Source organism: Salmo salar, chromosome 15 (genome assembly GCF_965601325.2).
Source record: "Salmo salar chromosome 15, fSalSal1, whole genome shotgun sequence".
Lineage (NCBI taxonomy): Eukaryota > Metazoa > Chordata > Actinopteri > Salmoniformes > Salmonidae > Salmo > Salmo salar.
Genome location: NC_138305.1, coordinates 14110024 through 14182112, shown reverse-complemented (window position 1 = coordinate 14182112; position 72089 = coordinate 14110024). Strand labels below are relative to the sequence as shown.

The 72089-nt window shown below is 43.6% G+C and overlaps 1 protein-coding gene across 1 annotated transcript; it reads right to left on the bottom strand.

The window, feature by feature from the left end:
- Positions 1 to 33629: 33629 nt before the first annotated feature.
- Positions 33630 to 65278, bottom strand: dmrt3a (doublesex and mab-3 related transcription factor 3a). The gene is made up of 2 exons (XM_014143609.3): positions 64423 to 65278; positions 33630 to 35308 (listed from the first exon to the last, which is right to left on the bottom strand). Exons 1-2 carry the CDS (start codon positions 64805 to 64807, stop codon positions 34230 to 34232), a joined length of 1464 nt encoding a protein of 487 aa, XP_013999084.3. The 5' UTR covers positions 64808 to 65278; the 3' UTR covers positions 33630 to 34229.
- Positions 65279 to 72089: the final 6811 nt, after the last annotated feature.

The following is a 72089-nucleotide window of genomic DNA, read 5'->3' as shown; positions in this document are numbered from 1 at the left end:
ACGCAGAGCATGAACAGCAACAACACAGATCATGAACAGCAACAACACAGAGCATGAATGGCAACAACACAGCATGAATGGCAACAACACAGCATGAATGGCAACAAAACAGAGCATGAACAGTAACAACACAGATCATGAATGGCAACAACACAGAGCATGAACGGCAACAACACAGAGCATGAACGGCAACAACAGAGCATAAATAGCAACAACACAGATCATGAACAGCAACAACACAGATTGTGAATGGCAACAACACAGATCATGAATGGCAACAACACAGATCATGAACAGCAACAACACAGATCATGAACAGCAACAACACAGATTGTGAATGGCAACAACACAGAGCATGAACAGCAACAACACAGATCATGAATGGCAACAGCACAGATCATGAACAGCAACAACACAGAGCATGAACGGCAACAACACAGATCATGAACAGCAACAACACAGATCATGAATGGCAACAACACAGATCATGAACAGCAACAACACAGATTGTGAATGGCAACAACACAGCATGAATGGCAACAACACAGATCATGAACGGCAACAACACAGATCATGAACAGCAACAACACAGATCATGAACAGCAACAACACAGATTGTGAATGGCAACAACACAGAGCATGAACAGCAACAACACAGATCATGAATGGCAACAACACAGATCATGAACAGCAACAACACAGAGCATGAACGGCAACAACAGAGCATAAATGGCAACAACACAGATCATGAACAGCAACAACACAGATTGTGAATGGCAACAACACAGATCATGAATGGCAACAACACAGATCATGAACAGCAACAACACAGATCATGAACAGCAACAAAACAGATTGTGAATGGCAACAACACAGAGCATGAACAGCAACAACACAGATCATGAATGGCAACAACACAGATCATGAACAGCAACAACACAGAGCATGAACGGCAACAACACAGATCATGAACAGCAACAACACAGATCATGAATGGCAACAACACAGATCATGAACAGCAACAACACAGATTGTGAATGGCAACAACACAGCATGAATGGCAACAACACAGATCATGAACGGCAACAACACAGATCATGAACAGCAACAACACAGATCATGAACAGCAACAACACAGATTGTGAATGGCAACAACACAGAGCATGAACAGCAACAACACAGATCATGAATGGCAACAACACAGATCATGAACAGCAACAACACAGAGCATGAACGGCAACAACACAGATCATGAACAGCAACAACACAGATTGTGAAGGGCAACAACACAGCATGAATGGCAACAACACAGATCATGAACAGCAACAACACAGCATGAATGGCAACAACACAGATCATGAACAGCAACAACACAGATTGTGAATGGCAACAACACAGATCATGAACAGCAACAACACAGAGCATGAACAGCAACAACACAGATCATGAACAGCAACACCACCGGAACCCAGTGTTCTCCTCAACCCTGTGTGATTCGGTTCACTTGGCCCTCGCTGCGTGACCTATGTCATCGTTTTGAAAGCCAGGACTGTCCACATACCCTCTCCTCGCTAACCATTTGTTTAATTTAAACAACATCGCTCCATATAATGTTACAGTATTAGTAAACATGTTCACTTTACCAGTAGTTATGCAAACGTTTGGTGGCATAGCTAGAAAGGAAAATGTGAGTCTGGTAAAATAATCTACGGTATTATGTAGGCTATAGCAATTTGTTATTTGTTATCTAGGGGTTGTAGTACAGTAGGTGAATCCAGCTGTGTTGTATTAGTTATCTAGCTGTGTTGTATTAGTTATCTAGGGGTTGTATTACAGTAGGTGAATCTAGCTGTGTTGTATTAGTTATCTAGCTGTGTTGTATTAGTTAACTAGCTGTGTTGTATTAGTTATCTAGGGGTTGTAGTACAGTAGGTGAATCTAGCTGTGTTGAATTAGTTAACTAGCTGTGTTGTATTATCTAGCTGTGTTGTATTAGTAAACTAGCTGTGTTGTATTAGTAAACTAGCTGTGTTGTATTAGTTATCTAGCTGTGTTGTATTAGTTATCTAGCTGTGTTGTATTAGTTAGCTAGCTGTGTTGTATTTGTTATCTAGCTGTGTTGTATTAGTTATCTAGCTGTGTTGTATTTGTTATCTAGCTGTGTTGTATTAGCTATCTAGGGGTTGTAGTACAGTAGATGAATCTAGCTGTGTTGCATTAATTATCTAGCTGTGTTGGATTAGTTATCTAGCTGTGTTGTATTAGTTATCTAGCTGTGTTGTATTAGTTATCTAGCTGTGTTGTATTTGTTATCTAGCTGTGTTGTATTTGTTATCTAGCTGTGTTGTATTAGTTATCTAGCTGTGTTGTATTAGTTATCTAGCTGTGTTGTATTTGTTATCTAGCTGTGTTGTATTAGTTATCTAGCTGTGTTGTATTAGTTATCTAGGGGTTGTAGTACAGTAGATGAATCTAGCTGTGTTGCATTAGTTATCTAGCTGTGTTGTATTCGTTATCTAGCTGTGTTGTATTTGTTATCTAGCTGTGTTGTATTTGTTATCTAGCTGTGTTGTATTAGTTATCTAGTGGTTGTATTAGTTATCTAGCTGTGTTGTCTTTGTAATATAGGGGTTGTAGTACAGTAGGTCTATCTAGCTGTGTTGGAACATGTTCCAGTCTGTGCTAGCAAAACAGTCCTGTAGAAAACAAAAAATGACTCTCAGACCATGAGAAACAAGATTCTCTGGTCTGATGAATCCAAGATTGAACTCTTTGTCTTGAGTGCCAAGCGTCACATCTGGAGGAAACCTGGCACCATCGCTATGGTGAAGCATGGTGGTGGCAGCATCATGTTGTGGCAGGGACTGGGAGACTAGTCAGGATTGAGGGAGGATAAATGGAGCAAAGTACAGAGAGATTCTTGATGAAAACCTGCTCCAGAGCGCTCAGGACCTCAGACTGGGGTGAAGGTTCACCTTCCAACAGGACAACAACCCTAAGCACACAGCCAAGACAACGCAGGAGTGGCTTCGGGACAAGTCTCTGAATGTCCTTGAGTGGCCTAGCCAGAGCCCGGACTTGAACCCGATCGAACATCTCTGGAGAGACCTGAAAATAGCTGTGCAGCGACACTCCCCATCCAACCTGACAGAGCTTGAGAGGATCTGTAGAGATGAATGGGAGAAACTCCCCAAATACAGGTGTGCCGAGCTTGTAGCATCATACCCAAGAAGTGTTGTGTTGCTACCATGTTGTTGTTATGTGTTGCTGCCATGCTGTGATGTCGTCTTAGGTCTCTCTTTATGTAGTGTTGTGGTGTCTCTCTTGTGTGTTTTGTCCTATATTTATATTGTATTTATTTTATTTTTTTAATCCCAGGCCCCGTCCCCGCAGGAGGCCTTTTACCTTTTGGTAGGCCGCCATTGTAAATAAGAATTTGTTCTTAACTTCTTCGGGGTAGGGGACAGTATTCTGAAGTTTGGATGAATGAGGTGCCCAAAGTAAACTGCCTGTTACTCAGGCCCAGAAGCTAGGAAATGCATAATTGGTAGTATTGGATAGAAAATACTCTAAAGTGTCCAAAACTGTTAAAATAATGTCTGTGACTATAACAGAACTGATATAGCAGCCAAAACCCCGAGGAGAATCCATCCGTGAAATTAACTTTTTGAGCTCACCACTCATTATAATGGCTGTCTATGGGAATATCAAAGGAATACCAGTAGATGTCAACAGTCTTTAGAAAGAGTTTCAGGCTTGTTTTTGAAAAATGAGCTAGAATTTGTAGATTTTCTAGGTGGCTTCCATTTTGGCTGTAGTGTTGTGGCGCGCATCGGTGATGGCGCACACTTCGTTATTTATCTCCGGTAATGAACATACTATTCTCCGTCTTAAATTTTATCGTTTATTTACATATTAGGGTACCTGAGGATTGATTAGAAACGTTGTTTGACTTGTTTGGACGAAGTTTATTGGTATCTTTCGGGATTCATTTGTATGCATTTTGAACAAGGGAAACCGGTGGATTACTGAGTCAAGCGCACCAACTAAACTGACTTTTTTGGGATATAAAGAAGGACTTTATCAAACAAAAGGACCATTTGTTATGTAGCTGGGACCCTTTGGATTGCAAACAGAGGAAGATCTTCAAAGGTAAGTGATTAATTTTATCGCTATTTCTGACTTTCGTGACGCCTCTGCTTGGTTAGAAAATGTTTTTCATGCTTTTGTATGCGGGGCGCTGTCCTCAGATAATCGTATGGTATGCTTCCGCCAGAAAGCCTTTTTGAAATCTGACAAGAAGATTAACCAGAAGTTAAGCTTTTAACTGATGTATAACACTTGTATTTTCATGAATGTTTAATATTACAAATTTTGTATTTTAAATTTCGCGCTCTGCAATTTCACCGGATGTTGGCCAGATGGGACGCTAGCGTCCCACCTACCCCAAAGAGGCTTGACTTGCCTAGTTAAATAAAGGTACAATTAAAACAATTTAAAATACATTTTTTAATGACATAAACTGAGTGTATGAAAAATTAGGAACACCTTCCTAATATTGAGTTGCACCTCCTTTTGCCCTCAGAACAGCCTCAATTCATCTGGGCGTGGACTCTACAAGATGTAAAAAGCATTCCACATGGATGCTGGTCCATGCTGACTCCAATACTTCCCACAGTTGTGTCAAGTTGGCTGGATGTGCTTTGGGTGGTGGACCGTTCTTGATACACATGGGAATCTGCTGAGCGTGAAAAACCCAGCAGCGTTGCAGTTCTTGACTCAAAATTGTGCATCTGGCACCTATTATCATACCCCATTCAAAAGCAATTAAAGGTTTGGTCTTGCCCAGTCACCCTCTGAATGACACACATACACGATGCACATCTCAATTGTCTCAGAGCTTAAAAATCCTTCTTTAACCTGTCTCCTCCCCTTCATCTACACTGATTGAAGTGGATTTAACAAGTGACATCAATAAGGGATCATAGCTTTCATCTGGATTCACCTGGTCAGTCTGTGTCATATAAAGAGCAGATGTTCTTAATGTTTTGTACAATCAGTGTTTATACCCAGTGAAGGCAAAGAATTTTGAGGGTTCTATCACTACCCCAGAGTGGAATGGAGTTTGTAGAAAACAACAGCTAACAAACTCTGAATTGACAGCTAAAATTCCCTTTTAATTTGTTTCAGCTGTTTTGCACCATCGAGAGCATTTGACTGGTTGCATCACTGCCTGGTATGGCAACTGCTCGGCCTCCGACCGCAAGGCACTACAGAGGGTAGTGTGTATGGCCCAGTATATCACTGGGGCCAAGCTTCCTGCCATCCAAGACCATGGTGCTTGCCTACGGAGCTGTGAGGGGAACGGCACCTCCGTACCTTCAGGCTCTGATCAGGCCCTACACCCAAACAAGGGCACTGCGTTCATCCACCTCTGGCCTGCTCGCCTCCCTACCTCTGAGGAAGCACAGTTCCCGCTCAGCCCAGTCAAAACTGTTCGCTGCTCTGGCACCCCAATGGTGGAACAAGCTCCCTCACGACGCCAGGACAGCGGAGTCAATCACCACCTTCCGGAGACACCTGAAACCCCACCTCTTTAAGGAATACCTAGGATAGGATAAAGTAATCCTTCTAACCCCCCCCCCCCCCCCCCCCCCCTTAAAAGATTTAGATGCACTATTGTAAAGTGGTTGTTCCACTGGATATCATAAGGTGAATGCACCAATTTGTAAGTCGCTCTGGATAAGAGCGTCTGCTAAATGACATAAATGTATGTAAATGTAAATCCAGAACCTCTATACCAGGCGGTGTCAGAGGAAGGCCCTAAAAATTGTCAAAGACCCCAGCCACCCTAGTCATAGATTGTTCTCTCTGCTACCGCACGGCAAGTGGTACCGGAGTGCCAAGTCTAGGTCCAAGAGGCTTCTAAACAGCTTCTACCCCCAAGACATAAGACTCCTGAACAGCTAATCAAAGGGCTACCCAGACCCCTCTTTTACGCTGCTGCTACTCTCTGTTTATTATCTATGCATAGTCACTTTAACTTTACCTACCTGTACATATTACCTTGATTATCTCGACTAACCTGTGTCCCCGCACATTGACTCTGTACCGGTACCTCCTGTATATAGCCTCCACATTGACTCTGTACTGGTACCTCCTGTATATAGCCTCCACATTGACTCTGTACTGGTACCCCCTGTATATAGCCTCCACATTGACTCTGTACCGGTACCACCTGTATATAGCCTCCACATTGACTCTGTACTGGTACCCCCTGTATATAGCCTCCACATTGACTCTGTACCGGTACCTCCTGTATATAGCCTCCACATTGACTCTGTACTGGTACCTCCTGTATATAGCCTCCACATTGACTCTGTACCGGTACCCCCTGTATATAGCCTCCACATTGACTCTGTACCGGTACCTCCTGTATATAGCCTGCACATTGACTCTGTACCGGTACCCCCTGTATATAGCCTCCACATTGACTCTGTACTGGTACCCCCTGTATATAGCCTCCACATTGACTCTGTACTGGTACCCCCCTGTATATAGCCTCCACATTGACTCTGTACTGGTACCCCCTGTATATAGCCTCCACATTGACTCTGTACTGGTACCCCCTGTATATAGCCCCCACATTGACTCTGTACCGGTACCCCTGTATATAGCCTCCACATTGACTCTGTACTGGTACCCCCTGTATAGAGCCTCCACATTGACTCTGTACCGGTACCCCTTGTATATAGCCTCCACATTGACTCTGTACTGGTACCCCCTGTATATAGCCTCCACATTGACTCTGTACCGGTACCCCTTGTATATAGCCTCCACATTGACTCTGTACCGTAATACCCTGTATATAGCCTCCACATTGACTCTGTACCGGTACCCCCCTGTATATAGCCTCCACATTGACTCTGTACCGGTACCCCTGTATATAGCCTCCACATTGACTCTGTACCGTAATACCCTGTATATAGTCTCCACATTGACTCTGTACCGGTACACCCTGTATATAGCCTCCACATTGCTATTTTACTGCTGCTGTTTAATTCTTTGTTGCTTGTATTTACCCCAAAATATTATATATTTTTTGTATTTATGTTTTTACTTATCTATTTTTTTACTTAACATGTTTTTATTCTTAACTTCTTAAAGCATTGTTGGTTTAGGGCTTGTAAGTAAACATTTCACAGTGAGGTCTACACCTGTTGTATTCGGCGCATGTGACAAATACAATTTGATTGATTTGATTTTGGTCAGATGCACATTCAATTGTGCAATTGCCAATATACCACAGAAGAAGAAGAGCCATCAGCTGAGGTCCAGCAGTATGCCACATTAAAATTAACCAAAAGTGAGTTATTTTCTGATGTAAAGTGTAAATGTGTTCTTTGATTTGTGCTATAATTTCTTACTTTCAGATGGTGTTTGAACTTTCTTGTGATGTTTTACTGCCCTATTGTTTGCCTATTACTACTTAGCCTTAGCATTTAGCATATTATCCATTTCAGTTCTCACTGCCATTCAATAACTGCTACTTACCCTTTGAGGTAAAGTGACCTGTTATATTATTATTATTTATTATTTGACCATGCTGGTCATTTATGAACATTTGAACATCTTGGCCATGTGCTGTTATAATCTCCACCCGGCACAGCCAGAAGAGGACTGGCCACCCCTCATAGCCTGGTTCCTCTCTAGGTTTCTTCCTAGGTTTTGGCCTTTCTAGGGAGTTTTTCCTAGCCACCGTGCTTCTACACCTGCATTGCTTGCTTTTTGGGGTTTTAGGCTGGGTTTCTGTACAGCACTTTGAGATATCAGCTGATGTAAGAAGGGCTATATAAATACATTTGATTTGATTTGATGATATTGTTGTAGCATTCAGCCGTTAGCATATTGACCAAATTTATGCCATTTCAGTATTGCCGTTCTTAGCACTTTTGGGGTAGCGTTATATGGTCAATTTGTATTATTGAACTGTGTTAGCTAGGATAATTGAAGCTGGCTTTTGTTTATTGTGGATTTGTTGATTTGATTTGATTTCCTTTGTTCCTAGAACCATATAACTACATGCTGCCTGAAGTCTCTCTGACAGGAGCCCTTTGGAGTCCTTTGGCGCCCATAACCATTCTCATTAAAACCAGCCACACGGCCCTTTCAAAACCAGATCATTTATTACACAACTAATGACAATAAATTCTATAAACTTTGCTGGTATTCTTTAATCCATGTTGTTTGTTTAATTAAATTATATCATTTGCAAAAAATATGACTATTTAATAGTAGTATCCGTAATTCATAAACGGCCCCATGCAGGGTTCTACATGGAACCATTTTGTTTCAGTAAAGAAGAACCTCTATGCTTCTGATCAAAGAACCCTGTGAAAGGGTTCTACAGTATATAGAACTGTTAGGGGTTGCGTATATGAAGCAAACGTTTCAACCCTTTTTGGTTCTATAAGGAATGTTTTTTTTTCTAAGAGTGGCTAATCTTTTGAATACGGCGTTGCAACAACAGATATCATTAGTTAGCTGGATAAGGTTAGCATGCTAGCCATCGACGCTGAAAGCTTTCAGTGCTCTACTTGTTATTTCTCCACTCTACGTGGAAATCACAACGTTCCCAACTCCAATTCCTGAATATGTATTAGCAGCCTGCGTCATTCTTCGGAGGTGGAATCTAAATGAGAATTTCTGCTACAGGACAGGAATGAGGTAGGGGGCCTTTAACGCTACATTCCTACAATTCTCCACATTTTGCCATGACTTCTGCCATGACTTCTGCCATGTTAATATGATATCTGAGTGAGAATGACTAACACAGTCAATGGGGCGGCCCCTGGAGGTCAGGGCCCCTAGGCACAGGGCCCCTGGAGGTCAGGGCCCCTGGAGGTCAGGGCACCTAGGCACAGGGCCCCTAGGCACAGGGCCCGTGGAGGTCAAGGCCCCTAGGCACAGGGCCCCTGGAGGTCAAGGCCCCTAGGCACAGGGCCCCTGAAGGTCAGGGCCCCTGGAGGTCAGGGCCCCTAGGCACAAGGCCCCTGGAGGTCAGGGCCCCTGGAGGTCAGGGCCCCTAGGCACAGGGCTCCTGGAGGTCAGGGCCCGTGGGCACGCAGTTTATATAACTGACTAGACAACTACAAATAAAAAAATTGACATGGCTAATTATCAGCAAGATGCACAACCACATTTAGAAATTGCACCTGGTGTATTTTACTATTCTTACTCTCAATAGTAAATTGAGACCCAGACTGCATTCCTGAAAGGAGACCCCCTAAGCGACTTGAGCTGTCCCTGTTACTCAGCTGGAATGCTTTGATGTAGCTGGTCACTGTGTCTCCCAAACAGATGATATGACCCAATACGACCACCAGGTGTCTACAAAGAGGTCTGATCTAAGCCTATTCGCTCCCAACAGGAAATGTACTGTCTTCCTGTCTTCTCTATTACATCCAGTAATGATACATAGTATTTCTGTTATTCCAACTATCAAAGTGGTGAGATCATTTTCCAGATTAGAGGTTTTCATTGGGCAACCAAGCTGGCATTCCTCTTCATGTGTTGGTAGCCTAGTAGCCCAGGCCTAATAAATTCCCAATCTTGCCCTCATACCATCACGGCCACCTAATCATCCCCAGTTTACAACTGGCTCATTCATCCCCTCCTCTCCCCTGAAACTATTCCCCAGGTCATTGCTGTAAATGAGAATGTGTTCTCAGTCAACTAACCTGGTAAAATAACAGTAAAATAAAATAAAAAGTAAATAAATAGAATAAAAAAATCTATAAAAATCTATATTAATTATATTTATATGGTATGAATTACACAGCCATTTATGATCTTTTTCGGATCTTTTTTCCACGTCAGATATTTTCACTGATATTTTTCAGAGCTGATCTGATTTGTCAATTTATTGAGTGAATAAATAAATACATCTGAATTGTTCTGACTGTGTGAATGCAGCCTGGGATATATAAAACAGGTTTAGCCTGGGATATATAAAACAGGTTTAGCCTGGGACATATGAAACAGGTTTAGCCCGGGATATATGAAACAGGTTTAGCCTGGGATATAAGAAACAGGTTTAGCCTGGGATATATGAAACAGGTTTAGCCTGGGATATATAAAACAGGTTTAGCCTGGGATATATGACACAGGTTTAGCCTGGGATATATGAAACAGGTTTAGCCTGGGATATATAAAACAGGTTTAGCCTGGGATATATGAAACAGGTTTAGCCTGGGATATATGAAACAGGTTTAGCCTGGGATATATGAAACAGGTTTAGCCTGGGATATATGAAACAGGTTTAGCCTGGGATATATGAAACAGGTTTAGCCTGGGATATATAAAACAGGTTTAGCCTGGGATATATAAAACAGGTTTAGCCTGGGATATATGAAACAGGTTTAGCCTGGGATATATGAAACAGGTTTAGCCTGGGATATATAAAACAGGTTTAGCCTGGGATATAAGAAACAGGTTTAGCCTGGGATATATGAAACAGGTTTAGCCTGGGATATATAAAACAGGTTTAGCCTGGGATATATGAAACAGGTTTAGCCTGGGATATATGAAACAGGTTTAGCCTGGGATATATGAAACAGGTTTAGCCTGGGATATATGAAACAGGTTTAGCCTGGGATATATAAAACAGGTTTAGCCTGGGATATATAAAACAGGTTTAGCCTGGGATATAAGAAACAGGTTTAGCCTGGGATATTTGAAACAGGTTTAGCCTGGGATATATGAAACAGGTTTAGCCTGGGATATAAGAAACAGGTTTAGCCTGGGATATATGAAACAGGTTTAGCCTGGGATATATGAAACAGGTTTAGCCTGGGATATATGAAACAGGTTTAGCCTGGGATATATGAAACAGGTTTAGCCTGGGATATATGAAATATACCTCTCTACCTCTCTCTCTCCCTCTCTCTCTCTCTCCCTCTCTCTCTCTCCCTCTCCCTCTCCCTCTCTCTCTCTCTGTCTCTCTCTCTCTCTGTCTCTCTCTCTCTCTCTCTCTGTCTCTCTCTCTCTCTGTCTCTGCTGTTTGATGTCAGTGAGTAGACTGGTCCATGTCAGAGTCCCATCTGGCTCTGGTCCATGTCAGAGTCCTACATGGCTCTGGTCCATGTCAGAGTCCCATCTGGCTCTGGTCCATGTCAGAGTCCTACAAGGCTCTGGTCCATGTCAGAGTCCCATCTGGCTCTGGTCCATGTCAGAGTCCTACATGGCTCTGGTCCATGTCAGAGTCCCATCTGGCTCTGTCTGTAGTGATGCCTCTAGCACTGAGATGCAGTGCCTTGGACCGCTGTGCCACTCGGGAGCCCTATTGTGTGTGTAAATTTTAGAATAAGGCTGTAACATAACAAAATGTGGAAAATACTTTACGAATGCACTGTATTTAACCAAAGGCCAACTACTCTACGCTGATATCTCTGTAGTGTTTCCTCTCTTGACCACCTACAGGCAGCATTGAGCTGTAACGTTTCCATAGCACACCTTGTGCTACAGTATCTCCTGCTGTAGTCGGTCTGTGGTCATTTTCAGTGAATTGTGTACTCATTGATTGTTGACGAATAGAACTGAGAAATGGCTCATGAGTTTAGTATCTGTCTAACACCAGCATAACCCCATTTTTAAGGTTTTGTTTTACTCAATTGTTTGTTTTTGTCATCAATGGAGACTCTGTAAAAACAACTACGCAGGTTTTAGCTTCAACGTTCAAAACTATCATTATGAACTCATGGACTTTGTTCTTCCATCCACTGCTTGGCATTTGAGAGGGGTTACATTTCTCCAGCCACATCCCTCAACCAAACCATGCGGAATTGGACTGAAACACAAACTCAGGATTGTGGCTTCAAACAATGAAACTACTATTGGAAATGTTTGATATTCCATACCCACAATATAAACAACTTCAAACTACAGACCTCTTGTTGGGAGATTAGCGTAGATTAATGAATAGGCCATTAAATTGGTAGAAAAACCCTTACAGTTGCCCATGAGTACTGTTCAGAACCCTCTCTCTGGCCGTGGGACGAAGAGACAAAACTTTATGAGGTAGGCTACCATCCCCTGATTCAGTCTATTGCCCTTGCAGAAAGCCACGTCACACCTATGTGTTTGAGACCAGGTTGCCCTTGCAGAAAGCCACGTCACACCTATGTGTTTGAGACCAGGTTGCCTAGGGAACAGAGTCAGCTGACCTGGTCAGCTGATCAGTGGCCTAGTCAGTGGTTGGAGGACCCCAGTCTGTCCCTGAATAACCCCAGTATTGTTTTGATTTATTTCTTTTTGACATTTATTTAACTAGGCAAGTCAGTTAAGAACAAATTCTTATTTACAATGACGGACTACCCCGGCCAAACCCAGACGACGCCGGGCCAATTGTGCGACGTCCTATGGGACTATAATCACAGCTGGATGTGATTCAGCCTGGATTCAAACCAGGGACTGTAGTGATGCCTCTTGCACTAAGATGCAGTGCCTTAGACCGCTGAGCAACTCGGGAGCCCGAGGAGGGCATGTTGATACAACCTGTAGAAACTCCTGTCCTTCACCTCTACTCACATCTGGACCCTTTCAACACGGACAACCCTTCTTCTGGACTCCCTGACTGGTGTTTAGTCATTGGTCTTTGACCATGAAAGAGTAGTAACTGGTGGTCAGGTAAGTTATAGGCTGCTATTGCTATGTTTGTACATTCCTATGCATGCTTCATTAGTTGTTATATGTCAGGATGACTTCTGTCTGCAATCCCATTTAAAGTAACCTGTTAATCTATCCGCTTGGCATATTTCTGGGTACAGTACACTATCCAGGCTATTTTTTATTTAATTTAATTAGGCAAGTCCCCCTGTAGTCCCTTCATTGTTGTTATGGAACATAAGATGGCAACCAGCTTGTCCTTCTTGTTACTCACCTAAAATGGCCAACCGGTGATGTCTCAACACCCGGTCACTTCTTCTTACCTCTACCAAGATGGCCGTTGTTGACATACTAGCATTGTTAGCCACATAGCATGCTAACTTCTAGCCGCTAACCCTAATGCTAAATCACCACTACTGTACATACTGCTTCAATCGATTACCTATAGCGTGAGGCCTACTAACCTAGAGTGCTAGCCTCCACTGTATATACTGCTGTAATCTATTACCTATAGTTTGAGGCCTACTAACCTAGTATGCTAGCCTCCACTGTACATACTGCTGTAATCTATTACCTATATCTTGAGGTCTACTAGCCTAGAGTGCTAGCCTCCACTGTACATACTGCTGAAAATCTACACTGAGTATTTGTATGTCGCTCTGGATAAGAGCGTCTGCTAAATGACGTAAATGTAAATGTAAATGAGTATACAAAACATTAGGAACACCTGCTCTTTCAATGACACTGACCAGGTGAATCCAGTTGAAAGTTATGATCCCTTATTGATGTTACCTGTTGAATCCACTTCAATCAGTGTAGATGAAGGGGAGGAGACTGGTTAAAGAAGGATTTTTAGGCCTTGAGACGACTGAGACATGGATTGATTATGTGTGCCATTCAAAGGGTGAATCGGCAAGAAACACTGGCTCAGAACGGGGTATGGTAGTAGGTGCCAGGCGCACCGGTTTGTGTCAAGAACTACAGCGCTGCTGGGTTTTTCACACTAAACAGTTTCTGTTCCTAATACATGCCAGTAGCTCTGTACATAGTGTATTATTGTGTCCTATTGTGTAGCACATTATCCTATGCTAATACCTGACCTTAACACTAGACTTTTGTCATTCTCATTGCTATTACATAGCCATTACCTGTAATGTCATTATAAAATATATGCTATTCTCTTGTCTTCTCTTGTAGGCAACTACTATAACACACTTACACTACAACTGGGTGAAAAAGTTCAATATAAAATTAACTTTTAGTTGTCACACGCGCCGAATACAAATGGTGTAGACCTTACCGTGAAATACTTACTTACAAACCCTTAACCAACAACGCAGTTCAAGAAACAGAGTTTAAAAAATATTTTCTAAATGTACTAAAATGTAAAAAATTAAGTAACACATTAAAATAACAATAACGAGGCTATATACAGAGGGTAACGGTACGGAGTCAATGTGCGGGGGTACATGTTTAGTCGGTAATTTGTACATGTAGCATTCCCTGTAGCTCAGTTGGTAGAGCATGGTGTTTGCAACGCCAGGGTTGTGGGTTCGATTCCCACGGGGGGCCAGTATGGGAAGAAGAAGAAAAAAAAATAATAACAGGAAGTTTGGCCCCAGTGATGTAATGGACCGTATGCAGTACCCTCTGTATCTCCTAATGGTCAGATGTCGAGCAGTTGCCATACCAGGCAGTGATGCAACCGGTCAGGATGCTCTCGATGGTGCAGCTATAGAACTTTTTGAGGTTCTGGGGACCATTGCCAAATCTTTCAGTCTCCTGAGGGGGAAAAAGTGTTGTTGTGCCCTCTTCACGACTGTCTTGGTGTGTTTGGACCATGATAGTTAGTTGGTGATGTGGACACCAAGGACCTTGAAGCTCTCAACCTGCTCCACTACAGCCCTGTCGATGAGAATGGGGGCGTACTCGGTCCTCCTTTTCCTGTAGTCCACAATCATCTCCTTAGTCTTGGTTATGTTCAGGGATAGGTTGTTATTCTGGCACCACACTGCCAGGTCTCTGACCTCCTCCCTATAGGCTGTCTCATCGTTGTCGGTGATCAGGCCTACCACTGTTGTGTCATCTGCAAACTTAATGATGGTATTGGAGTCGTGCCTGACCACGCAGTCGTGGGTGAACAGGGAGTACAGGAGGGGACTGAGCACGCACCCCTGAGGGGTCCCAGTGTTGAGGTTCAGCGTGGCAGATGTGTTGCTGCCTACTCTCACCACCTGGGGGCGGCCCGTCAGAAAGGCCAGGATCCAGTTTCAGAGGGAGGTGTTTAGTCCCAGGGTCCTTAGCTTAGTGATGAGCTTTGAGGGCACTATGGTGTTGAACGCTGAGCTGTAGTCAATGAATAGCATTCTCACATAGGTGTTCCTTTTGTCCAGGTGGGAAAGGGCAGTGTGGAGTGCAATAGAGATTGCATCATCTGTGGATCTGTTTGGGTGGTATGCAAATTGGAGTGAGTCTAGGGTTTCTGGGATAATGGTGTTAATGTGAGCCATGACCAGCCTTTCAAAGCACTTCATGGCTACAGATGTGATTGCTATGGGTCTGTAGTCATTTAGGCAGTTTACCTTAGTGTTCTTGGACACATAGACTATGGTGGTCTCCTTGAAACAGGTTGGTATTGCAGACCCAATCAGGGACAGTTGGTCAGCACATACCCAGAACACATGTCCGGTAATCCGTCTGGCCCTGCGGCCTTGTGAATGTTGACCTGTTTAAAGGTCTTACTCACGTCGGCTACGGAGAGAGAGCGTGATCACACAGTCGTCCGGAACAGCTGATGCTCTAATGCATGCCTCAGTGTTACTTGCCTCGAAGCGAGCATAGAAGTGATTTATCTCATCTGGTATGCTCGAGTCACTGAGTAGCTCGCGGCTGTGCTTCCCTTTATATCATTTACATTTACATTTAAGTCATTTAGCAGACGCTCTTATCCAGAGCGACTTACAAAATGGTGCATTCACCTTATGATATCCAGTGGAACAACCACTTTACAATAGTGCATCTAAATCTTTTAAGGGGGGGGGGGGGGTTTAGAAGGATTACTTTATCCTATCCTAGGTATTCCTTAAAGAGGTGGGGTTTCAGGTGTCTCCGGAAGGTGGTGATTGACTCCGCTGTCCTGGCGTCGTGAGGGAGCTTGTTCCACCATTGGGGTGCCAGAGCAGCGAACAGTTTTGACTGGGCTGAGCGGGAACTGTGCTTCCTCAGAGGTAGGGGGGCCAGCAGGCCAGTGGTGGATGAACGCAGTGCCCTTGTTTGGGTGTAGGGCCTGATCAGAGCCTGAAGGTATGGAGGTGCCGTTCCCTTCACAGCTCCGTAGGCAATCACCATGGTCTTGTAGCGGATGCGAGCTTCAACTGGAAGCCAGTGGAGAGAGCGGAGGAGCGGGGTGACGTGAGAGAACTTGGGAAGGTTGAACACCAGACGGGCTGCGGCGTTCTGGATGAGTTGTAGGGATTTAATGGCACAGGCAGGGAGCCCAGCCAACAGCGAGTTGCAGTAATCCAGACGGGAGATGACAAGTGCCTGGATTAGGACCTGCGCCGCTTCCTGTGTGAGGCAAGGTCGTACTCTGCGAATGTTGTAGAGCATGAACCTACAGGATCGGGTCACCGCCTTGATGTTAGTGGAGAACGACAGGGTGTTGTCCAGGATCACGCCAAGGTTCTTAGCACTCTGGGAGGAGGACACAAGGGAGTTGTCAACCGTGATGGCGAGATCATGGAACGGGCAGTCCTTCCCCGGGAGGAAGAGCAGCTCCGTCTTGCCGAGGTTCAGCTTGAGCTGGTGATCCGTCATCCACACTGATATGTCTGACAGACATGCAGAGATGCGATTCGCCGCCTGGTTATCAGAAGGGGGAAAGGAGAAGATTAATTGTGTGTCGTCTGCATAGCAATGATAGGAGAGACCATGTGAGGATATGACAGAGCCAAGTGACTTGGTGTATAGCGAGAATAGGAGAGGGCCTAGAACAGAGCCCTGGGGGATACCAGTGGTGAGAGCGCATGGTGCGGAGACAGATTCTCGCCACGCCACCTGGTAGGAGCGACCTGTCAGGTAGGACGCAATCCAAGCGTGGGCCGCGCCGGAGATGCCCAACTCGGAGAGGGTGGAGAGGAGGATCTGATGGTTCACAGTATCAAAGGCAGCAGATAGGTCTAGAAGGATGAGAGCAGAGGAGAGAGAGTTAGCTTTAGTAGTGCGGAGAGCCTCCGTGACACAGAGAAGAGCAGTCTCAGTTGAATGCCCAGTCTTGAAACCTGACTGATTAGGATCAAGAAGGTCATTCTGAGAGAGATAGCAGGAGAGCTGGCCAAGGACGGCACGTTCAAGAGTTTTGGAGAGAAAAGAAAGAAGGGATACTGGTCTGTAGTTGTTGACATCGGAGGGATCGAGTATATATATAGTATATATATATATATATATAGTATATTTATAGTCTGTAATAGTTTGCAGGGCATAGCGGGAAGGCGTAGCGGGATTTCTTATAAGCTTCCGGGTTAGACTCCCGCACCTTGAAAGCGGCGGCTCTACCCTTTAGCTCAGTGCGAATGTTGCCTGTAATCCATGGCTTCTGGTTGGGGTATGTACGTACAGTCACTGTGGGGACAATGTCCTCAATGCACTTATTTATAAAGCCAGTGATGTGGTGTACTCCTCAATGTCATCGGAAGAATCCCAGAACATATTCCAGTCTGTGCTAGCAAAACAGTCCTGTAGATTAGCATCTGCTTCATCTGACCACTGTTTTTATAGACCGATTCACTGGTGCTTCCTGCTTTAATTTTTGCTTGTAAGCAGGAATCAGGAGGATACAGTTGTGGTCGGATTTACCAAATGGAGGGTGAGGGAGAGCTTTGTACGCGTCTCTGTGTGTGGAGTACAGGTGATCTCGAATTTTTTTTCCCCTCTGGTTGCGTATTAATCATGCTGATAGAAATTAGGTTAAACTGATTTAAGTTTCCCTGCATTAAAGACCCTGGCCACTAGGAGCGCCGCCTCGGGGTGAACGGTTTCCTGTTTGCTTATTTCCTTATACAGCTGACTGAGTGTGGTCTTAGTGCCTGCATCCATCTGTGGTGGTAAATAAACAGCCACGAAAAGTATCGATGAAAACTCTCTTGGCAAATAATGTGGTCTACAGCTTATCATTAGATACTCTACTTCAGGCGAGCAAAATCTAGAGACTTCCTTAGATTTTGTGCACCAGCTGTTGTTAACAAATATGCACAGACCGCCCCCCCCCCCCCATCTTACCGGAAGGTGCCGTTCTATGTTGCCGGTGCAGCGTATATCCCGCTAGCTGAATATCCATGTCATCATTCAGCCACGATTCGTTGAAACATAAGATGTTACAATTTTTGATGTCCCGTTGGTAGGATATTCGTGATCGTACCTCGTCTAATTTATTGTCCAATGATTGTACGTTGGCAAGTAATACTGACGGTAAAGGCAGATTTCCCACTCGCAGTCGGCGGATCCTTACAAGGCACCCCGCTCTGTGTCCTCTGTACCTGCGTCTCTTTCTCTTGCCAATGACGGAGATTTTGGCTTTGTCGGGTGTCTGAAGTACATCCTGTAAGTCCTGCTTGTTGAATATATTTTTTTGTCTAATGCAGTGACACCATGGTATGTTCTACCTCTGAACACGGAATGACAATGGATGGAGAACTTTTTTCAGATTCACCATTACCATCATTCAGCTCCAAGAGATCATAACATCACATAACCATCAGTACGATATCAGTGGATGGAAGAAAGAGAACAGCACTGTGACGAATAAAAGCTACACCACCTTGTAGATTATAGAAGACCTTCACCCATCACCTACATCATTAGCCATTTCTAGAAAACCATCTCCCATCACCTACATCATCAGCCATTTCTAGAAAACCATCTCCCATCACCTACATCATTACCCATTTCTAGAAAATCATCTCCCATCACCTACATCATTACCCATTTCTAGAAAACCCTCTCCCATCACCTACATCATTAGCCATTTCTAGAAAACCATCTCCCATCACCTACATCATTAGCCATTTCTAGAAAACCATCTCCAAACAACTACATCGTCATCTAAATTCAACAAGACGATCTCCCATCACCTACATCATTAGCAATGTTTAGAACACCATCTTCCATCATCTACATTATCATCTAGATTCTAGAATTGTCACTTCCTGACCATAGAAAGCTTTTATTTTCTATGGTAGAGTAGGTCAGGGAGTGACAGATGGTTTTGTCTAGTTTAAATTTTCTATGTTGTGTGGTTCTAGTTTATGTTTTTCTATGTTTTTTGGGGGGGGATAATCTCCAATTAGAGGCAGCTAGTCATCGTTGTCTCTAATTGGGGATCATATTTAAGTAGTTATTTTTCTCACCTGGGTTTGTGGGAGATTATATTTTGAGTTAGTGTATGTTGCACCTCTTCGTCACGGTTTGTTGTTTTGTTTATTAGGTTATTTGAATGTCTCACAGTTATAATAACATGTGGAACGATACACACGCTGCGCCTTGGTCTGCTCCTTCATACAACATTCGTCACAAGAATACCATCTCTAAACAGCTACATCATTTTATAGATTCTAGAAGAACATCTCCCATCAACTACATCGTTATGTATTTTCTAGAAAACCATCTTCCATCAACTACATCATTACATAGATTCTGGAAGACCATCTTCCATCATCTAAATCATTATCTAGATTCTGGAAGACAATTTCCCAACAATTACATCATTATCAACATTCAGCAAGACCATCTGCCATCAACCACATCAATTGAATTTTCAAGAAAACCATCTCCCATCAACCACATCATTATCTTCATTCTAGAAGAACATCGTCCTTCAACTACATCATTTTCTATCTGTAGAAAATCATCTCCCATTACCATCTGGATTCTAGAAGACCTTCTCCCTTCAACTACATCATCATCTATCTGTAGAAGACCATCGCCCATTAACTACAAATCTTATTTAGATTCAAGAAGAACCTCCCATCAACTGCATCATTGTCTAGATTCTAGAAGACCGTCTCCCATCGACTACATCATTATCTAGATTATACATGAGTATCTCCCATCGACTATATCATTATCTAAATTATACATGACTATCTCCCATCGACTACATCATTATCTAGATTATACATGACTATCTCCCATCGACTACATCATTATCTAGATTCTAGAAGACAAACTACCTACAACTACATCATTATCTTGATTATAGAAGACCATCTCCAGTAAACTACAAGATCATTAAACTTCTAGAAGACCATTTCCCATCAACCACATGTCGATTAATGACCAGGGTTTCAAAACAATCGTTATCGAGATTCTAGAAGACCATCTCCCATCAACAACATCATTACCTACATTCTGGAAGACCACCTCTCATCAACAACATCATTACCTAGATTCTGGAAAACCAACTCTCATCAAATACATAATTATCTAGAACACCGTCTCTCATCAATTACATCATTATCTAGATTCTAGAAAAACGTCTTCCATAAATTACATCAATTTGTAGAAGACCATGTTTCATCAACTAATTTGTCATCTAGATTCTAGAGTAACATCTCCAATCAACTACATCACCATCTAGATTCTAGAGTAACATCTCCAATCAACTACATCATCAGCTTGATTCTAGAAGGTCATCTCCAACATTATCTAGATTCTAGAACACCGTCTCCCATCAACTACATCATCATCTAGATTCTAGAGTAACATCTCCAATCAACTACATCATCAGCTTGATTCTAGAAGGTCATCTCCAACATTATCTATATTCTAGAAGACCATCTCCCATCAACTACATCATCATCTAGATTCTAGAACACCGTCTCCCATGAAATACATAATCAAGCTAGATTATAGAAGTCCATCTCCAATCAACTACATCATTATCTTGATTCTAGAACTATTTCCCATCAACTACATCATCATCTATTAGTAAAATACCATCTGCCATTAGCTACATCACTATTTAGATTCTAGAAGACCATCTTCCATCAGCCACATCATCATCTAGATTTTGGAAGACCATATCCAATCAGCAACATCGTTATCTAGAAGACCACCTTAAACTACATCATCATGTACATTCTAGAAGACCATATCCCTTCAACTTTATCATCATCTAGATTCTGGAAGACCATCTTACATCAATTGCAACGTTATCTATTTGTAGAAGACCATCTTACATCAACTGCAACGTTATCTATCTGTAGAAGACCATCTAACATCAACTGCAACGTTATCTATCTGTAGAAGTGTCACGGTTGTCATAGGATGAAGCGGACCAAAGTGCAGCGTGATTATCGTTCCACATATTTTATTGAACTGTGAAACTATGCAATACATACAAAATAAACTGAAATAACAAAAACAACAAACCGTGACGAAGAGTTACAACATACTCAAAATCAATCTCCCACAAACCCAGGTGGGAAAAACACCTACTTAAGTATGATCTCCAATTAGAGACAACGATGACCAGCTGCCTCTAATTGGAGATCACCCCAAACAAAACCCAACATAGAAATACAAAAATAGAACATAATATAGAAAATCTAAACCAGAAAAAAAACCTGTCACGCCCTGACCTACTCTACCATAGAAAAGAACAGCTTTCTATGGTCAGGACGTGACAGTAACCCCCCAAAGGTGCGGACTCCAAACGCACCTAAAAAAAAAAATGAAAAAAAAAATGGGAGGGTTAGGGTGGGTGACTAATGTCTATGGTGGCTCTGATGCAGTATGAAGAACCTTCTCATCCCGCGGATCCTCCAGCCGCGGAGACGGCTCCGCTCCGACGGCTCCGACGGCTCTCGGGGTGTAACCTCCGCTCCGCCCGCTGATCCCTCCGCTTTTGTGTCACTGGACCCTGGATCGTCGCCGAAGGACCTGGACCGCGGATCATCACCGGAGGTTCTTGACTGCAGACCGCCGCTGGAGGTTCTGGACTGCGGACCATCGCCGGAGGTTCTGGACTGCGGACCGTCGCCGGAGGTTCTGGACTGCGGACCGCCGCCGGAGGTTCTGGACTGCGGACCGCCGCCGGAGACTCCGGACTGCGGACCGCCGCCGGAGACTCCGGACTGCGGACCGCCGCCGGAGACTCAGGACTGCGGGCCGTCTCAGGAGGTTCCGGACTGCGGGCCGTCTCAGGAGGTTCCGGACTGCGGGCCGTCTCAGGAGGTTCCGGACTGCGGGCCGTCTCAGGAGGTTCCGGACTGTGGGCCGTCTCAGGAGGTTCCGGAATGGGGACCGTCGCTGCAGGCTACGCGCCATGGATCACCACTGGAGGCTTTGTGCCATGGATCATTACTGGAGGCTCCGGGCCATGGTTTATCACTGGAGGCTTTGTGCCATGGATCATCCCTACAGGCTCCGGGCCATGGATCATCACTGGAGGCTTCGTGCCATGGATCATCACTGGATGCTTCTTACGTGGAGCCGGAACAGGTCTCACCGGACTGGGGAACGTCGCTGGATGCCCCGGACTGGGGGACGTCGCCGGAAGCTCTGGACTGGGAAGGCGCACTGGAGGCCTGATGCGTGGGGCTGGCACAGGTGGCGCCAGACTGGTAACACGCACCTCAGGGCAAGTGTGAGGAGCAGGAACTGGGCGTACCAGGCTGTATAGACTCACTGGAGGCCGGGTACGTGGAGCAGGCACAGGATATACTGGGCAGTGGAGGCGCACTGGAGGTCTCGAGCGTAGAGCTAGCACCACCCGTCCTGGCTGGATGCTTACTTTCGCCCGGCAAATGCGGGGCGCTGGCACAGGATGCACTGGGCTGTGAATACGCACAGGCGGCACAGTGCGCAGAGCCGGCGCAGGATATCCTGGACCGAGAAGGCGAACTGGAGACCAGGAGCGCTGAGCTGGCACCACCCTGCCTGGATGAATGCTCAACCTAGCTCGGCAAATGCGGGGCACGGGCAGAGATCGCACCGGGCTGTGAATGCGTACTGGCGACACAGTGCGCATCACCGTATAACACGGTGCTTGCTTAGTCACTCGCTCCCCACGGTAAGCACGGCGAGTTGGCTCAGGTCTGAACCCTGACTTAGCCAATCTTCCCGTGTGCCCGCCCCCCCAAAAAAAACGTTTTGGGGCTGCCTCTCGTGCTTGCCTCGTTGCCGTGCTAGTTCCTCATCTTGACGCCGCTCTTCTCTCGCTGCCTCCACCTGTTCCCATGGGAGGCGATCCCATCCAGCCTGGATCTCCTCCCACGTCCAGGATCCCTTGCCGTCAGGATGTCCTCCCAGGTCCATGTCTCCTGACCACGCTGCTTGGTCCTTTTGTGGTGGGAGATTCTGTCACGTTTGTCGTAAGATGAAGCGGACCAAAGTGCAGCGTGATTATCATTCCACATATTTTATTGAACTGTGAAACTATGCAATACATACAAAATAAACTGAAATAACAAAAACAACAAACCGTGACAAAGAGTTACAACATACACTTACATCATGTACATGATCTTATGGGAATTGGCAAACACAATGTAAGTCATTTAATTTATGTACCCCTAATTGTTCCGAATACATCTGTTTATCCTACAGCTATTGTAAGCAGTAATCATGAGCCTGTAAACCAGAGTTACACGGTTAGCACAGAGGCGGTATTCAATAGTAAGAAGACCACTTTATGCAGCTCACCCTGCATCAGCTACAATGTAAATAACATGAGTAAGTCTACCTCTGATAAGCTTCCCAGTAAAGCATTAAAAACTATCAAGCAACCCAGAAAAGTGCTAAAAAAGCCCATATTAACATATGTAGCCTAAGAAACAAGGTCCATGAAGTCAATAACTTGTTTGTAACAGATGACATTCATATTCTGTCTATCTCTGAAACTCACTTAGATAATACCTTTGATGATACAGTGGTAGCAATACATGGTTATAACATCTACAGAAAATACAGAAATGCCAACGTGTTGAAGTCTCTATTCAGAACCACATTCCTGTAAAGCTTAGAGACGATCTAATGGTAAATACTGTTGAAGTACATTTACATTATTTAGCAGACGCTCTTATCCAGAGCAACTTACAAATTGGTGCATTCACCTTATGATATCCAGTGGAACAACCACTTTACAAAAGTATATCTATATCTTTTTGGGGGGAGGGTGGGGGTGGGGGGTTAGAAGGATTACTTTATCCTATCCCAGGTATTCCTTAAAGAGGTGGGGTTTCAGGTGTCTCCGGAAGGTGGTGATTGACTCCGCTGTCCTGGCGTCGTGAGGGAGCTTGTTCCACCATTGGGGTGCCAGAGCAGCGAACAGTTTGGACTGGGCTGAGTGGGAACTGTGCTTCCACAGAGGTAGGGGGGCCAGCAGGCCAGAGGTGGATGAACGCAGTGCCCTTGTTTGGGTGTAGGGACTGATCAGAGCCTGAAGGTACGGAGGTGCCGTTCCCCTCACAGCTCAGTAGGCAAGCACCATGGTCTTGTAGCAGATGCGAGCTTCAACTGGAAGCCAGTGGAGTGTGCGGAGGAGCGGGGTGACGTGAGAGAACTTGGGAAGGTTGAACACCAGACGGGCTGCGGCGTTCTGGATGAGTTGTAGCGGTTTAATGGCACAGGCAGGGAGCCCCGCCAACATCGAGTTGCAGTAATCCAGATGGGAGATGACAAGTGCCTGGATTAGGACCTGCGCCGCTTCCTGTGTAAGGCAGGGTCGTACTCTGCGAATGTTGTAGAGCATGAACCTACAGGATCGGGTCACCACCTTGATGTTAGCGGAGAACGACAGGGTGTTGTCCAGGGTCATGCAAAGGCTCTTAGCACTCTGGGAGGAGGGCACAATGGAGTTGTCAACCGTGATGGCGAGATCATGGAACGGGCAGTCCTTCCCCGGGAGGAAGAGCAGCTCCGTCTTGCCGAGGTTCAGCTTGAGGTGGTGAGCCGTCATCCACACTGATATGTCGGCCATACATGCAGAGATGCGATTCGCCACCTGGTTATCAGAAGGGGGAAAGGAGAAGATTAATTGTGTGTCGTTTCTGTAGCAATGATAGGAGAGACCATGTGAGGATATGACAGAGCCAAGTGACTTGGTGTATAGCGAGAATAGGAAAGTGCCTAGAACTGAGCCCTGGGGGACACCAGTGGTGAGAGCATGTGGTGCGGAGACGGATTCTCGCCACGTCACCTGGTAGGAGCGACCTGTCAGGTAGGACGCAATCCAAGAGTGAGCCGCGCCGGAGATGCCCAACTCGGAGAGGGTGGAGAGGAGGATCTGATGGTTCACAGTATCAAAGGCAGCAGAGAGGTCTAGAAGGATGAGAGCAGAGGAGAGAGAGTTAGCTTTAGCAGTGCGGAGAGCCTCCGTGACACAGCGAAGAGCAGTCTCAGTTGAATGACCAGTCTTGAAACCTGACTGATTTGGATCAAGAAGGTCATTCTGAGAGAGATAGCAAGAGAGCTGGCCAAGGACGGCACGCTCAAGAGTTTTGGAGAGAAAAGAAAGAAGGGATACTGGTCTGTAGTTGTTGACATCGGAGGGATCGAGTGTAGGTTTTTTGAGAAGGGGTGCAACTCTCGCTCTCTTGAAGACTGAAGGGACGTAGCCAGCGGTCAAGGATGAGTTGATGAGCGAGGTGAGGTAAGGGAGAAGGTCTCCGGAAATGGTCTGGAGAAGAGAGGAGGGGATAGGGTCAAGCGGGCAGGTTGTTGGGCGGCCGGCCGTCACAAGTCACAAGATTTCATCTGGAGAGAGAGGGAGAAAGAGGTCAAAGCATAGGGTAGGGCAATGTGAGCAGGACCAGCGGTGTCGTTTGACTTAACAAACGAGGATCGGATGTCGTCAACCTTCTTTTCAAAATGGTTGACGAAGTCATCTGCAGAGAAGGAGGAGGGGGGGAGGAGGATTCAGGAGGGAGGAGAAGGTGGCAAAGAGCTTCCTAGGGTTAGAGGCAGATGCTTGGAATTTAGAGTGGTAGAAAGTGGCTTTAGCAGCAGAAACAGAGGAAGAAAATGTAGAGAGGAGGGAGTGAAAAGATGCCAGGTCCGCAGGGAGGCTAGTTTTCCTCCATTTCCGCTCGACTGCCCGGAGCCCTGTTCTGTGAGCTCGCAATGAGTCGTCAAGCCACGGAGCAGGAGGGGAGGACTGAGCCGGCCGGGAGGATAGGGGACATAGAGAATCAAAGGATGCAGAAAGGGAGGAGAGGAGGGTTGAGGAGGCAGAATCAGGAGATTGGTTGGAGAAGGATGGAGCAGAGGGAAGAGATGATAGGATGGAAGAGCTTGGCTGTCGAAACATTGGCTATTACATTTTTGCATCTGAGCTCCTAGAGTGTGCGGCTCTCCCTTATTTTCAAGTTTTAAACTCCGCTAGCCAGCACCTCACATTAACTTCTCTAGGGCCGGCGGGACGAAATCGTCCCACCTACGTAACAGCCAGTGGAATCCTGTGGTGCGTTATTCAAATACCTTAGAAATGCTATTACTTCAATTTCTCAAACATAAGACTATTTTACACCATTTTAAAGACAAGACTCTCGTTAACCTCTCTGGGCTAGGCGGGACGAATTCGTCCCACCTACGCAACAGCCAGTGTAATCCAGTGGCGCGATTTTCAAATACCTTAGAAATGCTATTACTTCAATTTCTCAAACATATGACTATTTTACAGCATTTTAAAGACAAGACTCTCGTTAATCTAACCACACTGTCCGATTTCAAAAAGGCTTTACAACGAAAGCAAAACATTAGATTATGTCAGCAGAGTACCCAGCCAGAAATAATCAGACACCCATTTTTCAAGCTAGCATATAATGTCACAAAAACCCAGAAGACAGCTAAATGCAGCACTAACCTTTGATGATCTTCATCAGATGACACACCTAGGACATTATGTTATACAATACATGCATGTTTTGTTCAATCAAGTTCATATTTATATCAAAAACCAGCTTTTTACATTAGCATGTGACGTTCAGAACTAGCATACCCCCAGCAAACTTCCGGTGAATTTACTAAATTACTCACGATAAACGTTCACAAAAAGCATAACAATTATTTTAAGAATTATAGATACAGAACTCCTCTATGCACTCGATATGTCCGATTTTAAAATAGCTTTTTGGTGAAAGCACATTTTGCAATATTCTAAGTAGATAGCCCAGCATCACAGGGCTAGCTATTTAGACACCCAGCAAGTTTAGCACTCACCAAAGTCAGATTTACTATAAGAAAAATGTTATTACCTTTGGTGTTCTTCGTCAGAATGCACTCCCAGGACTTCTACTTCAATAACAAATGTTGGTTTGGTCCCAAATAATCCATCGTTATATCCAAATAGCGACGTTTTGTTCGTGCGTTCAAGACACTATCCGAAAGGGTAAAGAAGGGTGACGAGCATGGCGCATTTCGTGACAAAAAATGTCTAAATATTCCATTACCGTACTTCGAAGCATGTCAACCGCTGTTTAAAATCCATTTTTATGCAATTTTTCTCGTAAAAAAAGCGATAATATTCCGACCGGGAATCTGCATTTAGGTAAACAGACGAAAGAAAATAAAGCACGGGGTCGACTCGGGCACGCGCCTAAGCCCATAATACTCTGATCGGCCACTTGCCAAAAGCGATAATGTGTTTCAGCCAGAGGCTGCCTCGATATCGTTCAGCTATTTCCCGGGCTCTGAGAGCCTATGGGAGCCGTAGGAAGTGTCACGTTATAGCAAAGATCCTCAGTCTTCAATAAAAAGAGCCAAGATAAACAACAACTTGTCAGACAGGCCACTTCCCATATAGAATCCTCTCAGGTTTTTGCCTGCCATATGAGTTCTGTTATACTCACAGACACCATTTAAACAGTTTTAGAAACTTTAGGGTGTTTTCTATCCAAAGCCAATAATTATATGCATATTCTAGTTACTGGGCAGGAGTAGTAACCAGATTAAATCGGGTACGTTTTTTATCCGGCCGTGTCAATACTGCCCGCTACCCCCAACAGGTTAATAGGTGTGCGTTTCTTTTTCTTCTAGATTGTGTAATGAGGAGCAACCAGATGCTGCACTTGACACATTTATGAAACGACTTATTCCAGTTACTAATAAGCACCCATTAAGAACGTGACTGTAAAAACTGTTAAATCCCCGTGGATTGACAAGGAATTGAAAAATTGCATGGTTGAGAGGGATGAGGCAAAAGGTATGGCAATTAAGTCTGGCAGCCCAACTGATTGGCAAACGTACTGCAAGTTAAGAAATCATGTGACTAAACTAAAGAAAAAGAAACTACACTGTAAAAAATAATGTGGAAATTGAGAAATTTGAGATGACTAAACTGCTTGGAGTAACCCTGGATTGTAAACTGTCATGGTCAAAACATATTGATTCAGTAGTAGCTAAGATGGGGAGAAGTCTGTCTATAATAAAGCGTTGCTCAGCCTTCTTAACAACACTATCAACAAGGCAGGTCCTACAGGCCCTAGTTTCTACCTTCTTAACAACACTCTCAAAAAGGCAGGTCCTACAGGCCCTAGTTTCTACCTTCTTAACAACACTATCAACAAGGCAGGTCCTACAGGCCCTAGTTTCTACCTTCTTATCAACAAGGCAGGTCCTACAGGCCTTAGTTTTGTCGCACCTTGACTACTGTTCAGTCGTGTGGTCAGGTGCCACAAAAAAATGACTTTTTTCAATTGGCTCAGAACAGGGCAGCACGGCTGGCCCTTGGATGTATACAGAGAGCTAATATTAATAATATGCATGTCAATCTCTCATGGCTCAAAGTGGAGGAGAGATTGACTTCATCACTACTTTATTTATGAGAAGTATTGACATGTTGAATGCACCGAGCTGTCTGTCTAAACTACTGGCACACAGCTCGGACACCCATGCATACCCCACAAGACATGCCACCAGAGGTCTCTTCACAGTCCCCAAGTCCAGAACAGATTATGGGAGGGGCAAAGTACTACATAGAGCCATGACTACATGGAACTCTATTCCACATCAGGTAACTGATGCAGCAGTAGAATCAGATTTTAAAAAAAGATCAAAAAACACCTTATGGAACAGCGGGGACTGTGAAGTAATACAAACATTTACACACACACACATGCACGCACACACGCGCACACACGCGCACTATACATACACATGGATTTAGTATTGTAGATATGTGGTAGTGGTGGAGTAGGGGCCTGTGAAATCTGTGTAGGTATTGTAATATTTTTAAAATGGTATAAACTGCCTTAGTTTTGCTGAACCCCAGGAAGAGTAGCTGCTGCCTTGGCAGGAACTAATGGGGATCCTTAATAAACCCCAGGAAGAGTAGCTGCTGCCTTGGCAGGAACTAATGGGAATCCTTAATAAACCCCAGGAAGAGTAGCTGCTGCCTTGGCAGGAACTAATGGAGATCCATAATAAACCCCAGGAAGAGTAGCTGCTGCTTTGGCAGGAACTAATGGGGATCCGTAATAAACCCCAGGAAGAGTAGCTGCTGCCTTGGCAGGAACTAATGGGGATCCATAAGAAACCCCAGGAAGAGTAGCTGCTGCTTTGGCAGGAACTAATGTGGATCCATAATAAACCCCAGGAAGAGTAGCTGCTGCCTTGGCAGGAACTAATGGGGATCCATAATAAACCCCAGGAAGAGTAGCTGCTGCCTTGGCAGGAACTAATGGGATCCATAATAAACCCCAGGAAGAGTAGCTGCTGCCTTGGCAGGAACTAATGGGGATCCATAATAAATACAAGTACAGCTTTGCACACTCTTCATATTCTCTCAACCAGCTTCATGAGGTGTGCCCTGTTAAAAGTGAAATTGTGTAATTTATTTCCTTCCTAATGCCTTTGGGCCAGTCTGTTGTGTTGTGACAAGTTATGGGTTGTATACAGAAGATAGCCCTATTTGGTAAAAGACCAAGTCCATATTATGGCAAGAACAACTCAAATAAGCAAAGAGGAACGACAGTCCATCATTACTTTAAGACATGAAGGTCAGCGAGAACGGAACATTTCAAGAACTTTTCAAGTTTCTTCAAGTGCAGTCGCAGAAACCATCAAGTGCTATGATAAAACTGGCTCTCATGAGGACCTTCACAGGAAAGGAAGATTCAGAGTTACCTCTGCTGCAGAGGATAAGTTTATTAGAGTTACCAGCCTCAGAAATTGCAGCCAAAATAAATGTTTCACAGAGTTCAACAGACACATCTCAATATTAACTGTTCAGAGACTGTGTGAATCAGGCCTTCATAGTTGAATTACTGCAAAGAAACCACTACTAAAGGACACCAATAATAAGAAGAGACTTACTTGGGCCAAGAAACACGAGCAATGGACATTAGACTGGTGGAAATCTGTCCTTTGGTCTGATGAGTCCAGATTTGAGAGTTTTGGTTCCAACCGCCGTGTCTTTGTGAGAAGTTGAGTAGGTGAACAGATGATCTCTGCATGTGTGGTACCCACCGTGAAGCATGGAGGAGGAGGTGTGATGGTGTGGGGGTGCATTGCTGGTGACACGGTCTGTGATTTAGTTAGAATTCAAGGCAAACTTAACCAGCATGGCTACCACAGCATTCTGCAGCGATACACCATCCCATCTGGTTTGCGCTTAGTGGGACTATCATTTGTTTTTCAACAAGACAATGACCCAACACCCCTCCAGGCTGTGTAAGGGCTATTTGACCAAGAAGGAGAGTGTTGGAGTGCTGCATCAGATGACCTGGCCTCCACAACCACCCAACCACAACCCAATTGAGATGGTTTGGGATGAGTTGGACCGCAGAGTGAAGGAAAAGCAGCCAACAAGTGCTCAGCATATGTGGGAACAGCTTCAAGACTGTTGGAAAAGCATTCTAGGTGAAGCTGGTTGAAAGAATGCCAAGAGTGTGCAAAGCTGTTATCAAGGCAAAGGGTGGCTACTTTGAAGAATCTCAAATATAAAATATACTTTGTGCTGCTATGAAAGTGAACTGTGTTTACGCGTGATCAGGGGTGTATTCATTCCACTGATTCTGTTGAAAACTGTTTCTTAAATGGAAGCAAACCGAATGAAACGGGGATAAACATACATGAATTTGTCTAATAGAAGCTCTTGTTTGCAACTGTCGGTCTAATGATTACACCCTAGATCAGCTAGATGCAGGCAGGAGTGTGTGGGTTGGTATTGAATGTGTCACTGTCTTCACCTCAAATGTTTCTCTCAACCTGTGTGCACTTTCCTCCATAGGCTAGGTTGTAGCAACCTCATGATGGGTATAGGAAAAATGTGAGTATCCTGCAGTATCCTAACCCTATCGATGTTACATTGAACTGGATGAATGGAATATGAATGACAGTCATCCAATATATTGTAAAACAAATAAGGCTATGCAAAAAAAACTGTCCTCCCTCATCTTAAACGGCACAGACTGAAATTGGTCCAGACCTCCCACAGCATTGGAGTCAACATGGGCCAGCATTCCTATGGAACGCTTTCGACACCTTGTTGAGTCCATGCCCCAAAGATTTGAGGCTGTTCTGAGGGCAAAAGGGGGTGCGACTCAATATTAGGAACTCAGTGTACATGAGGTGTTATGAGGTGTTATTGCATAACACTAAAAGTGTTAATTCCGAGTGGCGCAGCAGTCTAAGGCAATGCATCTCACTGCTAGAGGCGTCACTACAGACCCTGGTTTGATCCCAGGCTGTATCACAACCGGCCATGATCGGGAGCCCCATAGAGCGGTGCACAATTGGCCCAGCATTGTCCGGGTTAAGGGAGGGTTTGGCCGAGGTAGGCCGTCATTGTAAAATAAATAAGAATTTGTTCTGAACTGATTTGCCTAGTTAAATAAAGGTTAAATAAAAAATGTGATAAAAATAATTCCCTAACAGTGACAAAGTGTAACAGCATCAGCACAGTGCTAATTGTATTATTATTAATTATATATATACAGTTGAAGTCGGAAGTTTACCTACACCGTAGCCAAACACATTTAAACTCAGTTTTTCACAATTCCTGACATCTAATCCTAGTAAAAATTCCCTGTCTTAGGTCAGTTAGGATCACCACCTTATTTTAAGAATGTGAAATGTAATAGTAGAGAGAATTATTTATTTCAACTTTTATTTCTTTCATCACATTCCTAGCGTGTTAGAAGTTTACATACACTCAATTAGTATTTGGTAGCGTTGCCTTTAAATTGTTTAACTTGGGTCAAACTTTTCGGGTAGCCTTCCGCAAGCGTCCCACAATAATTTGGGTGAATTTTGGCACATTACTCCTGAAAGAGCTGGTGTAATTGAGTCAGGTTTGTAGGCCTGGATGCTCACACACGCTTTTTCAGCACTGCCTACACATTTTCTATAGGTTGAGGCCAGGGCTTTGTGATGGCCACTCCAATACCTTGACTTTGTTGTCCTTAAGCCATTTTGCCACAACTTTGGAAGTATGAATGGGATCATTGTCCATTCGGAAGACCCATTTGCGACCAAGCTTTAACTTCCTGACTGATTTCTTGAGATGTTTCTTCAATATATCCACATACATTTCCTCCCTCATGATGCCATCTAATTTGTGAAGTGCACCAGTCCCTCCTGCAGCAAAGCACCCCCACAACATGATGCTGCCACCCCTGTGCTTCACGGTTGGGATGGTGTTCTTCGGCTTGCAAGCCTCCCCCTTTTTCCTCCAAACATAACGATGGTCATTATGGCCAAACAGTTCTATATTTGTTTAATCAGACCAGAGGACATTTCTCCAAAAAGTACGATCTTTGTCCCCATGTGCAGTTGCAAACTGTAGTCTGGCTTTTTTATGGTGGTTTTGGAGCAGTGGCTTCTTCCTTGCTGAGCGGCCTTTCAGGTTATGTCGATATAGGACTTGTTTTACTGTGGATATAGATACTTGTATACCTGTTTCCACCAGCATCTTCACAAGGTCCTTTGCTGTTGCTCTGGGATTGATTTGCACTTTTCGCACCAAAGTACGTTCCTCTCTAGGAGACAGAACGTGTCTCCTTCCTGAGCAGTATGACGGCTGCATGGTCCCATGGTGTTTATACTTGAGTACTATTGTTTGTACAGATGAACGTGGTACCTTCAGGCATTTGGAAATTGCTCCCAAGGATGAACCAGACTTGTGGAGGTCTACAATTTTTTCTGGGGTCTTGGCTGATTTCTTTTGATATATCTCATGATGTCAAGCAAAGAGGCACTGAGTTTGAAGGTAGGCCTTGAAATACATCCAGAGGTACACCTCCAATTGACTCAAATGATGTCAATTATCCTATCAGAAGCTTTTAAAGCCATGACATAATTTTGTGTAATTTTCTGTTTATTAAAGGCACAGTCAAATTAGTGTATGTAAACTTCTGACCCACTGGAATTGTGATACAGTGAAATAATAAGTGAAATAATCTGTCTGTAAACAATTGTTGGAAAAATTACTTCTGTCATGCACAAAGTAGTTGTACTAACTGCCAAAACTAAACAAAATTTAATGACAACCCAAGTGTATATAATCTTCCAACTTCAACAGTACATTTCCATGCAGGGCCGACAGACAAGTTCCTTAAAAAAGTGGAATTTTCAAAGTTGGACATAAAAGACTGTTAAAACACCAGCAAATCATCCAAGTGATTTGAATTTAAGAAATCTGTTCCAAAATCGTATTCCCACCCATAGTACAGAGACACGTGATTGTACACAAAGCAAGGTTTGAAATGATGTTGTTTTAGTCTAACATATCTGTTTGGGATTATTGCAGTCAATTTGCAGATGATTTGTAATTATCATCCTGCCCCCCTCCCCGAACATCCGCTCCAGTAAAAATCGTCCCACAGCTGAATTGAGTTGTTGATCCCTGCTCTTGTGGGTTATTCTACATTAAACTACATTATAGTATACCATTCATTTAGTATAGTAACCAATTTGCACCAGTTGTATTTATAATTTTGTCAATAAAGAGGACACAGTGTTTTTGCTATTATCGTCTATGTTTATTAATAATCTTGACATGCATCTTAACATCAAGGACATATTATTCACAGAACATTACATGCATACTGTCTGGAAAGAGATTAATGTTCACAAACACGTGATCTATGTGATCCCATTATTTTTGGTCATATCCATGTGATAATGTTACGATCTAGCATTCAGCTGCATTAGCTGTAGAGAGATAATGTTACGACCTAACATTCAGCTACATTAGCTGTAGAGAGATAATGTTACGACCTAACATTCAGCTACATTACCTGTAGGGGGCCGATGGCTGCGCAACAAAGTTCAGTTCAAGACAACAACCTGTCTTGATACCCACTCTTGCATTATTCACATTAAAGATTCGTTCACAATACATTTTTTGGTGCTTAAGTAGCCAGTGCGGCATGATTCATTGTTTCATTGGTTCAGGTATAGAGCTATAACCCATAGGTTAATTGTTTCATTGGTTTAGGTATAGAGATATAACCCATAGGTTCATCGTTTCATTGGTTTAGGTATAGAGATCTAACCCACAGGTTAATTGTTTCATTGGTTCAGGTATAGAGATATAACCCATAGGTTCGGGTGGTTCAGGAGGTTCAGGTGGAAGAGTTGAGAATTCGTGAGTCGGAGGAGTCGGAGCGGTCCTCGTACTCCTCCTCATGGGTGTAGAGGGTCTGTTTGGCCCCGGGGGTGGAGGGGATGGGGGCAGGGTGGCAGCCCTCCTCCAGCTGGGAGTGACGGTGCTCTTCCTGGGGGCGGGAGGAGGAGAGGAGCGGAGAGGAGGAGGAGGAAGAGGAGAGGAGCGGAGAGCGTTGGAAGACACCAGTGGAGGAGAAAGGAGAGACGTACTGAGCTGACCTGAGTTGGTACTGCTGCTGCAGTGTCATGGTGTTCCACAGCGTCACGTCGTTGCAGAAGGGTCCGACCTGGCCACCGCGTGTCAGAGAGTTCCTCAGCATCAAGGGGTAGCGGGGGGGATGGGGGAAAGACCCGGGGTGTAGGGCCAGGGGGCCGGACGACGAGTCAGACGAGAAGCGCAGGGACTCAGGCACCCTGAAAGCAGAGCCCACAGACCACTTAGCGGCGGAGGCCAGAGGGTGGTAGGACCCCAGGGGGTGATCGAGGAGGTGGCCGTTAGAGGGAAGGACTAGGGTGTCGGGGTGGGGGTGACCCCCCCTGGCCTCCTGGGCCTGGCTGGACAGCAGCACCTCGATGGCCCCCACCAGGTCCCCTCCACACCCCTGCAGGATCAATTCCAGCACCGGGGGCTTATGGGAAGGGAAGATCTTCTTCAGCACCTCCAGGGGTGGCCGGTTGGCTCGCAGGTTGAAGGGAAGGGAGACAGACCCAGACAGGCCCTCAATCACTAGGCTGTGGTCCCCTGGCAGCCCCCCTGCCCCAACCCCGGGGTAGCCCTTAGTGGGGCTGTCTGCCTTGGGCTCTGGAGAGGTGCTGCAGGTCTTGGGAAAGGCTAGAGGGAGAGGGAGGCTGGGAATGGGCTGGGGGAAGCTGTAGCGGCACTCCTCAGCCTGGTTTGGGGTGTCCGGGGGCTCAGGGGTGAAGCAAGAAGGCTTGGAGCCCTCGGGGGAGCTGCTAGGGTCCTGGTCCTTCTCACTGCCGCTACCACCACCGTTCTCCCCGCCGGAGTGGTCCCCCGACGTATCCTCACTCAGGTCTACAGAGAACACAAAAACACATCCTCAGTCAGGACTACAGAGAACACAAAAACACATCCTCAGTCAGGTCTACAGAGACAGAAACACATCCTCAGTCAGGACTACAGAGACAGAAAGACATCCTCAGTCAGGACTACAGAGACAGAAACACATCCTGTCAGGACTACAGAGACAGAAACACATCCTCAGTCAGGACTACAGAGACAGAAACACATCCTCAGTCAGGACTACAGAGACAGAAACACATCCTCAGTCAGGACTACAGAGACAGAAACACATCCTCAGTCAGGACTACAGAGAACACAGAAACACATCCTGTCAGGACTACAGAGAACACAGAAACACATCCTGTCAGGACTACAGAGACAGCTCAGAAATAACTAAATAATTTTACTACAACAGAGTCATAATGTTAACTTAAGTCCAATAGTATAACCTGGAAAATGGAGATGAATTCAATAAGCTGACATGAATCTCAATTTGCCAGGGCCTATCTCCACCTGACTGCAAGCGGAGGGCCCAAGGCCTCGACCCTCTAGGAGGAGGAATGCAACATGGAGGTCTAGAACGGGCTGAAGACATTATCAACTTGTCTACCACTCCACAATTTATGACCGTTTACTTTTTTTTTCTCCTCGAAAAGCTGTTAGCAGGAAGTGCTGAGTGTGTCACTGTGTGTCAGTGAGGAATCTCCCATCAATGGTCTTTGACCACATGTTGTAAACAGATTGGCTGTTGCTTGGTAACATTTCACAGAGAGTTTACTTCGTGGAGAAATGATGGTGATTACATTCGATTAGAAGCTGTCCAGTCTGGAGTACTGTACTCTTTCTAACTATATCCCTTCATCCCTCACACTGAAATGGGCCTGATGTGAAGTCGATACCAATTTCACCTTCATGCCCTGAATTCTATCCTTCACTCTTAGAAAAAAAGGTTCTGGATAGAACCAATAAGGATTCTATTGCGTGCTACCTATATGGCATCCCTAAAGCTTCTATTTAGAAACCTTTTTTATGGTTCTTTAATCAGAACCCCAGGGGTTCTTCTTCAATGAACCAAAGTTGGTTCGATACAGCACCCTTGGGTTCCATATAGTGTTCCATCCCTGTGTTCTATCTTTGTGTTCTATCCCGTGTTATATAACTGTGCTCTATCCCTGTGTTATATCTCTGTGTTCTATCACTGTGTTCTATCTCTGTGTTCTATCTCTGTGTTCTATCCCTGTGTTCTATCCCTGTGTTATATCTCTGTGTTCTATCACTGTGTTATATCTCTGTGTTCTATCCCTGTGTTCTATCACTGTGTTATATCTCTGTGTTCTATCCCTATGTTATATATCTGTGTTCTATTCCTGTGTTCTATCCCTGTGTTATATCCCTGTGTTCTATCCCTGTGTTCTATCACTGTGTTCTATCCCCGTGTTCTATCCCCGTGTTCTATCGCCGTACTCTATCACTGTGTTCGATCCCTGTGTTCTATCCCTGTGTTCTATCACTGTATTATATCCCTGTATTCTATCCCTGTATTCTATCCCTGTATTCGATCCCTGTGTTCTGTCCCTGTGTTCTATCCCTGTGTTCTATCCCTGTGTTCTATCACTGTATTATATCCCTGTGTTCTATCCCTCTGTTCTATCCCTGTGTTCTATCCCTGGTTCTATCTCTGTGCTCTATCCCTGGTTCTATCTCTGTGCTCTATCCCTATGTTATATATCTGTGTTCTATTCCTGTGTTCTATCCCTGTGTTCTATCCCTGTGTTCTATCCCTGTGTTCTATCCCTGTGTTCTATCACTGTGTTCTATCCCCGTGTTCTATCCCCGTGTTCTATCGCTGTGCTCTATCACTGTGTTCGATCCCTGTGTTCTATCTCTGTGCTCTATCACTGTGTTATATTTCTGTGTTCTATCTCTGTGTTCTATCACTGTGTTATATCTATTTGTTATATCACTGTGTTCTTTCCCCATGTTCTATCCCTGTGTTATATCTCTGTGTTCTATCCCTGTGTTCTATCACTGTGTTCTATCTATTTGTTATATCACTGTGTTCTTTTCCCACGTTCTATCCCTGTGTTATATCTCAGTGTTCTATCCCTGTGTTCTATCCCTGTGTTCTATCACTGTGTTCTATCCCCGTGTTCTATCCCCGTGTTCTATCGCTGTGCTCTATCACTGTGTTCGATCCCTGTGTTCTATCTCTGTGCTCTATCCCTGTGTTCTATCCCTGTGTTCTATCCCTGTGTTCTATCACTGTGTTCTATCCCCATGTTCTATCCCCGTGTTCTATCGCTGTGCTCTATCACTGTGTTCGATCCCTGTGTTCTATCTCTGTGCTCTATCACTGTGTTATATTTCTGTGTTCTATCTCTGTGTTCTATCACTGTGTTATATGTATTTGTTATATCACTGTGTTCTTTCCCCATGTTCTATCCCTGTGTTATATCTCTGTGTTCTATCCCTGTGTTCTATCACTGTGTTCTATCTATTTGTTATATCACTGTGTTCTTTTCCCACGTTCTATCCCTGTGTTATATCTCAGTTTTCTATCTCTGTGTTCTATCACTGTGTTTTATCTCCGTGATCTATCCCGGTGTTCTATCCCTGTGTTCTATCCCCGTGTTCTATCCCAGTGTTCTATCCCGGTGTTCTATCTCCGTGTTCTATCCCGGTGTTCTATCCCGGTGTTCTATCCCCGTGATCTATCCCTGTGTTTTATCCCTGTGTTCTATCCTTGTGTTCTATCACTGTGTTCTATTCTTGTGTTCTATCACTGTGTTCTATCCTTGTGTTCTATCTCTGTGTTCTATTCTTGTGTTCTATCCCTGGGTTCTATCTCTGTGTTCTATCCCCTTGCTCTATCCCAGTGTTCTATCCACGTTTTCTATCCCGGTGTTCTATCCCTGTGTTTTATCCCCGTGTTCTATCCCGGTGTTCTATACCCGTGATCTATCCCTGTGTCTATCCTTGTGTCCTAGCCTTGTGTCCTAGCCTTGTGTTCTATCACTGTGTTCTATCCTTGTGTCCTAGCCTTGTGTTCTATCTCTGTGTTCTATCTCTGTGCTCGATCACTGTGTTATATCTCTGTGTTTGAAACCTGTGTTCTATCTCTGTGTTCTATCCCTGTGTTCTATCTCTGTGCTCTATCAGTGTGTTATATCTCTGTGTTTGATCCCTGTGTTAGATTTATGTGTTATATCTCTGTGTTCTATCACTGTGTTCATTCCCTGTGTTCTATCCCTGTGTTATATCCCTGTGTTAGATGTATGTGTTTTATCCCTGTGTTAGATTTATGTGTTATATCTCTGTGTTCTATCTCTGTGTTCTATCCCTGTGTTCTATCCATGTGTTCTATCCCTGTTTTCTATCCCTGTGTTTTATCCCTGTGTTACATATCTGTGTTCTATCCCTGTGTTCTATCCCTGTGTTCTATCCATGTGTTCTATCCCTGTTTCCTATCCCTGTGTTTTATCCCTGTGTTACATATCTGTGTTCTATCCCTGTGTTCTATCCCCGTGATATATCCCCGTGTTCTATCCCCGTGTTATATCCCCGTGTTATATCGCCGTGTTCTATCACTGTGTTCTATCCCTGTGTTATATCCCTGTGTTCTATCCCTGTGTTCTATCCCTGTGTTCTATCCCTGTGTTCTATCCCTGTGTTCTATCCCTGTATTCTATCCCTGTGTTATATATCTGTGTTCTATCCCTGTGTTCTATCCCCGTGATATATCCCCGTGTTCTATCCCCGTGTTCTATCCCCGTGTTCTATCCCCGTGCTATATCGCTGTTTTCTATCCCTGTGTCCTAGCCTTGTGTTCTATCTCTGTGTCTGTCCTTGTGTCCTAGCCTTGTGTTCTATCTCTGTGTTCTATCCTTGTGTCCTAGCCTTGTGTTCTATCTCTGTGTCTATCCTTGTGTCCTATCCTTGTGTCCTAGCCTTGTGTTCTATCACTGTGTTCTATCCTTGTGTCTTAGCCTTGTGTCCTATCACTGTGTCTGTCCTTGTGTCCTAGCCTTGCGTTCTATCACTGTGTCTATCCTTGTGTCCTAGCCTTGTGTTCTATACCTGTGTCTGTCCTTGTGTCCTAGCCTTGTGTTCTATCACTGTGTCTATCCTTGTGCCCTAGCCTTGTGTTCTATCCTTGTGTCCTAGCCTTATGTTCTATCCTTGTGTCCTAGCCTTGTTTCCTAGCCTTGTGTTCTATCACTGTGTCTGTCCTTGTGTCCTAGCCTTGTGTTCTATCACTGTGTCTGTCCTTGTGTCCTATCCTTGTGTCCTAGCCTTGTTTCCTAGCCTTGTGTTCTATCACTGTGTCTGTCCTTGTGTCCTAGCCTTGTGTTCTATCACTGTGTCTGTCCTTGTGTCCTAGCCTTGTGTCCTAGCCTTGTGTCCTAGACTTGTGTTCTATCACTGTGTCTGTCCTTGTGTCCTAGCCTTGTGTCCTAGCCTTGTGTCCTAGCCTTGTGTTCTATACCTGTGTCTGTCCTTGTGTCCTAGCCTTGTGTTCTATCACTGTGTCTATCCTTTCTCTGGACAATGCTGAACAATCAGGGCCTCTATTCCCAGAACCTTAGTAGTGTTGAGTCGTTAGATGTTTTTAGTTTTTTGCCCTTCCGCGTCACTTTAGTCACAAAGGATCTCCATTAAACATAGAATCAAGATAGTTAGGCTACAGTGTCTGACTGTGACTGCAGATAGCTTCAATACAAAGTTACCTAAAAGAAAAGAAATAGTTACACAAGGAATATATCCACAGTGAATAATGATTAACAATAACGAGGAAAAATAACATGGCTATATAGAGGGAGTATCAGTACTGAGTCGTGTGATGTTAAGCAGTGATGTTAAATGTACATTAACATTTTGATAATTGTCTATTCGTTTGATAAATATAAAAGACAAGGCAAGGGCATACATTATCTGTTACTGGGTGGATTAATAGAGTTTGATCTGTAACTGGGTGGATTAATAGAGTTTGATCTGTTACTGGGTGGATTAATAGAGCTTGATCTGTTCCTGGTAGATTAATAGAGCTTGATCTGTTCCTGGTAGATTAATAGAGCTTGATCTGTTCCTGGTAGATTAATAGAGCTTGATCTGTTCCTGGTAGATTAATAGAGCTTGATCTGTAACTGGGTGGATTAATAGAGTTTGATCTGTAACTGGGTGGATTAATAGAGTTTGATCTGTTACTGGGTGGATTAATGCAGTTTGATCTATTCCTGGGTGGATTAACGCAGTTTGATCTATTCCTGGGTGGATTAATGGATTGTAACCTATTCCTGGGTGGATTAATGGATTGTAACCTATTCCTGGGTGGAATAATGCAGTTTGATCTATTCCTGGGTGGAATAAAGCGTTTGATCTATTCCTGGGTGGATTAACGCAGTTTGATCTATTCCTGGGTGGATTAATGGATTGTAACCTATTCCTGGGTGGATTAATGGATTGTAACCTATTCCTGGGTGGAATAATGCAGGTTGATCTATTCCTGGGTGGAATAATGCGTTTGATCTATTCCTGGGTGGATTAATGGATTGTAACCTATTCCTGGGTGGATTAATGCAGTTTGATCTATTCCTGGGTGGATTAATGCAGTAATGGTGCTTGATATATTATTTGTAGTATTCTTGGTGTCCATTGATTGGGTCTCAATGCAGGCAGTTAGCCAGCCTCAAATCAAATCAAATGTTATTGGTTATTGGTTAGCAGATGTTAATGTGAGTGTAGCGAAATGCTTGTGCTTCTAGTTCCGACAGTGCAGTAATATCTATCAAGTAATCTAACAAATTCACAATGACTACCTCATACACACAAATGTAAAGGGATGAATAAGAATATGTACATATAAATACATGGATGAGCGATGGCCGTGCAGCATAGGCAAGATGCGGTAGATGGTATAGAGTACTGTATACACATATGAGATGAGTAATGTAGGATATGTTAACATTATTGAAGTGGTGTTATTTAAAGTGACTAGTGATACATATATTCAATCCATTTATTACATGTATTAAAGTGGCCAGCGATTTGAGTCAGTATGTTGGCAGCAGCCACTCAATGTTAGTGATGGCTGTTTAACAGTCTGATGGTCTTGAGATAGAAGCTGTTTTTCAGTCTCTCGGTCCCAGCTTTGATGCACCTGTACTGACCTCGCCTTCTGGATGATAGCGGGGTGAACAGGCAGTGGCTCGGGTGGTTGTCGTCGTTCATGATCATTTTGGCCTTCCTGTGACATCAGGTGCGTAAGTGTCCTCGAGGGCAGGTAGTTTGCCCCCGATGATGCGTTGTGCTTAACGCACAACCCTCTGGAGAGCCTTGCGGTTGTGGGTGCAGCAGTTACCGTACCAGGCGGTGATACAGCCCGACAGGATGCTCTCGATTGTGCATCTGTAAACGTTTGAGTGTTTTCGGTGACAAAACACATTTGTTCAGCCTCCTGGGGTTGAAGAGGTGCTGTTGCGCCTTCTTCACCACGCTGTCTGTGTGGGTGGACCATTTCAGTTTGTCTGTGATGTGTACGCCAAAGAACTTAAAACTTTCCACTTTCTCCACCTCTGTCCCATCGATGTGGATGGAGGGGTGCTCCCTCTGCTGTTTCCTGAAATTCACAATCATCTCCTTTGTTTTGTTGACGTTGAGTGAGAGGTTATTTTCCTGACATCACACTCCGAGGGGCCACTCCCTGTAGGCCGTCTCGTCGTTGTTGGTAATCAAGCCTACCACCGTAGTGTCATCTGCAAACTTGATGATTGAGTTTGAGGCATGCATGGCCATGCCGTCACGGGTGAACAGGGAGTACAGGAGAGGGCTGAGAACACACCCTTGAGGGGCCCCAGTGTTGAGGATCAGCGGGTGGAGATGTTGATTCCTACCCTCACCACCTGGGGGCGGCCTGTCAGAAAGTCCAGGACCCAGTTGCACAAGGCGGCGTCGAAACCCAGGCTCTCGAACTTAATGACGAGTTCGGAGGGTACTATGGTGTTAAATGCTGAGCTGTAGTCAATGAACAGCATTCTTAAATAGCTATTCCTCTTACCCAGATGGGATAGGGCAGTGCGCACAGTGATGGTGATTGCGTCGTCTGTGGACCTATTGGGGTGGTAAGAAAATTGGAGTGGGTCTAGGGTATCTGGTAGGGTGGAGGTGATATGATCTTTGAGTAGTCTCTCAAAGCACTTCATGATGACAGAAGTGAGTTCTACGGGGCGATAGTCATTTAGTTCAGTTACCTTTGGTTTCTTGGGAACAGGAACAATGGTGGCCATCTTGAAGCATGTGAGCACAGCAGACTGGGATAGGGATTGATTGAATATGTCTGTAAACACACCAGCCAGCTGGTCTGCGCATGCTCTGAGGATGTGGCTAGTGATGTCGTCTGGGCCGGCAGCCTTGCGAGGGTTAACACGTTTAAATGTTTTACTCACATTGGCCACGGTGAAGGAGAGCCCACAGGCTTTGGTAGTGGGCCGTGTCAGTGGCACTGTATTGTCCTCAAAGTGAGCAAAGAAGTTGTTTAATTTGTCTGGGAGCAAGACGTCGTACGCGACGGGGCTGGTTTTCTTTTTGTAATCCATGATTGACTGTAGACCCTGCCACATATGTCTCGTGTTTGAGCTGTTGAATTGCGACTCTGCTTTGCCTCTGTACTGATTCTTTGCTTGTTTGATTGCCTTGCGGAGGGAATATCGACACTGTTTGTATTCGGTCATGTTTCCATTCGCCTTGCCATGATTAAAAGCGGAGGTTCGCACTTTCAGTTTAGCGCGAATGCTGCCATCATGGGTACAACATCACCGATGCACTTGCTAATAAACTCGCTCACCGAATCAGCGTATACGTCAATGTTGTTGTCTGATGCTACCCGGAACATATCCCAGTCCACGTGATCGAAGCAATCTTGAAGCGTGGAATCTGATTGGTCAGACCAGCGTTGGATAGACCTGAGCACAGGCGTTTCCTGTTTAAGTTTCTGTCTATAAGATGGGAGCAACAAAATGGAGTCATGGTCAGATTTGCTGAAGGGAGGGAGGGGGAGGGCTTTGAATGCATCGCGGAAGTTAGAGTAGCAATGGTCCAGAATGCTACCAGCTCGTGTCGTGCATTCGATATGCTGATAGAATTTAGGAAGCCTTGTTCTCAGATTAGCTTAGTGGAGTCTGCCACTAGCACAGTAAGTGTAGTCAGCTAAGCTATCCCCATTAAGACCGTGTCTGTGCCTCGATCTAGGTTGAGCAAAACACAACATGGCGGTGTTCGCCTTAGCAATCTCACTGGAATAAAGACCTCCACCATTCCTTCCATTATTGAAAAAGATTGTGCTATCTCACATCTCAAAATAGGGCTACTTAATGTTAGATCCTTCACTTCCAAGGCAGCTGTAGTTAACTTCTCTAGGGCAGGGGGCAGTATTTTGATGTCCAGATGAAAGGCATGCCCGTAGTAAACTGCCTGCTACTCAGGTTCAGAAGGTAGGATATGCATAGTATTAGTAGATTTGGATAGAAAACACTCTGGAGTTTCTAAAATAGTTTGAATGATGTCTGTGAGTATAACAGAACTCATATGGCAGGCAAAAACCTGGGAAGAATCCAACCAGGAAGTGTGGAAATCTGAGGTTTGTAGTTTTTCAAGTGATTGCCTATACAGTATACAGTGACTTAGGGTTCATTTTGCACTTCCTAACGCTTCCACTAGATGTCAACAGTCTTTAGAATGTTGTTCCATGCTTCTATTGTGACTGGGGAGAGAATAAGAGCTCCTCAAAGTAGATGAGTGAGAAAATGACATGAGCTCAGTGGCGCACACTCACGTGAGAGTTAGCTGTGTTCCTTTCTTTTTTGAAGACATTGGAATTGTCCGGTTGGAATATTACTGAAGATTTGTGATAAAAAACATCCTAAAGATTGATGCTATACATCGTTTGACATGTTTCTACGAACGTAAATATAACTTTCTTTCACTTTTCTTTGTGACATTTTGCGCGTGCTTCCTGCATTTGGAGTAGTGGACTAAACACACAAACAAAATGGAGGTATTTGGACATAAATGATGGACTTTATCGAACAAAACAAACATTTATTGTGGAACTGGGATTTCTGGGAGTGCATTCTGATGAAGATCATCAAAGGTAAGTGAATATTTCTAATGTAATTTTTGTCATTACTGTTGACTTCAAAATGGGGAGTATCTGTTATGGCTTGTTTTGATATCTGAGCGCTGTACTCAGATTATTGCAAAATTTGCTTTCGCCGTAAAGCTTTTTTGAAATCTGACACAGCGGTTGCATTAAGGAGAAGTGTATCTATAATGGTTTGAATAACAGTTGAATATTTTATCAACGTTTATGATGAGTATTTCTGTAAATTGATGTGCTCATTCACCAGAAGTTTTGGGAGGCAAAACATTTCTGAACATTACACGCCAATGTAAAATGTTTTTTTTTTGATATAAATATGAACTTTATCGAGCAAAACATACATGTATTGTGTAACATGAAGTCCTATGAGTGCCATCTGATGAAGATCATCAAAGGTTAGTGATTCATTTTAGCTGTATTTCTGGTTTTTGTGACGCCTCTCCTTGCTTGGAAAATGGCTGTGTGGTTTTTCTTGTCTCGGCGCTGTCCTAACATAATCTAATGTTATGCTTTCGACATAAAGCCTCTTTGAAATTGGACAATGTCGTTGGATTACCTAGAAGTGTATCTTTAAAATGGGATATAATAGTTGTATGTTTGAGAAATTTGAATTATGAGATTTTTGTTGTTTTGAATTTGCCGCCCTGCTATTTCACTGGCTGTTGAATAGTGTGTCCCGCGCTAGCGTCCCACATACCCCAGAGAGGTTAATGAACGTATCACTGATCATAATCTTGATGTGATTGGCCTGACTGAAACATGGCTCAAGCCTGATGAATTTATTGTATTAAATGAGGCCTTTCCTCCTGGTTACGCTAGTGACCATATCCCCAGTGTGTCCCGCAAAGGCGGAGGTTGCTAACATTTATGACAGCAAATTTAAATTTACAAATCATGAAATCCATGCAGAAATCTATGCAGCCTACTAAATCACTTTTTATTGCTACTGTTTAGAGGCCTCCTGAATTCCTATTGGACCTTGTAGTCATGGCAGATAATATTCACATTTTTGGTGACTTTAGTATTCATATGGAAAAGTCCACAGACCCACTCCAAAAAGCTTTCGGAGGCATCATCGATTCAGTGGGTTTTGTCCAACATGTCTCCAAACCTAGTCATCGCCACATTCAAACCCTGGATCTAGTTTTGTCCCGTTGAATAAATATTGTGGATCTAAATGTTTTTCCTCATAATCCTGGACTATCGGACCACCATCTTTTTACGTCTGCAATCGCAACAAATAATCTGCTCAGACCCCAACCAATTATCATCAAAAGCCGTGCTATAAATTCTTGGACAACCCAAAGATTCCTAGATGCCCTTCCAGACTCCCTCCACCTACACAAGGAAGTCGGAGTACAAAAATCGGTTGACCACCTAACTGAGGATCTAAATTTAACCTTCCGTAATACCCTAGATGAAGTTGCACCGTGAACTTATTTTGTACATAAGGATGCTGCTACCGTCTCTTATGACCGAAAAGAGCTTCTGGAAATCAGAACAGCGATTACTCACCTTTAATTGGATGAATGATATTTCCTTAATGAGTCAGACGGGAGGGATTTACTCCAGACACCCGAACTGGCCCACATCCCTGTCATTCGCAGAAGGAGGTCGGCGTGCCTTGTGAGGATCAGGCGACAAGTGGCTAATCTGCCTTTGCAATCCGTTCTGTTAGCCAACGTACAATCACCGGAAAATAAATGGGACGAACTAAAAGCGGGTATTTCCTACCAACGGGACAGTAAAACCTGTTATATCTTATGTTTCACCAAGTCACGGCTGAATGACGACATTGGCTCAGTTGGTAGAGCATGGTGTTTGCAACGCCAGGGTTTTGGGCTTGATTCCCACGGGGGACCAGTACGGAATTTTTTTTAATGAAAAGAGCGTCTGCTAAATGACTAAAATGTAAATGTAAATGTGATAACATGCAGCTGGATGGTTATACACTGTATCGGCAGGATAGAACAGCAGCCTCTGGTAAGACAAGGAGTAGCGGTCTATGTATATTTGTAAACAACAGCTGGTGCACGATATCTAAGGAAGTCTCGAGGTTTTGCTTGCCTGAGGCAGAGTATCTCATGATAAGCTGTAGACCACACTATCTACCTAGAGAGTTTTCATCTGTATTTTTTGTAGCTATCTACATACCACCACAGACCGATGCTGGCACTTAGACCACACTCAATGAGCTGTCTACCGCCATAAGCAAACAGGAACACGATCATCCAGAGGTGGCGTTCCTAGAGGCCGGGGACTTTAATGCAGGGAAACTTAAATCAGTTTTACTTCATTTCTGTCAGCATGTTAAATGTGCACCCAGAGGGAAAAAAACTCTAGACTACCTTTACTCCAAAACACAGAGACGCATACAAAGCTCTCCCTCACCCTCCATTTGGCAAATCTGATCATAATTATATCCCCCTGATTCCTGCAAAAACTAAAGCAGGAAACACCAGTGACTCGGTCTATAAAAAAGTGGTCAGATGAAGCAGATGCTAAACTACAGGACTGTTTTTCTAGCACAGACTGGAATATGTTCCGGGATTCTTCCGATGGCATTGAGGAGTACACCACATCAGTCACTGGCTTTATCAGTAAGTGCATCGATGATGTCGTCCCCACAGTGACTGTACGTGAATACCCCAACCAAAAGCTATGGGTTACAGGCAACATCTGCACTGAGCTAAAGGTTAGAGCTGCCGCTTTCAAGGAGTGGGACTCTAAGCTGGAAGCGTATAACCCGGAAGCTATGCCCTCCGACGAACCATCAAACAGGCAAAGCATCAATACAGGACTAAGATCAAATCGTCCTACACCAGCTCCGGCGCTCTTCGGATGTGGCAGGGCTCGCAAACTATTACAGACTACAAAGGGAAGCACAGCCAAGAGCTGCCCAGTGACACGAGTCTACCAGATGAGCTAAATAACTACCATGCTTGCTTCGAGGCAAATAACAATGAAACATGCATGAAAGCATTAGCTGTTCCGGACGACTGTGTGATCATGCTCTCCGCAGTCGATGTAAGTAAGACCTTTAACCAGGTCAACATTCACAAGGCCACAGGGCCAGACGGATTATCCGGACGTGTACTCAAAGCGTGCGCTGACCAACTGGCAAGTACCTTCACTGACATTTTCAACCTCTCCCTGCCTGAGTCTGTAATACCAACATGTTTCAAGCAGACCACCATAGTCCCTGTGCCCAAGAACATGAAGATAACCTGCCTGTATGACTACCGACACGTAGCACACACGTCTGTAGCCATGAAGTGCTTTGAAAGGCTGGTCATGGCTCACATCAACACCATTATCGCAGACACACTAGACTCACTACAATTTTCATATGGCCCAAACAGATCCACAGATGATGCAATCTCTATTGCACTCCACACTGCCCTTTCCCACCTGGACAAAAGAAACACCTATGTGAGAATACTATTCATTGACTACAGCTCAGCATTCAACACCATAGTCCCCTCAAAGCTCACCACTAAGCTAAGGACCCTGGGACTAAACATCTCCCTTTGCATCTGGATCCTGGACTTCCTGACGGGCCGCCCCCAGGTGGTGAGGGTAGGTAACAACACATCTGCCACGCTGATCCTCAACACAGGAGCCCCTCAGAGGTGCCTGCTCAGTCCCCTCCTGTACTTCCTGTTCACTCATGACTCATGGCCAGGCACGACTCCAACGCCATCATTAAGTTTTCCGATGACACAACAGTGGTAAGCCTGATGACCGACAACGACGAGACAGCCTATAGGGAGGAGGTCAGAGACCTGACCTTGTGGTGCAAGGACAACAACCTTTCCCTCAACGTGATCAAGACTATGGAGATTATTGTTGACTACATGAAAAGGAGGACCGAACACGCACCCATTCTCATCGACGGGGCTGTAGTGGAGCAGGTTGAGAGCTTCAAGTTCCTTGGCGTCCACATCACCAACAAACTAACATGGTCCAAGCACACCAAGACAGTCGTGAAGAGGTCACGACAAAATCTATTCCCCCTCATTAGCTTTGTCATGGTTCCTCAGATCCTCAAAATGTTCTACAGCTGCACCATCGAGAGCATCCTGACGGGCTGCATCACTGCCTGGTATGGCAACTGCTCGGCCTCTGACCGCATGGCACTACAGAGGGTAGAGCGTACGGCCCAGTACATCACTATACCAGGCGGAGTCAGAGGAAGGCCCTAAAAATTGTCACTCCAGCCACCCTAGTCATAGATTGTTCTTTCTGCTACCGCACGGCAAGCGGTACCGGAGCGCCAAGTCTAGGTCCAAGAGGCTTCTAAACAGCTTCTACCCCCAAGCCATAAGACTCCTTAACATCTAATCAAATGGCTACCCAGATTATTTGCATTGCCCCTCCCTACTTCTTCTATGCTGCTGCTACTCCCTGTTACCAGCTGTGCATAGTCACTTTAATTAATAACTCTACCTACATGTACTTATTACCACAATTACCTCGACCTACTGGTGCCCCCACACATTGACCCTTGTATGTAGCCTCGCTATTGTTATTTTACTGCTGCTCTTTAAATATTTCCTACTTTTATTTCTTACTTTTGCTAGGTATTTTCGTAAAACTGCATTGTTGATTAAGGGCTTATAAGGAAGCATTTCACTGTTGTATTCGGCACATGTGACAAATATAATTTGAATTGATTTGATTTGAATCTCACTAAAAGTTACAAAGCCTGTCTTGAAAAAGCCAAACCTTAACCCGGAAAATGTAAAAAACTATCGGCCTATATCTTTTCTCCCATTCCTCAAAAAAGAGGTTGGCATCAGGCTCTGCATCTGTCCTCGTGCTCCTAGACCTTTGTGCTACTTTTGACATCATCGATCACCACATTCTTTTGGTGTTCCTCAAGGTTCCGTTTTAGTACTAATATTATTTTCACTATATATTCTACCTCTTGGTGATGTCATTCGGGAAACAATGTCAACTTTCACTGCTATGCGGATGACACACAGGAGTACATTTCGATGGAACATGGTGAAGCGCCAAAATTGCCTACTGTGGAAGCCTGTGTTTCAGACATAAGGAAGTGGAAAGCGGCAAATGTTTTACTTTTAAACTCGGACAAAACAGAGATGCTAATTCTAGGTCCCAAGAAACAAAGAGATCTGCTGTTGGATCTGACAATTAATCTTGATGGTTGTACAGTCGTCTCAAATAAAACTGTGAAGCACCTCGGCGTTACTCTGGACCCTGATCTCTCTTTTGACGAACATATCAAGGCTGTTTCAAGGACAGCTTTGTTCCATCTTCGTAACATTGCAAAAATCTGAAACTTTCTGTCCAAAAATGACGCAGAAAAATGTATCCATGCTTTTGTCACTTCTAGGTTAGACTACTGCAATGCTCTACTTTCCGGCTACCCGGGTAAAGCACTAAATAAACTTCAGTTAGTGCTAAACACGGCTGCTAGAATCTTGACTAGAACCAAAAAATGTGTTCATATTACCCCAGTGCTAGCCTCTCTACACTGACTTCCTTTTAAGGCTAGGGCTGATTTCAAGGTGTTACTGCTAACCTACAAAGCATTACATGGGCTTGCTCCTACCTATCTCTCCGATTTGGTCCTGCCGTACATACCTACACGTACGCTACGTTCACAATATGCAGGCCTCCTTATTGTCCCTAGAATTTATAAGCAAACAGCTGGAGGCATGGATTTCTCCTATATAGCTACATTTTTATGAAATGATCTGCCTATGCATGTGAGATTTACTATCCGTAGTATTTATATCAGCCCTCTGATTACAATGAAGAGCAAGACATGCCACTCTCTTCTGGGCCAGCTGTAGTGGTCTGTTGATATCACTGCAGTGGTGTGGGGGCTAACGTAGGCTAATGCAATTAGTATGAGGTTGTAAGTAACAAGAACATTTCCCAGGACATCTGATATTGGCAGAAATCTTAAATTATTGTTAATCTAACTGCACTGTCCAATTTACAGTAGCTTGTTTGAGGAGAGTGCACAATTTTGAACATGAAAAGTTATTAATAAACAAATTAGGCACATTTGGGAAATCTTGATACAAACATTTTAACAGAAATGCAATGGTTCATTGGATCAGTCTAAAACTTTGCACGTACACTGATGCCATCTAGTGGCCAAAATATAACTTGCACGTGATTTTAGGCAAAAATTGAAAAAAAGAGGCTAATCCTTTAAGGATTGGACTCTTGATGGATATTATTATTATTATGTTGTTATTGTCGTATTTTAGTATCTGCAAAAAAAAGAAATGTGTGCCCATCTGCAGCAGTAATTGATAATCATTGTATTATAGTTATTTTTCACTTTTTAACAAACAACAACAATAATGAGTAGTTTATACGTGTATGGATCTGATATGTCACTTTTTTTTCAAATCGGACATTGTATATTGGAGATATAATCGATTTATACTTCTGAGCTGCACCATAAAAATATGAAATAGATTGTTGTCCAGGCTTAACATACATTACCAGTCAAAAGTCTCAACACACCTACTCATTCAAGGGTTTTTCTTTACTTTTACTCTTTTCTATACTGTATAATAACTTTGAAGACATCAAAACTATGAAATAACACATGTAGTAACTAAAAAAGTAATGAACAAATCAAAACATATTTTATATTTGAGATTCTTCAAAGTAGCCACCCTTTGTCTTGATGACAGCTTTGCACAGTCTTGGCATTCTCTCAACCAGCTTCATGAGGTAGCCACCTGGAATTCATTTCAATTAATAGGTATGCCCTGTTAAAAATGTATAGTTTTGATGTCTTCACTATTATTCTACAATGTAGAATATCGTAAAAATAAAGCAAATCCCTTGAATGAGTAGGTGTGTTTATACACTATATACACAAAAGAACGGCCTCTGACTGCATGGCACTACATATACACACACAAAAAAAAAGATATATATATATATATAGTATATATATATATATATATATATATACACAAAAGAACGTAGACACCCCTTCAAATTAGTGGATTTGGCTTTTCAGCCACACCCGTTGCTGACAGGTGTATAAAATCGAGCACACAACCATGCAATCTCCATAGACAAACATTGGCAGTAGAATGGCCTTACTGAAGAGCTCAGTGACTGGAAGCAAAGTCAGCACACGCCTAAGATCACCATGCACAATGCCAAGTGTCGGCTGGAGTGGTGTAAATCTTGACTCCTTTGGACTCTGGAGTAGTGGAAACGTGTTCTCTAGAGTGATGAATCACGCTTCACCATCTGGCAGTCCGACAGATGAATCTGGGTTTGGCGACTGTCAGGAGAACGCTACTTGCCCCAAAGCAGAGTGCCAACTGTAAAGTTTGGTGGAGGAGGAATAATGGTCTGGGGCTGTTTTTCATGGTTCAGGCCCCTTAGTTCAGGTGAAAGGAAATCTCAACGCTACAGCATACAATGACATTGTAGATGATTCTGTGCTTCCAACTTTGTGGCAAAAGTTTGGGGAAGGCCCTTTCCTGTTTCAGTATGACAATGCCCCCGCGCACAAAGCGAGGTCCATACAGAAATGGTTTGTCGAGATCCGTGTGGAAGAACTTGACTGGCCTGCACAGAGCCCTGACCTCAACCCCATCGAACACCTTTGGGATGAATTGGAACACCGACAGCGAGCCAGGCCTAATTGCCCAACATCAGTGCCCGACCTCATGAATGCTCTTGTGGCTGAATGGAAATAATTCCCTGCAGCAATGGTCCAACATCTAGTGGAAAGCCTTCACAAACCATCAGCTTGCTTTTATGAAAATTGTGTTCAACAATGCCAATAATGATTTCCTTTTCACTTTTGCTTTCGAAAGCAGCTAAAAACAAACAATATGTAAGATTGAACTTAAAGCCATTGAATAATACCGTGCATGATAAGGAAATAATACACACGCTAGAATGCCCTATAAGCAAACCAATGCATGGTATGAATATTAAATAGACTATACAGGATATGAACATTACATTTGAACTTGTTCTCAACTAGCCTACCAGGCTAAATAAAGGTGAATAAAAAAAATAAAAATAAAATTCCATCCAGACAATTGATATATAGCGTTTCGCAACTAAACCATTTGTAATAGGTCTACACAAACTCAAAAATGCTGGGTGATTGGATGACCCAACTGGTGGATGTTTGGATGACCCAACTGCAGTTCTGTTTGGACGACCCAACTGCAGTTCTGTTTGGATGACCCAACTGCAGTTCTGTTTGGATGAGCCATCTGCAGGGGTGATTGGATGACCCATCTGCAGGGGTGATTGGATGACCCATCTGCTGGGGTGATTGGATGACCCATCTGCAGGGGTGATTGGATGACCCATCTGCTGGGGTGATTGGATGACCGACAGGTTTTCTTTGGAAGACCCAACTGCTGGGTTGTGTGGATGACCCAACTGCTGGCTTTTATGAACAAAACAACTTCTGGGTTGTTTGGATGACCAAAATGGGGGGTTATTTGGATGACCTAACTGCTGGGTTGTTTTGTTGACCCAGCTACAGTGTTGTTCGGACGACCCAACTGCTGGGTTGTTTGGATGAGCCATCTGCTGGGGTGATTGGATGACCCATCTGCTGGGGTGATTGGATGACCCATCTGCTGGGGTGATTGGATGACCCATCTGCTGGGTGATTGGATGACCCATCTGCTGGGGTGATTGGATGACCCATCTGCTGGGGTGATTGGATGACCCATCTGCTGGGGTGATTGGATGACCCATCTGCTGGGTGATTGGATGACCCATCTGATAGGGTGATTGGATGACCCATCTGCTGGGTGATTGAATGACCCATCTGCTGGGTGATTGGATGACCCATCTGCTGGGGTGTTTGGATGACCCAACTGCAGTGTTGATTGGATGAACCAACTGCTGGAGTGGATTGATTTGGTTTTTCATTTGATTTGATTGTAGTTTGGTTGTTGATGCTGGGATGTTGACATATGACCCAGTGAGTGGGTTAATTCTCCCACCAAAACCAGAAGGTCAAAGTGATCTGGCAATCTCATGAATGAGGACTATTGCATCTGTCGTAAGTCTATCAATGCAGCCATTGCTGAGTGGAATCATGCCTACTTTTCAATGGACAAATGGGAAAGGCGTTGTGGCTAACAGAGACAGGGATTAGACCTAGTTAAGTAACATCTATAGCTGGTCTACCTAGCCAAAGAGAAAGAGAAACCTAGTTTACGTGAAACAATTGACATATCAAACTGTAACACAAATCTTACATGTCTGCTACCACACACAGCACAGTGAAATAGCTTGCTAGCTAGCTAAGTTAGCCAACGTTATGTATATATGGGGTAATATGCTAAAGAAAATTATTTACAATTGTCAATAACTGAGATAATATGTAATTATGATAGCTACTTCTATTTAACCAGAATGGATATTTAGAAACGTCAGCTTTTTACTCAGTTTTTAGAGTTCATGTAATATGGTTGGTAGCTAGACTGAGGTAAAGTTGGTTTTATATTCACACATTCAGACATTGAACAGACATTCATCAGACATTCGCCAAAAGCCGTTTAAAAATGTAAAAATCAATAAAAAAATTCACCGTTTGTCACAGAATCATCAAACTAAATATTATTTATTCAATAAATGTCTAGTATACTTTTACAACCTTAGCTTTGAGTAGAAATTCCAGTTTTGACTTGATAGAAATACATAAAATCTATAAAATGCCATTTGAAGCGATATAAATCAATAACTAATTCACTGTTTGTCACAGAAACATCAAACTAGGTATGATTTATTCTAGAAATGTCTAGCATACTTTTACAACCTTTGTTTTGAGGAGAAATTCCAGTTTTATTTATATAAATACATAACATCTATAAAATGCCATTTAAAGCTATTTAATCAATAGCTATAAAATCAATAATAAATATTTTCACTAATTATGACATAATCATCAAACTAGGTATGATTTATTCTATAAATGTCTATTATACTTTTAAAACCTGTCTTTAACCTTTCTATCTCTGTCCAGTGTCTGTGTTCTTTTGCCCATCTTAATATTTTATTTTTATTGGCCAGTCTGAGAAATAACTTTTTCTTTGCAACTCTGCCTAGAAGGCCAGCATCCCGGAGTTGCCTCTTCACTGTTGACGTTGAGACAGGTGTTTTGCGGGTACTATTTAATGACGCTGCCTGTTGAGGACTTGTGAGGCATCTGTTTCTCAAACTAGACACTCTAATGTACTTGTCCTCTTGCTCAGTTGTGCACCGGGGCCTCCCACTCCTTTTTCTATTCTGGTTAGAGCCAGTTTGCTCTGTTCTGTGAAGGGAGTAGTAAACAGCATTTTACGAGATCTTCAGTTTCTTGGCAATTTCTCGCATGGAATAGCCTTCCTTTTTCAGAACAAGAATAGACTGACGAGTTTCAGAAGAAAGCTCTTTGTTTCTGGCCATTTTGAGCCTGTAATCGAACCCACAAATGCTGATGCTCCAGATACTCAACTAGTCTAAAGAAGGCCAGTTTTATTGCTTATTTCATCAGAACAACAGTTTTCAACTGTGCTAACATAATTGCAAAAGGGTTTTCTAATGATCAATTAGCCTTTTAGAATGATAAACTTGGATTAGCTAACACAACGTGCCATTGGAACACAGGAGTGATGGTTGCTGATAATGGGCCTCTGTACGCCTATGTAGATATTTCATAAAAAATCTGCAGTTTCAAGCTGCAATAGTTATTTACAACATTAACAATTTCTACACTGTATTTCTGATCAATTTGATGCTATTTTAATGGCCAAAAAATGTGCTTTTCTTTAAAAAATAAGGAATTTTCTAAGTGACCCCAAACTTTCGAACAGTAGTGTATGTTATTCTTAGTTTTCCTTATCTCCACTGTGGAATGTCCATGTTGATCCTCTTGGTTGTCTTGGTCCTCTTGATGCATCCACTTGTCTTCTTTGTTAGTCAGGCCTGACCTCTACATCCCGTAGTTTTTTCCTGTAATCTAATTTAACCTGACTGAAGATGCAGAAGTTTATGCCAGGCCTCTTCTAATAGGGTATAACAGACTGGTTAGAACTTTGACAAAACACCCTCTAAACGGACTACATGCCCTCTATCAAATCAAAACTGGAACTTGTATTTAAAACAAAGGGTGTAAAAGTATGCTAGACATTTATAGATTAAATCATACCTAGTTTGATGTTTCTGTGACAAACGGTGAATTAGTTATTGATTTATACCGCTTTAAATGGCATTTTATAGATTTTATGTATTTCTATCAAGTCAAAACTGGAATTTCTACTCAAAGCAGGTGGTAAAAGTATACTAGACATTTCTAGAATAATGAATAATTATGATTCTGTGACAAACTGTGAATTTTTTATTGATTTTTAAATTTTAAATGGCTTTTGGTGAATGTCTGATGAATGTCTGATGAATGTCTGATGAATGTCTGATCTGATGAATGTCTGATGAATGTCTGTTGAATGTCTGTTGAATGTCTGAACGAACTTTACCTCGGTGCTAGCTAGCTAGACCAGCTAGAGATATTACTTAGATAGGCCTATTCCCTGTCTCTGAGTTCCTGAAAAAATGGTTGCTAGCTAGCTAGCTAGTTGGCAAGGTTATAACTATTGCTTTTATGGTGTTTCAGTTGCTGTATGATTTTTAGCCTAATCATATCTATGAGTTAGCTACGTAGTCTCAGTCTGGATACAGACACAGTTACTTTAGGTAGCTATCGCTAGCTAGCTACATATTGATTTGATGTTCATCCAAGTTTAGGCATTCCATTTTGACTCTCCGCTCAAATGTTTTCGTCCCCCAGAGAGTAAAGGCAGCATGACCCTGAGGGTGCTTCTCATACCACCAGTGCACATACCGTCCTTCAGAATGTATTCATACCCCTTGACTAATTTCACATTTTGTTGTGTTGCAGCCTGAATTCCAAATGGATTAAAAAAAAAAAATCTCACCAATCTACACACAATACCCCATAATTACAAAATAAAAACATGTATTTGTTTATTTTTTTTATGAAAAAAATGTTTTGAAAATGAAATACAGAAATAAGCATCTACATAAGTATTCACAGTCCTGAGTCAATACTTTCTGGGTAACTGTAAGAGCTTTCCACACCTGGATTGTACAACATTTACACATTATTACCAAGTCAACATCGGGACTGGGACGATGGTTCCGAGACAGAGTCAAGACCGAGACCAGAAAAATGTGAGTCCAATTCAAGACCATGTTAGTAATTGTGTCAAATCAGCACCATAATAAAAGTAGAAAACGTCCAGTATTTCTATGTTCATATTTCAGAACAACATATGGATTCTGCAGACATTCAGAATGGTGTCATAACATGTCATAACTATGTCATAATGGGTCATAACAGCTGACATAACTTGTCATAACCCTGTCATGACCGATATATTTACCCCTTTCATTTGAAAGTTTGTATCTTAAATCTTTTGTTGTTGTTATAATGAATTCTTTACAGTCATATTTTTTTCATCAATTATGACCATCATGATCATATCCGCCAGATAGGCCCTTATGTCAGTCCTCAGTCACGAAGAGGGTGTCTGGTCCTGCTCCTGAAATCTGCTCCTGCATTCATCCCAGTCATCAGAAACAGAGTATTGGGGTAGGCGCATGTCTGACGTCAACATGTGCGCAATAACAGTGTTAATTTAATCTGGTCAATAAAAAAAATAAAAAAATATTTTAAAAAGCGTTTGACACACTTATGTAGGTGTCATAACCAGACATAAAATAACGCAATATATGTCACAACAGGTCTAAATATGTGTTATGATAGTGTTATGACCATATTATAACAGTTATGACAAGTTATGTCAGCTGTTATGAAATGTTATGACATGGTTATAACTGGACTGTGTCATAACGTCATAATTCTCATTAAAAGCCAGTCTAAGAAGAGGTAGATCTGTTCTATGTGTTATAGATCTGTCATTCCCATTGAAAGCCAGTCTAAGAAGAGGTAGATCTGTTCTATGTGCACTATTTCTATGCTTGCCTGTTCTTAAATGTCTAGGTTTTTTCCATCTTTTACTTTGGGTTTTGTACACCAGCTTCAAACAGCTGAAAATACTATATTTTTGGTTTTCGAAAATATATTTCACAGTGGTTTAGATCGTACAATGATTCTCGACACTATCCTTGCTTGTTTTGTCGTAGAAACTGAAATTAACTATTAGTGTTTTTGCAACCAGGAAATGGCTATTTCTGCATGGTGCACCTTTAAACCAAAGCAAAGGACAGTAGGTAACTAAGATTACGAGAAAGGAAGGAAGCCCATGTTTCAATAGTCAATGAGATATTAATATGTCATGTAAGGAGTGTGGATTCACACAGTTCCTCCATAATCTCTGGCATGCTCACGGTTCATCCATAATCTCTGGCATGCTCACGGTTCCTCCATAATCTCTGGCATGCTCACGGTTCCTCCATAATCTCTGGCATGCTCACGGTTCCTCCATAATCTCTGGCATGCTCACGGTTCATCCATAATCTCTGGCATGCCCACGGTTCCTCCATAATCTCTGGCATGCTCAAGGTTCCTCCATAATCTCTGGCATGCTCACGGTTCCTCCATAATCTCTGGCATGCTCACGGTTCCTCCATAATCTCTGGCATGCTCACGGTTCCTCCATAATCTCTGGCATGCTCACGATTCCTCCATAATCTCTGGCATGCTCACGGTTCCTCCATAATCTCTGGCATGCTCACGGTTCCTCCATAATCTCTGGCATGCTCACGGTTCCTCCATAATCTCTGGCATGCTCACGGTTCCTCCATAATCTCTGGCATGCTCACGGTTCCTCCATAATCTCTGGCATGCTCACAGTTCATCCATAATCTCTGGCATGCTCACGGTTCCTCCATAATCTCTGGCATGCTCACGGTTTCTCCATAATCTCTGGCATGCTCACGGTTCCTCCATAATCTCTGGCATGCTCATGTGAGAGAGGGAACAGCTGGCTCTAGTCTACTTAATATCCTCTCCCCACCCACCCCGACCAGAAACAATTAGCTGGTGAGAAGTCTCCTTTCTCTACCACATAGGTGTCAAACTCATTCCACAGAGGGCAGAGTGTCTGTAGGTTTTTGTTCCTCCCTTGTACTTCATTGATGAATTTAGGTCACTAATTAGTCAGGAACTCCCCAAACCTGGTTGTCCAGGGCTTCATTGAAAGGAAAAAACTAAAATCTGCAGACACTAGGCCCTCCATGGAATGAGTTTGACGCCTCTGCTGTATCATATCTTGAGCACCCCCTCTGCCGGCATGGGCAATAAGCAGACCAGAGCGGCCACGGCCTGAAAAATTAAGGAGTGGGATATCTTGGTTTCTTTACCTTATCTGACTGTAATTCCGATTTTTTTTAACTCCGCTGGTCTCGGCTGGTCTTGGGGAGAAATTACGAGTCCTCATTGTTTGAGACTGAGTCAGAGTCAAGGCCAAGTAAAAACGTATCCAACACCAAGCTAAGTAACCTCAACTCCATGATGTACGATGTATTTGAGCAGCGACTATTGTGTGCGGACTGTAGCTTTGACGTCGGTGGAGTTGAGCAGTGACGAGTGTGGGCGGCCTGTAGCTTTGACGTCGGTGGAGTTGAGCAGTGACGAGTGTGGGCGGCCTGTAGCTTTGACGTCGATGGAGTTGAGCAGTGACGAGTGTGGGCGGCCTGTAGCTTTGACGTCGATGGAGTTGAGCAGTGACGAGTGTGGGCGGCCTGTAGCTTTGACGTCGATGGAGTTGAGCAGTGACTAGTGTGGGCGGCCTGTAGCTTTGACGTCGGTGGAGTTGAGCAGTGACGAGTGTGGGCGGCCTGTAGCTTTGACGTCGGTGGAGTTGAGCAGTGACGAGTGTGGGCGGCCTGTAGCTTCGACGTCGGTGGAGCTGAGGAGTGACGAGTGTGGGCGGCCTGTAGCTTCGACGTCGGTGGAGTTGAGCAGTGACGAGTGTGGGCGGCCTGTAGCTTCGACGTCGATGGAGTTGAGCAGTGACGAGTGTGGGCGGCCTGTAGCTTCGACATCGGTGGAGTTGAGCAGTGACGAGTGTGGGCGGCCTGTAGCTTTGACATCGGTGGAGTTGAGCAGTGACGAGTGTGGGCGGCCTGTAGCTTTGACGTCGGTGGAGTTGAGCAGTGACGAGTGTGGGCGGCCTGTAGCTTCGACGTCGGTGGAGTTGAGCAGTGGCGAGTGTGGGCGGCCTGTAGCTTCGACGTCGGTGGAGTTGAGCAGTGACGAGTGTGGGCGGCCTGTAGCTTCGACGTCGGTGGAGTTGAGCCTTGACGAGTGTGGGCGGCCTGTAGCTTCGACGTCGGTGGAGTTGAGCAGTGACGAGTGTGGGCGGCCTGTAGCTTCGACGTCGATGGAGTTGAGCAGTGACGAGTGTGGGCGGCCTGTAGCTTCGACGTCGGTGGAGTTGAGCAGTGACGAGTGTGGGCGGCCTGTAGCTTCGACGTCGGTGGAGTTGAGCAGTGGCGAGTGTGGGCGGCCTGTAGCTTTGACGTCGATGGAGTTGAGCAGTGGCGAGTGTGGGCGGCCTGTAGCTTCGACGTCGGTGGAGTTGAGCAGTGGCGAGTGTGGGCGGCCTGTAGCTTTGACGTCGGTGGAGTTGAGCAGTGGCGAGTGTGGGCGGCCTGTAGCTTTGACGTCGGTGGAGTTGAGCAGTGATGAGTGTGGGCGGCCTGTAGCTTTGACGTCGGTGGAGTTGAGCAGTGACTAGTGTGGGCGGCCTGTAGCTTCGACGTCGGTGGAGTTGAGCAGTGGCGAGTGTGGGCGGCCTGTAGCTTTGACGTCGGTGGAGTTGAGCAGTGGCGAGTGTGGGCGGCCTGTAGCTTTGACGTCGGTGGAGTTGAGCAGTGATGAGTGTGGGCGGCCTGTAGCTTTGACGTCGGTGGAGTTGAGCAGTGACTAGTGTGGGCGGCCTGTAGCTTTGACATCGGTGGAGTTGAGCAGTGTCGAGTGTGGGCGGCCTGTAGCTTTGACGTCGGTGGAGTTGAGCAGTGGCGAGTGTGGGCGGCCTGTAGCTTTGACGTCGATGGAGTTGAGCAGTGATGAGTGTGGGCGGCCTGTAGCTTTGACGTCGGTGGAGTTGAGCAGTGGCGAGTGTGGGCGGCCTGTAGCTTCGACGTCGGTGGAGTTGAGCAGTGACGAGTGTGGGTGGATGACATATAAATCAGGCCATTGAGGAGAACGATGACACCTTTTCCAATGTGGCATCAATCAACCTTCCAACAATTGCTTGCCTTTTGAAGAGGCAGCAGGTATCTAAGAAAGACATTTACCTGTTGCCTTTTTGAGAAAAACAACAACTGGGTGAAAGAACTGGACTCTATAGGGGACTGAGTGGCGCAGCAGTCTAAGGCACTGCATAGCAGTGCTAGAGGCGTCACTACAGACCCGGGTTCGATCCCGAGCTGTATCACTCATATCTCCCTCACTAGCTTTAAGCACCAGCTCACAGATCACTGCACCTGTACATAGCTCATCCCAATACAGTTATTTTATTTATTTTGCTCCGTTGCACCCCAGTATCTCTACTTGCACACTCATCTTCTGCACATCTATCACTCCAGTGTTAAATTGCTATATTGTAATTATTTAGCCACTATGGCCTATTCATTGGCTTACCTCCCTTATCCTACCTCATTTGCACACACTGTATAATAGACCTTTTCTATTGTACTATTGACAGTATGTTTGTTTATTCCATGTGTAACTCTGTTGTTGTTTGTGTCACACTGCTTTGCTTTATCTTGGCCAGGTCGCAGTTGTAAATGAGAACTTGTTCTCAACTAGCCTACCTGGTTAAATAAAGGTCAAATAAAAAATAAAAATAAATCACATCCGGCTGTGATCGGGAGTCCCATAGGACGGCGTTGTCCGGGTTACGGGAGGGTTTGGCCGGTGTAGGGGTCACTGTAAATAACAATTAGTTCTTTAACTGACTTACCTAGTTAAATAAAGGTTAAATAAAATTGCAAATACTGTTACAATTTGATGCACATGCTACTTCACAATATCATATTGGAACTATACTGTAAAAATAACTAACCAAAATATATTTTTAGAGGGTGATGGAGCTTGATGCTACTTTAGACCATCGTTGATGAAGCAGGCTTCAACCTTGCCAACAGCTAGATGCCGTGGCGGAACCTCTGGACAGCGTTGGGGAAACATGTCCGCAGCTATGTCTGGAGACGGTGTTTTTACGATGTAGGCCATTACTTGGATCCTACAACGCTGCACATTTCGTTGTGTTTCTCAAAGAAATTGAGCAGACCTGTGTGGGACAACGTCAGGTTCTACCATGCAGAGGTGATTCAGACGTGGTTTGGGCCCATCCCCATCCCCGAACCTTTACCTGTCCCCATACTCTCCTTTCCTCAACCTTATTGAGACATTTTATTTCAGCAGGCCATGAATGAGGTATGCGACGACATCAATGCAGCCTAATGTCAAGCTTGGATACGACATGACAAAATATTTTTCCCGCGGTGCATAGACTGCGAGGACTTTCACTCTTGATGTGGATGAAAATGTATGTCCAAATGCTCAAGACAGGCTTGATGCAAATTAATGCGTCCTAAACGTTATATTTTATTTTCATTCATTTCATTTGTTTGATTTAATTTCTTACATTTGATTACTGACAGCACACCTATGTTGCAATTATGTCTGAAAAATTAAATGTTTTTTTGTTGTTGTTGACGCATGATTGTAGAGGATGTCTTCATTGATGACACCTTTGATTACACATTGGATAGATTATGGACATTATAGATTGTCTGTCCATGTTGTTGGGTAATGTAAGTGTATTTCCTAATGTGATTTACAGTACCGCAGCATGTTACTTTCAGCTCTTCTAAGAACGATTTGAAAACGTATCTTGAAACAGCTTTGCTACTGGATTAACAGGTAGTTAAAACGACTACATTGAAAGATATTATGTTGTGTTTTGGCGTTTAAACCAATGTTGTCATTACATTTCACAATAAACGTATATTTTGAATCAATGCATGTGTGGTGATAGATGTTTACAATCCAAATAAATACACAATGACAGGTTTTAGATGGACTGGCTGCGTTACAAGTGTGACCAGTTTGAAGTTTTGTACTAAGAGTTGTGAAAATTTACCACATACTTGTGAAAATAGTACCAAAGCGATTTAAAAAAAAAAAATGTAGGAAAAACTACGTATTTCAGCACCAAAGAAATAGCCCGCATTTACACATGACATTATCCTATTCTTTGTGCTGAAATATTAATTTTATGTGTCGTCGGAGCTCCAGTCCTCCCACACTAATCACAGATCAACTCCATCGCACATCATGGAGTTGAGTTTGGACGGTTATCAAGACCGAAACACTCAATATGTGGTCTGGGGACCAGACGCAGTACAACAACAATGTAATACTGTAAACCATGCAGTGTCTGGACTCAACCCAATGCAGATTAAGGTCTTGCTTACAGAAGTGTGTGTGTGTGTGTGTGTGTGTGTGTACAAATGTAATGTGTGTCTTGATTATTGTTTGTATACTCATATTCTATAATCTTCAGGCTGGAACAAATATGGCTGAAAATCTCCACCAGGCGACACAAACAACCCGGGACTCGAACCCTGCATTCTGATTCTCCGGGACATTCGCCTCTATTCCCCGGCCTTCACCATCGGGAACGGACAGGCTCTGGAGAAAAATACATTCAGGCTCTGGAGAAAAATACATTCAGGCTCTGGAGAAAAATACATTCAGGCTCTGGAGAAAAATACATTCAGGCTCTGGAGAAAAATACATTCAGGCTCTGGAGAAAAATACATTCTGTTCCGTTGATGTTGTCTTACATGGATACTTGTTAGAGGAGTATAGGATAAAGGATTTACTTTTCTTCAGCCCCTTTCCTCAGCTTTAATTGGTAGGGCTGCTGTGATTTTCTAACGGTGCGTTGTGCTTCTAAAGTTTGGGTTTATGTGTGTCCCTTGTTTATCTTTTGCATGAGTTAATTTTGTAGATGAAATTAATATCTGAAAATAAACATTTTGTATTTTATCTACAATTTTCATGATTGGCCATATGTCATTTTAAGAATTTCATAGAATCTAGTAACGTTGTGACTTTGATTGTAATTGTTAGAAGTATTTTTACCTTCATAAAAATAACAGATGATTTAATAGAGAGAAGGTAGAAAAAGAGGGGTTCTAATATCTATGAATACAAAATATGAGGGCAGTAATACTGTATTTTACAAACACATAGCATTCATTACTCATTTAAAAATAAAAAACACAAATACGAAAAAATTGGTGGATATAGCGTTCTGGAAATAAACAATGTGTATTAATGTGTCTCTGTTAGGTCAGACCACCGGTGACATAACCTCTGGGTTGAACACCCGTAACATGCTTTGGCTTGTGAAGTACAATATCACGTCTGTATTCATTTAATTTCTCAAACCAATTAAAAGCCGTATAAACATTATATTAAGCTACACACAATAAAAAAGAAAGCTGATCGCCTTTATGTAGTGACGCTTGCCGTTTTAGAAAGTTAAATAGCTTGAATATCTATGATAAAGAAATTGCCTACAACTTTAAAGAAATAATTACAATAAAAGGCTATTCTTGTTTATTTTAATTTTGAGTCTAATGCAATGCGTTTTGCAATGTTGCCATTGCAGTGTTGTCATTAGCCGCAGTTTACAGCCAATAGCCTAAATGTAGGCTACCCATGTTTAACTAAATTGTCCAAACGTCGGCTCTTTCTCAGGTTTTGTTGTAACTTTATAAAATACAGCAGGTTTGAGATATATTTTTGTAATGATTTTTATACATATATATATATATATATGAATAAAAGTTCATAAATCAAACCTATAGGCTTTATAAAAGCGTATTATGAATGTTATTATTTTGATTATTATTACTATTATCATCATCTTACCCTGCATGTTGGCAGTCTGTTTCGAGGTCCATAGGAGGTCCATTCCTCCAGAACGGGGCGGCAGGCCCTGGTTCCCCTCGCCGGGTCCAGGCACCGTGATGCCGGGCAGAGCTCTCAGAGACTCCGGGATGAGGCTCTCCAGACTCTCGTTGGCCTGCTGTCTGCGAAGCGCCACCTGCGCCGCCATGACCCGCTGCCTCTCGATGATCAGGATGCATTTTTCACAGGTGCAGTCCTTGAAGCGGCAGTATCGCTTGTGGCCCTTCAGCCAGGACAGGACGCCGTGGTTCCGGCACCGAGCGCACTTGGGGGTCCTCTGGAGCGGCGCTCGGGCCTGGGTCACTGGGCCCCCCATGTACAGGTAGGGCGATCCGTAGCCATTCATTTCTCACACCGTTAGTCAGCCAGCCAGCCAGTCAGTCAGTCAGCCAGTCAGTCAAACACACTCTCACTACTTCACCTCCTCAAAGTGATGGAGGCGCCAGGCAGAGTAGAGTTGTCAGATAGAAGGGAGAGATCAAGTCCTGTCGCTGTTCGCTACACGCTGTCCTGTCTGCATGATAGGAGGTGCTGGTTGGATCCACCTCTACCTCTCCTGTCTCCCTGGCAATAAAGACACACGTGCATCAGCCTCCACCTGACACGCACTTATGGAGGCGAGTAACTAAATTCTGTTGCGCATCACTGGCACCCGCTCAACGAATCCTTGGGGAGAGAGAGAGAGGTAGATGTTCCGTGGTTACGCAGACTCTAGCGGGACAATGAATGCCACACACTTAATTAAACGTTTACATTGAACGGTTACTCGTATGGAAGAATGAATTCTAGAGCTCATAAATCAGAAGCCGACGTGCTGAAGGCCTATAGAATAAGCCTTATTTAACCTAAGTGCAATAAAGCGATGCAGCCCAGAAGGCAGTTATGTCAGACTGTTGGGACTAGTAGGCTACAGGGCATTGACAAAACACACAGCAACAGGACTGAGACATTAAGGATTGTCCGCTTGTCTGGGGCAAGTACAAAAAAAAATAGTCGGACAACCAGAATATAGATTGCAGTGGTCCGAATGGAGAAGTTAAAACAAATCACAATATCAAGCAATTACTGCGATCAGAACTGGATCAGGCAGCGGCGTTGCCGCAGCGCACAGCAGGGCAATGCATGGTTGACACTGAGTAAATTGTCTATATTCCTATTCGCTATAATCTATTTCAATTAATATGTTATATTTACACAAAGCAAGAGAATGATGTAGACAGAGCTTAAAGCCTCAACAAAGCAGCGCAAAATATCTCAGCAAGTTTTAAGTTGTTTTTAAATAACCCCAAAACATGGGAGACGTAAGGTAATAATGAGAGATAGAAGAAACAACAGCAAAATATAAAAATCAGATGATACATTGGAACGAACCTAACAGTTGAGCAAAGCATTATAAGACAGAAATGATTCATGCGAGGCTAGAACAAATCCTTGCCATAGCGAACCAAACGACCAAAAGCCTCATCCTACTAACTGAAATATCATAAAAGCAATAAGAGAAGTTAAAGTTATAATGAGTATTTTCTAAAAATGTTCAAATAAAGTGTTTAATGTCTTAATGTTTGCAGCTTTTAAATGGGAATAATTCTGAAAGTCGGAGTCCATGCCATTCTTCATTCACAGATTTATTTTGAATGACAAATATTTTAGGCCACAACACGTGAAATGGAGCAAACAGTACCAAGATGGGAAAATCTAATGAGGAGTCAGAAGAAAACTGAGTCTACAGCGGAGGAAAGCTGAGGAAAGAAATGCGAAGTTGGCCTCGGGCTATTTCGATAGTATTCCAGAAATGTGCAACCTACCTACAGCACATACATATATAGTAGCCTGGGCCTAATAAGAGAGGAGGAAAACATGGGATCAGTTTATAGTGATTCAGTTCTGAGGACTGGAGAGTTGCTCTGCAGCCCATGATGATTTACAACCCATCACAAGACGCACAGCCAGCGAAGCTCGTTAACTGTCAATCGCTCCATCTGCACGCTTCGCCACACACAGACGCACAGATAGACCTAGCCTACTACAGATAGACCTAGCCTACTACACATCTATTTAGATCCACAGATAGCCAGATAGGCCTTGGCTACTACAGATAGCCAGATAGGCCTATACTACTACAGATAGACCTATACTACTACAGATAGCCAGATAGGCCTTGGCTACCACAGATAGCCAGATAGACCTATACTACTACAGATAGCCAGATAAACCTATTCTACCACAGATAGCCAGATAGGCCTTGGCTACTACAGATAGACCTAGCCTACTACAGATAGACCTATACTACTACAGATAGCCAGATAGGCCTATACTACTACAGATAGCCAGATAGGCCTATACTACTACAGATAGCCAGATAGGCCTATACTACTACAGATAGCCAGATAGGCCTATACTACTACAGATAGCCAGATAGGCCTATACTACTACAGATAGCCAGATAGACCTATACTACTACAGATAGACCTATACTACTACAGATAGCCAGATAGACCTATACTACTACATATAGCCAGATAGGCCTTGGCTACTACAGATAGCCAGATAGGCCTATACTACTACAGATAGCCAGATAGGCCTATACTACTACAGATAGCCAGACAGGCCTATACTACTACAGATAGCCAGATAGGCCTATACTACTACAGATAGCCAGACAGGCCTATACTACTACAGATAGCCAGATAGACCTATACTACTACAGATAGCCAGATAGGCCTATACTACTACAGATAGCCAGATAGGCCTATACTACTACAGATAGCCAGATAGGCCTTGGCTACTACAGATAGCCAGATAGACCTTGGCTACCACAGATAGCCAGATAGACCTATACTACTACAGATAGCCAGAGAGACCTATACTACTACAGATAGACAGATAGGCCTATACTACTACAGATAGCCAGATAGACCTATACTACTACAGATAGCCAGATAGACCTTGGCTACCACAGATAGCCAGATAGACCTATACTACTACAGATAGCCAGATAGACCTATACTACTACAGATAGCCAGATAGGCCTATACTACTACAGATAGCCAGATAGATCTATACTACTACAGATAGACAGATAGGCCTATACTACTACAGATAGCCAGATAGGCCTATACTACTACAGATAGCCAGATAGACCTATACTACTACAGATAGACCTATACTACTACAGATAGCCAGATAGACCTATACTACTACATATAGCCAGATAGGCCTTGGCTACTACAGATAGCCAGATAGGCCTATACTACTACAGATAGCCAGATAGGCCTATACTACTACAGATAGCCAGACAGGCCTATACTACTACAGATAGCCAGATAGGCCTATACTACTACAGATAGCCAGACAGGCCTATACTACTACAGATAGCCAGATAGACCAATACTACTACAGATAGCCAGATAGGCCTATACTACTACAGATAGCCAGATAGGCCTTGGCTACTACAGATAGCCAGAGAGACCTATACTACTACAGATAGACAGATAGGCCTATACTACTACAGATAGCCAGATAGACCTATACTACTACAGATAGCCAGATAGACCTTGGCTACCACAGATAGCCAGATAGACCTATACTACTACAGATAGCCAGATAGACCTATACTACTACAGATAGCCAGATAGACCTATACTACTACAGATAGCCAGATAGATCTATACTACTACAGATAGACAGATAGGCCTATACTACTACAGATAGCCAGATAGGCCTATACTACTACAGATAGCCAGATAGACCTATACTACTACAGATAGCCAGATAGACCTATACTACTACAGATAGCCAGATAGGCCTATACTACTACAGATAGCCAGATAGATCTATACTACTACAGATAGACAGATAGGCCTATACTACTACAGATAGCCAGATAGGCCTATACTACTACAGATAGCCAGATAGACCTATACTACTACAGATAGCCAGATAGACCTATACTACTACAGATAGCCAGATAGGCCTATACTACTACAGTTAGCCAGATAGGCCTATACTACTACAGATAGCCAGATAGGCCTTGGCTACTACAGATAGCCAGATAGGCCTTGGCTACTACAGATAGCCAGATAGGCCTTGGTTACTACAGATAGCCAGATAGGCCTATACTACTACAGATAGCCAGATAGACCTATACTACTACAGATAGCCAGATAGGCCTATACTACTACAGATAGCCAGATAGGCCTATACTACTACAGATAGCCAGATAGGCCTATACTACTACAGATAGCCAGATAGGCCTTGGCTACTACAGATAGCCAGATAGGCCTTGGCTACTACAGATAGCCAGATAGACCTATACTACTACAGATAGCCAGATAGGCCTTGGCTACTACAGATAGCCAGATAGGCCTTGGCTACTACAGATAGCCAGATAGACCTATACTACTACAGATAGCCAGATAGGCCTATACTACTACAGATAGACCTATACTACTACAGATAGCCAGATAGACCTATACTACTACAGATAGCCAGATAGACCTATACTACTACAGATAGCCAGATAGGCCTATACTACTACAGATAGACCTATACTACTACAGATAGCCAGATATACCTATACTACTACAGATAGCCAGATAGGCCTATACTACTACAGATAGCCAGATAGGCCTATACTACTACAGATAGCCAGATAGACCTATACTACTACAGATAGCCAGATAGACCTATACTACTACAGATAGCCAGATAGACCTATACTACTACAGATAGCCAGACAGGCCTATACTACTACAGATAGCCAGATAGGCCTATACTACTACAGATAGCCAGACAGGCCTATACTACTACAGATAGCCAGATAGACCTATACTACTACAGATAGCCAGATAGGCCTATACTACTACAGATAGCCAGATAGGCCTTGGCTACTACAGATAGCCAGAGAGACCTATACTACTACAGATAGACAGATAGGCCTATACTACTACAGATAGCCAGATAGACCTATACTACTACAGATAGCCAGATAGACCTTGGCTACCACAGATAGCCAGATAGACCTATACTACTACAGATAGCCAGATAGACCTATACTACTACAGATAGCCAGATAGGCCTATACTACTACAGATAGCCAGATAGATCTATACTACTACAGATAGACAGATAGGCCTATACTACTACAGATAGCCAGATAGGCCTATACTACTACAGATAGCCAGATAGACCTATACTACTACAGATAGCCAGATAGACCTATACTACTACAGATAGCCAGATAGGCCTATACTACTACAGATAGCCAGATAGGCCTATACTACTACAGATAGCCAGATAGGCCTTGGCTACTACAGATAGCCAGATAGGCCTTGGCTACTACAGATAGCCAGATAGGCCTTGGTTACTACAGATAGCCAGATAGGCCTATACTACTACAGATAGCCAGATAGACCTATACTACTACAGATAGCCAGATAGGCCTATACTACTACAGATAGCCAGATAGGCCTATACTACTACAGATAGCCAGATAGGCCTATACTACTACAGATAGCCAGATAGGCCTTGGCTACTACAGATAGCCAGATAGGCCTTGGCTACTACAGATAGCCAGATAGACCTATACTACTACAGATAGCCAGATAGGCCTTGGCTACTACAGATAGCCAGATAGGCCTTGGCTACTACAGATAGCCAGATAGACCTATACTACTACAGATAGCCAGATAGGCCTATACTACTACAGATAGACCTATACTACTACAGATAGCCAGATAGACCTATACTACTACAGATAGCCAGATAGACCTATACTACTACAGATAGCCAGATAGGCCTATACTACTACAGATAGACCTATACTACTACAGATAGCCAGATATACCTATACTACTACAGATAGCCAGATAGGCCTATACTACTACAGATAGCCAGATAGGCCTTGGCTACTACAGATAGCCAGATAGGCCTTGGCTACTACAGATAGCCAGATAGACCTATACTACTACTGATAGCCAGATAGGCCTTGGCTACTACAGATAGCCAGATAGGCCTTGGCTACTACAGATAGCCAGATAGACCTATACTACTACAGATAGCCAGATAGGCCTATACTACTACAGATAGACCTATACTACTACAGATAGCCAGATAGACCTATACTACTACAGATAGCCAGATAGACCTATACTACTACAGATAGCCAGATAGGCCTATACTACTACAGATAGACCTATACTACTACAGATAGCCAGATATACCTATACTACTACAGATAGCCAGATAGACCTATACTACTACAGATAGACAGATAGACCTATACTACTACAGATAGCCAGATAGGCCTTGGCTTCTACAGATAGACCTAGCCTACTACAGATAGACCTAGCCTACTACAGATAGACCTAGCCTACTACAGATAGACCTAGCCTACTACACATCTATTTAGATCCACAGCTCCACCAGAGTGGAATTAGGCTCTTCGAAAATATTTGTCTCCAGTAAATATATTTAGTCAATGTCATGATTGCTCTCATCCCTCCCGTGGCAGGCCAGCCAAATGCATCATAACATTTTATTTAGGAAGGCCGTTAATTAAAGGCCGATAGCATCGTCTATGGGCAAGCGCATAAAATGATTTCATATCCATCCTATGTACTTCCCTCATTTTCAGTCACCTTTTTGGCAATGGTGTTAGGAACCTTTTTTTTGTGGGGACAAGTGGCTTCAGCTTTAGGACAAGTAAAAAAATCAGTCCTACTTATCTGATGGACAAGAGGCAAACAAAGTTAATGTCAAGCCCTGAGCAACATTGGCTGTATGAAATTACCACAGTGACTATGAAACAATTTGACTCCAAACATCCAAATCGGGTTATATAAATAGTTTTAGAGGCGTTGAAGCTCACGGAGCAACAAGGATTAAAAGCCTATACTCAGGTGTATATGGTATTGAATTGAAAGTAGGACCTACACTAAGCCATAAAAGGAATTGGCTCTAATCTCTCAAATTCATATAGCCCTGTCTCTGCATGGCTATTTGGTTATTTCACCGGTTTCTATTTGGCACTATTTACGTAATGAAATTCTGAGCAGTAATTTTCATCATTATATTTAATTAATTCACACCAAATATAATAGTTCTACACCCGTTCGTTCTCACCATTAAACACAATCTAGTGCTATACGGACTTAATGATGTAGGGTATTAAAACCCCTCTGTTGATCTGATGTCCCCCCCTGGCCTCGGCTTATAGCGGCAGGCCATAGAAACACAACACCGGACACCCCCGTGTCACATTTCTGGCCCTAAAAAGGTTTATTCAAGCAAATAATGGGATCCGAGGCACGCGGCTCTGAGAACCGAGGACCGGGTAAACTCACCGCATGGACCCTGTCTCGAGGGCTATTAAGCTTTTAATTAGACCGAGCAGAGCAGAGGGAACGGGAGCTCAAGGTGACGGATAGAACGGCGCGCAGGGCCGCGGTCTGAACTGGAGACGTAGTGGGAGGGGAGATAGGCTGCGAATATGGATGGTTAGTCATGGTTAGTAGAGTGTAAAAATGCACAATATTTTTTTTTTTATATATATATAAATATATCTGCTCCCCATCTAAATGTAAAAAGGCAATTGACATGAACCTTTATTAACGAATATACTTTAATAG

What these genes read in the sequence shown, in the direction of transcription:
- dmrt3a (XM_014143609.3), bottom strand. Translation starts at nt 64,807, where the DNA reads ATGAATGGCTACGGATCGCCCTACCTGTACATGGGGGGCCCAGTGACC. An exon ending in ACAGACTGCCAACATGCAGG is followed by an intron (nt 35,309 to 64,422) that starts GTAAGATGATGA and finishes TGTTCTCTGTAG; the next exon opens with ACCTGAGTGAGGATACGTCG.